This window comes from Muscardinus avellanarius, assembly GCF_963383645.1.
Source record: "Muscardinus avellanarius genome assembly, chromosome: 15".
Taxonomy (NCBI): Eukaryota; Metazoa; Chordata; class Mammalia; order Rodentia; family Gliridae; genus Muscardinus; species Muscardinus avellanarius.
Window position 1 is genome coordinate 78808394 of NC_137801.1, and position 66782 is coordinate 78875175.

General features: G+C 47.4%; 1 protein-coding gene across 1 annotated transcript; it reads left to right on the top strand.

Moving 5' to 3' along the window:
* Positions 1-18748: 18748 nt before the first annotated feature.
* On the top strand, positions 18749-47930 carry EDAR (ectodysplasin A receptor; the record flags this gene model as incomplete). Its single annotated transcript, XM_080711126.1, has 11 exons — positions 18749-18799; positions 19965-20087; positions 20594-20775; positions 28201-28286; positions 36105-36191; positions 37836-37961; positions 38065-38139; positions 38275-38347; positions 40331-40490; positions 42438-42498; positions 47608-47930. The coding sequence occupies 11 exons, from the start codon at positions 18749-18751 to the stop codon at positions 47928-47930; spliced, it is 1347 nt and encodes a 448-aa protein (XP_080567252.1).
* Positions 47931-66782: the final 18852 nt, after the last annotated feature.

Below are 66782 nucleotides of genomic sequence, written 5' to 3' on the forward strand. Positions count from 1 at the left end.
CATCCCCAGCTCTCCAGCCAGAATCTGAACCCAGAAAACCTGGCATCCGCATCCTGTTCTTATAATCACTACCCTATAATAAACTAATTTATTAAAATTAGTTGTGAATGCTTCCCCTGGGGGAGATGTGCCAACCACTCACAACCTAGTATGGATTTCTATATAGAATTATCTTCCCAGTGACAGCGGGTTGAATAAAGGCCACTAAGAAAATAGGGCGGAGAGAAGCAGGTAAGGACAGGGCTTGGGAGAACACCAAGCAAGGCGTAGGTGTGAATGGGAGGGGCGCTGACTGAAGGGAAGGGCAAACCTTAGGCTTCACAGCTTTGCCAAGGGGAGGACGCAAATAGCCTTCTTCCAGGGCAGAATCAGGGCCACTGCCTACCTACATGGCATAGTGGCCCGCACACCTAGCCAAAGTCAGCGGGGCCCCAAACTTAGAAGAGAGAGAGAATGTGTTGGCTTCCATTTGCCTATGAAATTCCTTTAACTACTGAACCATTCAAAAGATAAACACATCAACATGGGATAAAGCATAGCCCATTTATCACAGGTCTCTGTATACCATCCGCCCAGCATCCCACATCCTCCCTCTGTTCTCTGGAACAGGATCCCCTGTTCTCAAGCGAGTTCTTGGCATGGAAGTGGCACCTGCCCTATGGATTTTGTAAGGAGGTGGCGAGGGAAATGGTGGACCAAGAATTCAGGAGACAGTAGGGAGAGTTGGTAGAGGGCGTCGTCTTGTACAGAGAGGGGCTCTTTGACTTTTCTTTGTCCTGCGCTGTGAGGGAGAACCTGACCAGCGTTAGAACCTTATTCATCTTTTGGGTCTCATTTAGTTTAGCTTGAAATGAAAAAAGTATTATATCAAGATCAGATTCTTGGCTGTTTAGCTCAACTTCAGCACCTCTTGGGCATACAAATGGTGACAATAAGCTGAGAAAAATATCAAAACTGCAGAACCATTCTCTAGGTCTTACTTGTGCCCTTCTACCAGTTCTCCAAGTATAGTCACTACGCCATATCCACCTGGAACTGGTCCAAGGACTACTCTACCCCGAGTGTCGTAGTATTTGCACAGGACCTATGTAATCCTCCCGTATACTTTCTATTATCTCTAGGCCAGGCACAGTGGTGCATGCCTATCACCCTAGTACTTGGGAGGCTGAGACAGGGAAATTGCAGGTTTGAGGCCAGCCTCTGCAATTTAGCAAGACCCTCAACAACTTAATGAGACCCTGTTTTAATATAAAAAATGTTTTAAAGGGTTAGGGTATAGCTCAAAGGCAGAATGCCCCTGAGTTCAATCTTAATTTTTTTTTTAAAAAAAATCCCTACATCCTTAGATAACTTACAATACCTAATACAATGCAAATGTGGCACTAATGCTAGTTATTACATTGTATTGTTTAAAAAATAGCAACAAGGAAAACTATCTACAAGCTCAGTACAGATGCAACGATTGGAGACCTAAATACATTTCTGATCCAAGGTTGGCTGTATCCATGGATGCAGAACCTACAGAGGCAACTGTATGCTTTCTGTCTCTGTCTCTCTGTATCTGTCTGTCTGTCTGTCTGTCTCTCTCCCTCTCCCGCTCCCTCTCCCTCTCTGCTGCGGATCAAACCCCAGCAAGCACTCTACCACTGAGCTATACCCCAGCCCCGTACTGTTTTTTGTTCACACTGCCCCTGCCCTCCCTGGGCTCCTCTTCTCATATCTGCCTTCAGCCCTCAACACTCATAACCATCCTTTAATGACACCACCAGGTTAATCTTCCTAAAACATCATTTCATGTCCTGGCCCTCCAAAACAACTGTAGAACTGGAAGAGGGTGAGAGATAACTGCAGTCTTTTTGGGCCATTGGACAACACATAAAACAGGATGGTAACTATAGTCTTTAAGAAGAGAAGCCGGGCGTGGTGGCGCACACTTGTAATCCCAGCATTTGGGAGGCTGAGACCGGAGGATTGCGGTTCGTGAACAGCCTCAGCTAGTTAGTGAGGCCCTTGACAACTCAGTGAGACCCTGTTTCAAAATAAAGAAAAAAAAATAGGGCAGGGGACATAGCTTGGCGGTCAGATGCCCTGGGTTCCATCCCCAGACCCGCAAAAAAAAAAAAAAAAAAAAAAGAAAGAAAGAAAAGAAAAAGGAAAGAGACATACACCCCTTCACCCCAGCTTTCTTTGTTGATTTGGTGCGTTCTATTTTCCCATCATATTGGGGTATAGCGTGTCAGACAGATGCATGGACACAGTGATGGTGTCCTCTCCAGTGGTCCTTCCCTTCCCCGTGCCTGTCTTTGATATTAGAATTGGTACATTTGTCTACATCTAGCATTGTTTCTATCATTACAATCTTTATGGCTTGGTGTCCCACCCCTAACCCCCTCAGTAACTCCTCTGGAGTCTTTCCTTATCTATCTGATGTTGTTCTTATTTCTAAATATCTCTCTAGCTTCCACCTATAGAAGAAAACACATCTCCTCACTTTTTGACATTGGCTACACCTGCTTCGTATAATATTCTCAAGTTCCACTCGTTTTCCTGCAAAAAGCACGTGATGTTGTTCATCTGCGTGGCTGAGTAAAATCCCATTGTCCATTCACCCCAACTTTCCAACCAGAGGCACCCTGCTGGCCTCAGTGAGATGAGGAGGCAGAGTTTGGGATCTGAGGTTGAGTCTAGAATAATGAGTCTAGAATTTGTGGAACAGGATACCAGAGATGAAAGCGCTGCAGAGGAGAACTCCAGAGCTCAGCAGGAGAATTCTGCCACAGGTCTGTGGCCAAGACTCAGCACAACTGAGCAGAGTGTAGACGTGGGGGGATCAAAGCAGAACAGAACTCAGCAGTACCACAGGACTGGAAAGTTCTAAAGTACTGGTAGAGCCAGAGTGGAGAGACCTCATGGAGCACTTTGGGCATTCAACTGAGACCCCAGAAAGCCCAGGCCACAGGAAGAAGGATTATACCTTCAGACGAAAGGCAGCAACCTAAATAGACCAGCCCAGACTGACAAGTTCAAGAAGATCTTCCAATAACTTGACATCTGCCAGGGTAAAACTCAGGAGTCTCTTCAACAGATCATTATAATACCTTGTATACAAGAAGGTTCCCCACAACATATCATTATAATATGTTGTATATAGGAAAGTATTACAAGACATATGAAAAAGTAGGAAATTGTGATCTATAATGCCCCCCCAAAAGTAGTTGGTAGAAACAGACTCCAAGATCAAGTTAGATGTTGGAATTTATAAAATACTTGCAGAGAGCTAAGATGCGCAAAGACTTAAAGGAAAGTAAAACATTGAGTGAACATGTCAAGAATCTCAGCAAAAGAAGTGAATATATATATATATATATTCACTTTTATATATATTTATAATTATATATAATTTATATATGTATATATTTTAATATTTTATATATATAATCTGAATATATATAAAAATCTGAAAAGTATGATATCTGAAATGAAAATTCACCAGTAGAGCCTAACAACATATTAGAAAGTGTAGAAGAAAGAATCAGTGAACTGAAGTGAGAGCAATCAGAATTATCCAAAGAGAGATTTTTAAAAATTTTTATCATGCACTTCCATTGCTTCCAAACAGCCTGTCTCCTACTTTGTGTACTTAACGAAAGCAAAATGCTGATACTCAAGGGCTTTTGCAATCTACCTTCCATCTTTCTCCCAGTACCCTTAGCATGGGGCCCACGCGGAGCACTCTCAGGTGTGTGTCATCTCAGCCGCTGTTAGCTCACGTGGAGCTGCCCTGCCTACAGGTGTGGGGATGTCTGAGAAGCTGTGACAAGGTGAGGGAGGCTGGGATGTCAGGTTGAGACGTCAGGTGGTACCCAGGCTGGGTGTGTGCCTGGCTGGTTCTCAGAGCCTCCAGGATGCACTGGGGTGTGTTTCGCCAGTGCGGTGGAGGACTGCCAGGAGGAGGGGCCCGTGTGTCCTCAAAGACACCGAGCTCCTGGCAGGGCTCCCAGAGGATCCACGCTCTCCTTGCCTATGCGGAGAAACAAAGGGCTATTTTGGTTGAATTGTCTTTTCTATAGAGGAAGACTCAGAGGAAGCAGAAGGGAGCCAGTGTTCTTGTTAGAGAGGGGACCTGCCCCAAGCAACCACCCTTCTACTGCCTGTCTACGAATATGACAGCCTCAGCCTCACTAAGTGGAATTATACCGTGATTGGACTTACATCACTCGGCATACTGTCCCCAGTTCACCCACGTGGTAGTGTGTATCAGGATTTCCTTCCTTTTTAAGGCTTTTGAATAATACACCATTTTTTTTGCATAGAATACATTTTTTAAAGAAATATACCTACAAAAGTTTTTGAGCATTAGCTGTAGTGTGTATGTGTACGGAAGGGTACTATGGATTGTACCCAAGGGCGTTCTATTTCTGAGCTACATCCCCAGCCCCATTCTTATTTTCTCTTTTAAAACAAGGTCTCGCTAAGTTGCTAATGGTCTTGCTAAGTTGCTGAGGCTGGCTTTGAACTGGAGACTCTCCTGTCTCAGCCTCCTAAGCACTGTGATTACAAGCGTATGCCAACTATCAATCCCAGCTATCTGTATTCTTATTTTCCAATCATTTCCAATTCTTTTCCTTGGCATCTTGGAGGTTGGCGTTAAACACTATGGCAGTACCAATCATACATAGCTCAGTCTTTCTGCCAAAACTCAACCTGACTTCTCTTTAGGCTCCTTCTAGGATTTTAATAAATTAACAGGTCACAAGGCTTGAATTAACAGGTCTCAGGGCTTTATATTTTTTTTAAGTTTAATTTAATTTTAGTTCCAGCAGAGTCCAGTTCCAAATACTTTGGCATCATTGAGGGCTCTTAGCTTGGGAATAAATGAACGCTGCCATTTCAACTGCTAGGGGACTGAAATACTTAATGAAACACCTAATAAAAAGCATTTTTAAATGCCCCGTGCATGGGGATCATTGGCACCACATCCCCTTAGCCCTTGGAATAAACAGAGCATCACAGGAGGGAGGGATCAGACACACACACACCGTGCTTGGTTGGACCATGTGTCCAGGCAGGACCCTCACTCACAGGGCGTCACTGGGAGGCGGCCCTGCGTGCGCTCAGCCACAACCCCTAGCATCTTCAAGCCCCCATACCAGACAGCATGGTGCAAACATTCAAAACCACCAAACTGGCCGGGCGTGGTGGCGCGCGCTTGTAATCCCCGCTCTTGGAAGGCGGAGACAGGAGGATCGCGCAGGTTTGAAGCCAGCCGTGCTGGCTTAAGAGACCCTGTTTCTAAATAAAAAAGTATAAAATAGGTCTGGGAGTGTAGCCCAGAGGTAGAAGGGCTTCCAGGAACCCCAGTACCACCAAAAAAAAAAAAAAAAAAAGACAAAACCACTAAACTGGGTATAATACAGTGATCATGAAAAGCTTGTCCCTACTGTGCGACCATCCCAGCTTTGATTAAGCGGGGAGACCATGAACCTTCTGTTCAGGTCACCTCCCAGGTCATCAGCAACTCAAGCCGGGACCTCGTGGTGAGTTTCGGGTCAGGAGCTTCACCCTGTAGTTCAGCCGCCTGGCTAGGCCTCTCACCTGAACTCTGGGGGACCCGGGAGCGCCTGCTCTGTGCCACATGGGTAGCAAATTAATCAAATATTCAATTCCTAGATTTAAGTGAACCCTAGGATTTTAGTAATTAACAGGTCACAAGGTCGGAACACTGAAACCATCTTCCTGATCTAGACACGCTGGGCTGGGCTTCACAATATTGTCCTGCTCCTCCATCCACCACACACACACACACACACACACACACACACACACACCCTCGAACTTAGCACAGCATAGATTAGTAGGTCCACTGAGGACAGGAATGTTCCAAACCCTTGCCGCAGCAGGAACAAGTTTGCTTTTGAAGGAACCCTATCACAATCCAGAACATTCTGTCACACCACCATCAATAAGAGCCCCATTAAGCCAGACGTGGTGGCGCACGCTTGTAATCCCCGCACTTGGGAGGTGGAGACAGGAGGATTGTGCTGGTTCGGAGCCAGCCTCGCTGGCTTAAGAGACCCTGTTTCCAAACAAAATATAAAATAGGTCTGGGAGTGTAGCCTGGAGAAGGGTTCCATCCCCAGTACCATAGGAAAAAAAAAAAAAAAAAGCCGGGCGTGGTGGCGCACGCTTGTAATCCCCATGCTTGGGAGGCAGAGACAGGAGGATCGCGCAGGTTCGAAGCCAGCCGCGCATGCTGGCTTAGGAGACCCTGTTTCTAAATAAAAATGTAAAAATAGGTCTGCGAGTATAGCCAGAGGTAGAAGGGCTTCCAGGAACCCCAGTACCACCTAAAAAAAAAAAACCAGAGGCAACAATGTCAGCCCCACCCAGTACTGTCCTAGTCAGGCTATTTTAAGTTTTCTGAAAGAAAACTCCACTCTTCCAAACAGAGCTGCATTTGCTCCTGTGTTAATAGACCATGATTGCATGAACACACAGCATGTCAAGCTATTCACGTGCTGAAAAGTTTGAAATAAGCCCGGCATGGTAGCGCATGTTTATAATCCCAGTACTTGGGAGGCTGAGACAGGAAGATCGCAGGTTCGCAGCCAGCCTCCACGAGTAGTGAGGCCCTCCTCAACCTAGTGAGACCCTGTTTCAAAGGAAAGAATAAGTCAGGCATGGTGGATCACACTTGTAATCCCAGCATTGGGAGGCAGAGACCGGAGAATCGAGGTTCGCGGACAGCCTCAGCTACTTAGTGAGGCCCTTTGCAATTCAGTGAGACCCAATATCAAAAATAAAAAGACTAAAAAATAGGGCTGGGGGTATAGCTTGGAGGCAGAATGCCCCTGGGTTCCATCCCCAGTACAAAAAAAAAAAAAAAAAAAAAACAGGAAAAGAAGAGAAAAAGAAAAGAAAAGAAAGAGAATAAAAAATCAGGCTGGGATAGAGCTTGGAGGTAGGATGTCTTTGGGTTCCATCCCTAGTGCCACAAAAGGGAGGAAGGAAGGAAGGAAGGAAGGAAGGAAGGAAGGAAGAAAGAAAGAAAGAAAGAAAGAAAGAAAGAAAGAAAGAAAGTCGGCCTGGGGGTAAAGCTCGGAGGTAGAATGCCCCTGGGTTCAATCACACACACACACACACACACACACACACACACACACACACACCCTGTGCAGGCAGTGAAACCTGGCTCTCACTTGAGAGGTAAGGTCAGTGGGGCCCAGGGGGCAGAAATGAGTCTTATGGGGTCACGCGCTCAGGACGCTGCCTCGTCCGTGACTCTAGTCTGTGTTCACTGGCCCCGCGTTGCGCGCCTGGCCTGGACCATGACGGCCCGCTGGGTCTGCCTCCCACAGCTGAATCACAGACACCAGCATTTAACAAAGACAGCCGCGCTGTTATCCAGCACACCAGGCCAACAAAAATATGCCACTGCCTTTTTATAAAAAGATTTTTTTTTTGTTCTAATTGGCACATAATGATTCTACATAGTTATGGGGCACAGCGTCCCACTTCAATACATGTATACAGTGTGTAATGATCAGATCAGGGTAATTCACCTATCTATCATATCAAAGGCTTATCAATTCTTTGTGTTGAGAACATTTAACTGCTAGTTATTTCTAAATATTTAATTAGTTGTTGTTAACCAGAGTTACCCGACTCTGCCATGGAACATTCAGAGCTCTTTCTCCCGTCCCACTGCACACCCGAAGGCCCGTCTTTGCTCTGGATATTTTTGTTCAATAATCAAGGTTGAGATCAGAAACGATCTTCCCAAACCCGCGGTGACTGGCGTGCGCGTCGGTGGCCGCGGATCATTGAGGCCTGCAGCTGCCTGTCTCAGCAAGAACCATCCTCCCCCTGCTCCGTTGCTTTTTCTCAAAAGCGTATTTAAGACGTCAGCTCCTCTACTGGGAAGAAAGGCTCAGGTAGGCAGAGGATCGCAGAGTCTTAGCCGCTCAGCCAACCTCCCGTGAGGGCATCATTTAGCTGCGTGAATCATGCATTAAGCAAGGAACCCCACTGGTGCCCGAGCTCCGAGCTCTGAGGGACATAAACAGCTCCTGGGTTCTCCCACAGTCCAGAAGACACCCAGGGCAGCTCTGTGGGGCGTCCTAGCCACACCCCAAGGTGCCTGGCCCCTCCAAGGCCTTCCCACTACGTGCTTGAAAAGAGACCGCTCTTTCAAACCGGTTGAACAAGACTCTGAGTTTGACAGGAAGGAGCCAAATTTACGAGTTCTTTGCTTCATGCTGGGACTCGAATTTAAGGGAAGAAAAAAAAAATTCTCTGTGAAAGGGATATTTCATGGTTATTTATAGCTCTACACTATCCAGGTCACCTGTCTAATCGAACGGCATCAGGGTATCCGGCATCCATGCCGGGCGAGGTGGGAGGGAGGGAGGGTCTAATCCCAGAATCAAGAGCAGGGCAACCTGCCATCGACTTGTGAACAAATAAACATCAGAAATCTACCCACTCAGACCTTAAAAAACGGGGCACCGGAGAGGCTTTGCAGTGTTCAGTGTTCCCAGCGCGCCGGAGGTGCTCCTTTGCTGGCTCAACCCTGGGCCCCCCAACCCCTAGCCTTTCTCTGCGTGCAGCTCTGGAATCCCCACCCCTGAGGCTGCACAGAAAGGCAGAAAGCCCAGCAGACCCGGGGTCGTGCCTCGGTTCTCCCACCTGTCTGCGTGACCCCAGGCAGGTCACTCAACCTCTCTGAGCCTCCGTGATCCCCCACGGGTTGAATGGGCAGCAGGAGCGCTTCCCTGGTGCGGTTCGGGGGTTGAATGGGAGGTCTGGCGCTGGGGAGGCCTTGCACGGATACTCTCAGCAGGCTGAGGGACCATGCACCTGCCCACAGCAAACACACCTGCAGCCTCCACTCTACACATAGGCGCCCAAAGAAATCCAGGCATGTTCTGCGTCACACAGAAGACGTATGCAAGTCTGCTGCTTCCCCAGCTGGCAGGGAGGGAACCATTAAGAGGACTGGTCTCTCCTTCCAGCAGTTTTGACGACCATGATATTATAAGCCCACACCCCCATGCAGCGGCCGCTTCCCAACCTCCCTGGATGCGCAGGTTCATTCTGAGCCTTGATGTCTTCCAGCTTGCCCTGGTGACCAGAGGGAAGCCACTGTCCATAAGTGCTGGCCCCCAGGAGGGTCCTTCACACACTTAGACAAAAGCCAGAGACTGTCCCTTTGGGAATCTACCTCAAATAGAAGGTCAAGACAGCCCCAGGTCCTTGAAACAACTGGAGCCATTTATTTATTTATTTATTTATTATTCATTTATTTTTGTGGTACTGGGGTTCCTGGAAGCCCTTCTACCTCCGGGCTACACTCCCAGACCTATTTTATATTTTTATTTGGAAACAGGGTCTCTTAAGCCAGCACAGCTGGCTTCGAACCTGCACAATCCTCCTGTCTCTGCCTCCCAAGAGCGGGGATTACAAGCGTGCGCCACCACGCCTGGCAGAGCCTTTTTATTTTTTTTGTGGTACTGGGTTCCTGGAAACCCTTCTACCTCCGGGCTACACTCCCAGTACCTATTTTTATACTCTTTTTATTTGGAAACAGGGTTTCCTTAGCCAGCACGTGCGGCTGGCTTCGAACCTGCGCGATCCTCCTGTCTCTGCCTCCCAAGCACGGGGATTACAAGCGTGAGCCACCACGCCCGGCCTGAGCCATTTTTAAAATGTTATCTTAGGCCGGGTGTGGTGGCGCACGCTTGTAATCCCCGCGCTTGGGAGGCGGAGACAGGAGGATCGTGCAGGTTCGAAGCCAGCCGCGCGCGCTGGCTTAGGAGACCCTGTTTCCAAATAAAAATGTAAAAATAGGTCTGGGAGTGTAGCCTGGAGGTAGAAGGGCTTCCAGGAACCCCAGTACCACAAAAAAAAAATGTTATCTTAGCAGAAAGAAGTTGATAGGGCAAATGGGTGAACACTGTGGTTTATTAGTAGGATGGAGTACTATTCAGCCGCAAAAAGAAATAAGCCACGAAATCCCAAAACCTGGATGACCCATGGATATCGTGCTCGGTCAAAGAAGCCAGCTGCACAAGTCCACTTGTACAAAGATCTAGAATGGGCAAAATCTGTTTTCATCTATAATGACCAAAACAGGACTTTGGGGAGGGGGGAAATGGCAAAAGATACAAGAAGAAATCAAATGCAGGACGTGGTGGTGCATGCCTATAATCCCTGAACCTGGGAGGCTGGGACAGGAGGACCACAGATTCGGGGCTAGCCTCAGCAACTTAGTGAGACCCTGCTTCAAATTAAAAAATAATGTAGGGCTGAGGGGTGTAGCTAAGAAGTAGAATACTTGTGGGTTCAATCCCCAATACCACAAAGGAGGAGGAGGAGGAGGAGGAGGAGGAGGAGGAGGAGGAGGAGGAGGAGGAGGAGGAAGAGGAGGAGGAGGAGGAGGAGGAGGAGGAGGAGGAGGAAAGGAAGGAAGGAAGGAAGGAAGGAAGGAAGGAAGGAAGGAAGGAAGGAAGGAAAAAGAAGAAATAGAGATGGGGGATATTCTATTCAAAATTATGCTCAAGCTACACGGGTATGCATGGTCAAAGTCGTTGACCTGAACACTGGAAATGCATGAGTCTTACTATGAAATAATTACATCTCAATAAAGCTGATTATTCTTTAATTTTAGTCTTAGTCCTGAGATTATAGAAACATGTGCATCAATCAGAACAATGAACCCCCAGGTCCCTGGGAGGCACACGCACTCTGAGAACACGCTCCTGCCATTCTGCGCTGCCTCAGGCTGGACAGGCCCACCCTTATCTGACCCTCTGCTCTGAGCCACAGTGGCATGAAATTTTTGGTGTGGAAGCTGGAAGGGAATCCAGCTGCCTCTTGGAGGCCCAGGTGCAGCCCCAGAGAGAGGGCTGCCCAGAGGGCAGAGGCCACCCACGCTTCCCCTCCACAGAGAGCTCCTCTTCTCCCCAGACTCCAGTGACTTCAAAGGGGCAGCCAGCAGTGCAGGAGAGGGTGGGAGGGCTGCCCTCGCTGCACTCCATGTGCCCCCACTCCGCCCTCCCCTCTGAGGGCTGCCGTCTCCCAGACCTCCACCACCACCCATGTGGGAGATGACTAAATTACCCACAATAACCATCCTCAGAGGCCCAGCAAGCCCTCAGAGGGCCCCTTGGGCAAGTAATCACAGCAATGATTTTTAGAGACAACTTGCTTGCTAACCTGTTGCTCCTGGTGCCAATAATTGGTGTATCTTCTTCAACTTCTGTTACTTAGAAGATATTGTCTCTTCCAAATCAGTGTGTCTTCCACTTTAGTGGACCTGGTGTGGGATTCTGGGGTCTTTGCCGGAGCCAGCCGGCAAAAGTACGGGTTCTAAAGAGAGGTGTGAGGATGAAGATTTAACTCTAAGAATTTGATTCTCAGAATATTTAATTTATTCTAATGTGGGCGGGCCGCCTGCCTACTATCTCTACTGGCCCACCCCTGCTCCTGGGTCAATATTTCCTACTGGTCGAAAACTACTTCTGGGTCAGTATTCTCTATTGTGCCAACACTGGGTTTGTTTTTCCAGAGGTATTTATACAGTAACAGGTCAATCAACATCCTCGTGCTACCACTACCAGAATACAATAAAGACCAATCCAAAGCACATATATTACAGATAGGTTAATCAGTACCCTTGTGCCATCAGCATCCGATCCTCTCCCAGATCTTTTACTTTGAACTTTCCAGGACCCCAAACCTTGTTGACTCTGGGCGAAGGACAGTCAGCTGAATCAGAAATGTTAATTTAGGGGAAAGCCTTAATGGCTCCCCACAAGTCTTAAAGTAACTGCAAGTGTACCCTTGTTCTGTTGAGCAGAATAGATAGGACAGAGGCCGTTCCTGCAGCCAGCCTCGTCTCCATCACACACGCCAGTGTTCCAAGGCACCAACCTCCCGTTCTCTAGTGGAATCTGCACCCAAGGGCTGGACTTGAGTTAACAGGGTGGACTGACAATCTTGCTTTACAAATATCTCTGAGCCGGTAAAATAAAAAACTAAAAAGAAGAGTAGAGGGAGGACCAACACAGTATTTCATTGGGACACAGTCTAGGAGATAAGTCATTTGTTCTCACCTTCAAGCAGAGGCCAGATGAGTGACGTTAGCGAGGATGCCCTGTGCCCTCCTGTGACCACACAGGACATGCCAGCCTTGGCCCCTCCCCCTTTCTCTACCTTCCTGTGACTCCTGGCTAACTACTGGCCATCCTCCCCTTCTCAGGGTCTGGAGCAGTCTTTCTGATCTCCCGGAGTGGGTCGTGTCTCCCCTACACATTCCTTTACTGTGCCTAGCATTCTTCCCCTCTCGGTGTTTACCTCACTGTGCTGTGATGGCCTCTCTCGTGGCATCCACTAAGTTGTGAGAAATCCCCAGGGCAAAGATAGGGAGATTTTCTTGTTGTTCAGCTTGGTCTGGAGTGTGGTCAGTAAAAATTGCATGGATGGGGGTGTAGGTTGGTGGCTGGCTAGCTGGATAAATGTAGAGATAGCTAGAAAGATGGATGGATGGATGGATGGAAGGAAGGATGGATGGATGGATGGATGGATGGATGGATGGATGGATGGATCACTAAGTGGATAGACATCCAGAAAGACAAGCGGACAGACTGATGGCTAAATGGATAGATAGAGAAATGGAAAATGAATGGAAGGGTGGGTTAGTGGACAAATGAAGGATGGAGAGACGGGATGCACATGAAAGTGTTAGAGAGGTGACTATTGTGTGTCAATAAAATTTCATGTAAATACATTTATATAAGAACTCTAAAAATAAAACTTGCATTTTGTGACTCGGAGCGAGGCCTTTCAGTTACAGTCACTCCCCCAAGTTCATGCCCAAAGAGCTGCTCTTGGGTTTTGATAAGACAGTAAAACAGGGGTTGTTTTCAAAGCTTCGCCTGGCCCCTCACTTCTACAAGAATCCTCTCAGCTCTGAGGCCTCAAATGAAACTGCGAGCACACATTTTATATCAGGAAATTTGGCTAATGATAACTGCTCTCCATCTTAACCGCTGGATGGATATTGGCCAGCCACATGGCTGTGGGGAGCAAGTACGTCTTCAAGACAGTGGCGGCAGCTAAATGCTGGAAAGAGCCCTCCTCCTCCAGCTCGCTGCCCATTGCCCCACCTGGCCTGCAGCTCTGGGGAAATTCGCCAAAGCTCTATTCTGCTTGCATCGGGCAGCACAACAGGTACCAACTAAATGTCTCAGGATGAACGCTCCTGACTGCTCTTTCTCCAATCCATGGCACCACGGGCTGACACCATCAGCAAAACTGGAGTCCTACAAAGAGTAAACCCTTTTTATAGATTCCCAGAGTAGGAGACAGTGCCCCCAGGCGGAACACTGAACTGATCCAGGAGGGCAGTAGTAGTGAAATTGGAGAACATCAAATAAAAAATAAAGAACTGGTGGAGCTGCCCAAGGAGACACAAGTAATTTTTTTTTTTCCTGAAAAGGGTGCAGTACACTAATAATTTGGGAATCTCCTCAGGGTGCTTCCAGGTGGCACCGGAACAAAATGTCCCCAGTAAGGCCAGGCATGGTGGTGCGCGCCTGTAATCCCAGTACGTGGGAGGTTGAGACAGGAGGATCATAGGTTTGAGGACAGCCTCAGCAAGGAGTGAGACTGTCATCAACCTAGTGAGACCCTGTTTCCAAATAAGAAGTAAAATCAGGCTGGAGGTGTAGCTCAAAGTTAGAATGCTTCTGGATTCATTTCTCAGTGCCACATACACACAAAGAAAAAAAACCACAAAGTGTCCCCAGTAGAGAAGGGAAAGGTTTAGACTGTCATCAACCTAGTGAGACCCTGTTTCCAAATAAGAAATAAAGTCAGGCTGGGGGTAAAGCTCAAAGGTAGAATGCTTCTGAATTCATTTCTCAGTGCCACATACACACAAAGAAAAAAAACCACAAAGTGTCCCCAGTAGAGAAGGTAAAAGTTTAACCCTAAAGAAAACATGCACGCACACACACACACACACACACACACACACACACACTCACAGTTATAGATTACATAACAATATTACAGTCAACAATGAACTATATATACAATGGTGATCCCAAAGATTCTAATAGAGCTGAACACTTGGCATCCACTAGTATAACCTGGTAGGACAGCGTGTCACTCACGTGTTGGTGGTGATGCTGGTGTGAACACACCTGCTGCCCTGCTTGAGCCCAATTATATACAGTACACCCGACTTTATAATAATAAACAGCTGTTTCTGGTTTACGTATTCACTATATCATCCTTTTCATTGTTATTTTAGAACGTGCTCCTACTAGTTACTGCTTTCAAAAGTTGACAGTAAAGCAGCCCAGTTACGCCGGGCGCGGTGGCGCACGCTTGTATTCCCCGCGCTTGGGAGGCGGAGACAGGAGGATCGCGCAGGTTCGAAGCCAGCCGCGCAGCTTAAGAGACCCTGTTTCCAAATAAAAATATAAAAATAGGTCTGGGGGTGTATCCTGGAGGTAGAAGGTTTTCCAGGAACCCCAGTGCCACAAAAATAAAAAATAATAATAAAAAAAAAAGCAGCCCCATTACGGCCACAGCAGTCTCGCACACCCTGGGTTTCCCTCGTCTTTTGATTCTGCCGTTTTCTCTCCTGCTTGATTTAATCTCGAGCTGCTTGGTCCAGCATGGCCCTAGGAGCTCCATATATGCATGAAAATATCCTGGGTGTGTACTAGGCTGCACCACCTAGGTTTATACAGAAACACTCTACGATGTTCCCACCATGGTGCCTTCCTCGGGAAATTATTAAGTGCCGTAGACCTCTATGTCCACGTGTATGTTCTGCATTTTCAAGCAGAACTGTCATCCTGAGATGCAGCCCGGGTCACTGAAGCCCTCACAGCCCTACAGCCTTTGCCATGTGCTCGCTGAATGGAGGTTTTTAAGGGAATGAAATAAAAGGACAGCCTGGCACGGTGGTGCACGCCTGTAACCCTGGTACTCGGGAGGCTGAGACGGGACAATTGCAGGTTTGAGGCCAGCCTCAGAAACTTAGGGGGACTCCAGGTCTCAGAGGGAGTGTTCTGAGATGCCAACCCATCTTCCACCACTCAGGGCAGCCTCAGGCAACACGTGAAAGGAAGCAGGAGAGTCTGACACCACGGGAATGAGCAGACACTGCGAATCAGCCCTGCCCCTGGCACACCGCCGGGCTCCAGAGCATCTAGTTTCAAAATCGAAAATAGGGCTGAGGGTGTAGCTCAGAGGTAGAATGCCCCTGGGTTCAATCTCCAGCACCAAAATAATAATCATAATTAAAATAGGACAGAATTAGAGAACAGGAAGGAGATGGGGGAGTACGGGTGAGTAATGGACCAGGAGGGGTGTGAGGGATCATATTATGTTATACGCACAGATGATTATGCCACAGTGAAACTCATTATTCTGTATAATTAATGTGCGCTAATAAAAAATAACAGGATAAGCCGGGCGTGGCGGCGCACGCTTGTCATCCCAGCATTCGGGAGGCTGAGACCGGAGGATCGTGGTTTGCGGACAGCCTCAGCTACTTAGTGAGGCCCTCTGCAACTCAGTGAGACCCGGTTTCAAAATAAAGAATAAAAAATAGGGTGGGGGGAGCACAAAGGTAGAATGCCCCTGGGTTCCATCCCCAGACCCGCAAAAAAAAAAAAATAATAATAACAGAATAGGCTATATTGGAGTATATTGCTCCCCCAAAGTATAAATGTTTCATGCAACATTGTCTTGTGTGTGTGTGGGTGTGTGTGTGCGCACGCGCGTGCATGCATACTCATGTGTGTACATGGTGGGGGGAGATACAGCTTAGAGGCCCCCCGGACTGGGTCATTCAGTTCTGCAAGTTAAGCGGCAGCCTTGTCTGCACATGGATGGGAGGGGACAATTCGGAAACAGGGGACACTTCCCTGCACGGGGGCCTGGGGATCCCCAAAATAAACTAAATGGGAGGTCAGGACTGCAAGCAACTCAGCCCCGCCTGCCCCTGGGCAGGGCTGGCCTCTCCTGCAGGTACAGACAGCGGATGCTTAAGCAAGGGGCTGCACCCATGCCCGAGCCTGACCCCACATGCCCTCTAGGAGAACTGGCCATGGTAATTTAGTTATTTTACCTTATTTTATTGAGGCAGGGTCTGGCTAAGTTGCAGAGGCTGGCCTTAAACTCCTCATCCACCTCCCTCAAGCCTCCCAGACAGTAGGATCACGTGTGTGCTCCCCCAGCAGCAGCTCGGCTGACCTGTTTGGCTTTGTATAGCTACTTATTTGTTCTGTTTTTGATTCTTTGGGTTGAAGGGGAACTCTTCAACTGAATGAGACTTTCAATGAATGTCCCTGGTTGATACCCAAGTGCGGTAGGCCCCGCCCTTCCCCTGTTTGGGTGGAGGTGGGAGGTATGCTCAGCAGTGATTAGAAGTCAGTTAAGTGAGCTGGGCACAGTGGCACACGCTTGTAATCCCAGCATTTGGGAGGCTGAGACCGGAGGATCGCAGTTCGCAGCCAGCCTCAGCTACTTAGTGAGGCCCTCCACAACTTAGTGAGACCCTGCTTCAAAATAAAGAATAAAAAACAGGGCAGGGGGTATAGCTTGGAGCAAGAATGCCCCTGGGCTCCATCCCCAGACCTGCAAAGAAAGAAAGAAAGAAAAAGAAAGGAAGGAAGGAGAAAGAAAGAAAGAAAAAGAAAGAAAGAAAGAAAGAAAGAAAGAAAGAAAGAAAGAAAGAGAGAAAGAAAGAAAGAAAGAAAGGAAGGAAGGAAGGAAGGAAGAAAAGAAAAGCCTAGAACCCGAACCATTTCATGAAGCCTGTTTGATGGTGCTCTCGGGCGAGGGAGCCCCCAGGTACCAGGTTCCTGAGCCAGGCAGCCTGCATCCAGGGCAGACCCCAGCCCCCAGCCTCCTCCGTGTGGCTGGTGACTCTGGCCAGGGGTTCCTGGGATCTCGTGGGATGCCCTTTCCCCAGCCCACCCTTAGAGCAACCAGAAGCAGGCTTTACTCCGAAGTGAAATGTCTTTATGGTCTTTTTTCTGGTCATGAAGCTCACACGTACTCTACTAAACTGCTGGTTCATTCTGAATCTTGACCACCCCCCTATTTCCTCCCAGCCAGACGGTCTCCCATCCCCGCGGATACAGAAACCTTTCTTTTCTGATTGTCACTCAGCAATGGAAGGGGCGCGGGGGGGCCCATCCTCCACCAGACCTTTGGCTAGTTCTTTGTTGCAATGACAGTAAGAGTGGTATTTTAAGACCTCTGATAAGGAAGAGAGATATTTTAAGACCATGATACACAGGAGTGATATTTTAAGTCTCTGCTTTGATTTTATGGAGCGGGGACAGGCCAGGGACAGGCATCTCCCCTGGTGATCCAGAGAGCAGGCAGCTGGACGGTGGGCCTGCTCCTAGCCCCCAGACTGCTCCACACTGGCCTCTTTCTACATATTTATGCCATGGGGGCTTCTCTTAAATGTGCATTCTCTCTGCAAAAATCTCACTGCGCAAGTCTGGGGGACCGCTCAAGGAGTTAACTCCTCAGGAGCCCCATAGGCCCCACACTACCAACTGGCCCCCTGGTCCTCTCTCTCCAACTTGATTTTTTTTTAAATAATACATAATCTTTTGGCTGCTTTTCTTCCTAATGTCTTTAGGATGTTGTAGGTACGAAGTCCAGTGTTAGGAAAAAAGAAAGGAGAGAAGGGGGGAGAAAAAAGGAAGAAAGAGAGGGAAGGAAAGATAAAGGAAGAAAAGGATTTCCCATTCCCCAAGATCTCCTCCTCCACACGGTATTTTCTTGTGTGGCATTGGGAATTAATGGCTTCGAGGATTCGAGGGAAAAACGTCTTGACCGGGGGATTTCCCAGGCCCAGCCTGGCTTCTGGTCTGAGTCAGCGGTGGATTCTAGAAGGTTCCTCACACACCCAGCCTCTCCAAGAAGGCGTCCTGTTACGCCGCTAACGAATCCAGAGTCGACCCAGGGAGCAGAGTGTGGCAACTGGAGAATTTAGATTCATATGAGGGCATCATCTCTCCTTGTATAGCCAGACTAATTGATGCTCCGATTCCTAGGCAGATGCTTTGCGTTGGAAACCCCAGCCTCCCATTCGTAAAGTGAGCACGTAACACTTCGCCTGCAAAGCGGCGAGTTAGCAGAGCAACTGGTAAAAAGCACTCGACCCCCTCCGCTGCAGCCATCCAGTCTGTGAGCAGCTGTGTGTCCTTGGGCAAGTCACTTGACCTCTCTGGCCTTCGGCTGCCCCAACTGCACAATTAATCCATTAACCCCTACATTCTCTTACTCAACACTTCAATCAATCACCCACTCAGGGTGGAAGATGGACTGGACTCTGATCCCCAAAAGTCTCCCCTGGATCCCAAGGGCCAAGACCAGCCCGGGGCACCTGTACCTAAAGCCTGTGTAAGGCTGGGATTTTGCAAACTCCGAGCCCCTTAAACAGCGGTCACCAGCCCCAGGTTTGACGACAAGCTCTGCGTGCTCTGGCCCCTTGTCCCAACAGCGCTTTGGGGGATGGTGGGGATGCTCCTGAGAACCACAGAGTCGGCCCCTTTCTTTTGGGGTGTAGCATCTCCATTGCTATCTGCCGGAAGGTTCCTCATATCCAGTGAGGCCCCAGGAAGGCGCGGGGCCCGAGGCTGGGGGCCGTGTCCAGCTGGTGCTGACGGGGTGTGTCTTCCAGGTGACCCTCCGAGAGAGCATGGCCCGCATGGGGGACTGCAAGTGGACGCCCTGGCTCCCCATCCTGGTGGTAAGTACAGCACCCTCACCCCATGATGTCTGGCATAGGAGGTTCCCATCCCGGCCACGTTCCTCAGCCTTAGCCCCCAAGCCTCAGTTTCCCCAGCTGCATGATGGGAGGGATACAGTAGCGCCTCCTTCCCAGAGTTCTTGCGGGGCTGAAATGAGTTCACACTCAGCTCAGAACACCACCCTGGGCTCAAGTGAGATGTATTCCGCTGGGGCTCCCTTTGCAGTGCTCCTGGATAGAAACAGCCCTGAGTGTTTATTGATGTTGTGCCTGGTGCCTGTGCTTCATAGCTGGGAAAGATCCAGAAAATCCTGCCCTCCAGGGCTCGTCTTGGGGTGAGCCCATGGCCAACAACGTTCAAAGACGCCCCACTGTTTAGGCGCAGGACAAAGGGTGACCTCTGAAAGAATCAATCACCGATCCTAGTTCTCGGGAGGCTGAGACACGAGGATCACAGTTCCAAGGCCAGAGAACAGCCAGAGAACAGACTCCATTTCAAAATAAAAATATAAACCAGGCGTGGTGGCTCACGCTTGTAACCCAGCAATCAATCAATCAATCAATCAATCAATAAACAAACATAAAAAATAGAGTAGGCTTGGGGCACAACTCAAGAGGAAGAACATTCCTGGGTTCAATCCCCAGTATCATATAAACATATATGTTTTTTTGCGGTACTGGGGGTGGAAGCCAGGGGCATTGTACCTCCAAGCTACACCCCCAACTCTATTTTTTAGTCTTTTTTTATTTTTAAAACAGGGTCTCACTGAGTTTTGAAGGGCCTAAGTATCTGAGGGTGTCCGCAAACCACGATCCTCCAGTCTCCTCCTCCGTATTATATAAATATCTAAAAATTAAAAGAGAATTAAAGATTGTGTGCGTGAAGAGAATCTGGAACTGCCTTATGGAGAGGGTGGGGACTGGTTTGGGCCGCAGGGGTGAGGAGGGGGTGTTTCCAGGTGGGGCATCTGCTGGGGGGCACAGGGGGGGCGCTGGCCCACTGCTGACCTCTGAGTGTTTGGGGACTGAGCGCCACCAAGCACTCAGTAATGGACACCTCGCAGACCTAGCCCCGGGCACGCCAGGGCGCTTCCTTCCCAAGCCCACCTGGGAGAAGCAGGTGTCTCAAGGAGCCCGCAGGCCCACACCAGCCCCTTTGTGACAGGCATCCCTGATGTGCTCGGCCAGAGGAGAGTACTCCAACTGCGGGGAGAATGAGTACTACAACCAGACCACAGGGCTGTGCCACCAGTGTCCCCCCTGCGGGCCGGGGGAGGAGCCCTACATGGTAAGGACCAGTGGGGGCCAGGGCCCCGGGAGGGCTAGATGGGGGGACGGCACTGCTGGATGCCCTGAGCTGGTGACCAAGCGTGATGACCTGGACAACGCTGACTGCTCAGCATCCGCCAGCGGACTTCTCTGGAGCTCTTAGTTTTTTAGAGAACCCCTTTCCTGTCCTCCCCTGATGAAGTAGCAGAGGTGGAGATGTCCCCATAACAGCATATTAATTCCTGGGCGCCACATCTCTGTCCTCTGGGCAGGCTGAGCCCCGGGGCTCCGTGAAGGGCTTCAGTACCGGCTTCTCTAGAGCTCAGAAGCAAGTTGGCTTCCAGGGCCCGAGCGCCATGGGAAGGGGAGAGCTCAGAGCTGGAACTGGGGAAATGGGGGTTGCAGTTGGGGTAAAATGGGAAGCCAGCCAGAGAAACTTCTGGAGCAGACAATGTATCGCCGCCCCGGCCCTTGGTCGGCCGCTGTGCTCACCCCCGTTCTCCCCGCTTCTCCTCCATCCCCAAGTCCTGCGGCTACGGCACCAAAGACGAGGACTACGGCTGCGTGCCGTGCCCGGCCGAGAAGTTTTCCAAAGGAGGCTACCAGATATGCCGGCGCCATAAAGACTGTGAGGGCTTCTTCAGGGCCACCGTGCTGACCCCGGGGGACATGGAGAACGACGCAGAGTGTGGGCCGTGTCTTCCCGGGTAAGTGCAGACCCGAGCAGCGAGCGGCAGAGGGTGGAGGCCCAGTGCCGGGTCCATGGGCACCGCAGACCTTGGAGCAGTGCCATCTGCCCTTGGTCTCCTCTACAGCGACAGGATAGCCAGTCCTGTCACTTGTCACAGACCCGCCAAGGTGCCATGTCCATCTCTCCTGGACATTACTGTCTTAGTCTCTTCTGACTGCCCAAAGGAAACAAACTGGTTAAATAGCAATGAGCCAGGCATGGTGGCCCACACTTGTAATCCCCGTGCTTGGGAGGCTGAGACAGGAGGATCGCACAGGTTCAAAGCCAGCCTCAGCTACTTAGTGAGGCTCTCGGTAACTCAGTGAGACCCTGTTTCCAACTAAAGTATAAAATAGGTCTGGAAGCATAGCCGGAGGTAGAAAAGCCCCTGGGTTCCACTCCTACTACCACCAAATAAATAATAAGGCGGGCGTGGTGGCGCACACCTACAATCCCAGTACTTGGGAGACAGAAGGATCTCAGGTTCAAAGCCAGCCTCAGCAACTTAGTTAGGCTATCAACAACTTAGCAAGATCCTATTTCCAAACAACAAAAAAAAAATTTAATAGGGCTAGGGGTGTAGCTGAAAGGTAGAGTGCCCCTAGGTTCAATTCTCAGAATAATAATATAATAATAATAATAATAGTAGTAGTAATAATAATAATAATAATAATAATAATAATAATAAATATAAGGCTGGGGTATAGCTGAGAGGTAGATCACTCCAGCATTCAATTCTAAGAATAAATTAATAAATAAAATAGGGCCAAGGGTATAGATCAGAGGTAGAATGCTCCTGGGTTCATCCCCAGTAACACACACACACACGTACACACACACACACACACACACACACATGATGAGACTACACACCTAAAATGCATTCTACATGAAAGTATTTTTTTTTTAATATTCTGGAGAACCCGAGGGTAAAAGCTACACTAATAAAAATGTTTGAGTCAGATGATGCCTGTAACTCCACCGCAGTTATGTTATGTAGCCAAAGTCTTCTGTGAACATGCAATTAGCCCAGCAGCACAGGAAGATGAAATCGTCCTTTTTCCAGGCAGGATGCCTTAGTAAATTCAGCCTGGGACCAGGAAAGCGAATAGGAAGCCACAGCTGTTGTTGCTGTCTCCCTCTAGTGGCCATGAAGCATAATGCACCGCCAGGGCTGCGTGGAAAAGGAGAGCCTGGTGGTTGGGGATAGGTTGATGGGGATGAAGGAGGTGATGAGGGAGGTGGTGGTGGCGGCGATGAGGGAGGTGGGTGTGATGGCAGCTGTCTTGGCATAGTGGGGTCTTGAATAGCACCCTATACTTTTATAATTTGTTCATATAGATGTCTCCCAAGATCACTGTATCTAATTAAAGGGAGGAAGAAAATAAGAAGGGTGTATCCCAAAGAAGGCATTGAAACTACCCTGTAAGAAGAGAGAAGTACAAAAATGTCAGAAAAAGCTGAGTGGGCATGGTGGTGCCTATGTGCAATCCTAGTACTTAGAAGGCTGAGACAGAAGGATCTCAGGTTTGAAGTCAGCCTCTGCAACTTAGCTAGACACTGTTTCAAAATAACAAAGGGCTGGGAGTATAGCTTGGAGGTAAAGGCCCCTGGGTTCAATCACCAGTACAAAAATAATAATAATAAATAATAAAGGTTTGCTGGGCATGGTGGCACACGTTTGTAGTCCCAGTACTTGGGAGGCTGAGACAGAAGGATCGCAGATTTGTGACCAGCCTCAGCAACTCAGGTCCTCCACAACCTAGTGAGACCCTGTTCCAAAATAAAGAATAAAAAATAGGGCTGGAGGTGTAGCTCGGAGGTAGAATGCCCCTGGGTTCAATCTCTAGTACTCCCTCCAAAAAAAAATAATAAAAGTTTTATAGCTGGGCATTTTTAATTCTATAAAAACGTTTTATAGCTGGGTAGTTTTATAGCTGGATAATTTAATTGTTGTGGTAATTAAGTTGTGTGGCTCCACCCATGGGAACGTCAGTGTTAGAAGAACCGGAGTGAGAGCATTCCCACCCCTAACAAGTGTCCATCCAGGAGCTGCCCTGGGCGACATCATGCTTGACTCTCAATGACAGAAACACTGGACAGCTAGAACCAGCCTCTGGCAACTCACATGCTTTCTAGAACTTTCTCTCGATTGGCTCGTTCATTGATGCAAACACATAGTCTGCAAAAGAAACGCGTCGCGTCCGTGGATCAAGCCTAGAAAAGCACGCACACTTGGTCACGCTGGCCGCGGAAGGAAATGAGTCCTGTTTGCAAAACCCAAATTGATTCTGAGAGCCTCCGAGTATGCACGCCCGACCTGACATTCACAGGCGAATCCAGCAGCTCCGATATTTATTTTCACGAGCCTGTTCAACTAAAAGCAACGAGGCAGGTGCTAGTGAGACGAAGGGAAGATATGGCCCCTCTCTTCTCAGCGGGGAGGGAGTCCAACAAGGACATCAGTGGCCACGGCACAGAAAGGCACACGGAGAATGTTCCAGAGGCAGAGGAAGGGCCCTTGCCTCATGGCTGGGGAGGTGGTCACAGGGCTCTTAGGTCCCTGGAGCTGGGCGGGAGGCGGGAGGCTGAGGCAGGGCGAGCTCTCTAAGTGGATGCTGAAGCCCACGTCCAAAGGGCCTGGGCTCTGATTGGATCCGAGTGGCCAGAGCGGGAGGTGCCCGTGTGAGACATGGAGACGCTGGAGCCTGGCAAGGGCCAGAGGGAAACCAGCACTGAAGACTTGGGACCTCAGCAGCAGCTGAGGCAGGTCACCCCACAGACCGCCACGCCGGGGCAGGACCACACAGGGCTGCGTGGAGCGGTCCTCTTGGCAGCAGTGAGGGAACTGGCTGAGGGGGAGACCCTCCGCTGTCCGCCTTTGACCGGCTGTGTGGCCTGTGGTACCATTTGTTCAGATGCTTAGTATGGGAGGAAGAGCGTTTGCTGAGGTGGTGAAGGTGCTGGAGGCTTGGTGTAGAATACGAGATGTCATGGGACGTCCTGACCACAGTCTCCAGCACAGATGGGGGGGCGGTGTTCAGCGCAAGATCCAGGCCATCAATGCATCAAAGGGGCTAGAACTGGTGTTCCACGGGGCTCCACGTGAGGCAGCTTCCCTGAGGGCTGGAGGATGGGTGGTTTCAGTCAAGTCCACGGACCAGACCGCCAGCTCCGGCCTGGTCAGCCCTGCGGCTGTGTGACCTCAGTCGTCTGTGGAATTGAGCTGGGACCACATTCCAGATGCTCTAAATGGGGCAGTGAGGACAGTCAGGCGTGTTGGCACACGCCTAAAATCCCACTACTTGGGAGGCTGAGACTGGACCATCGCAGGTTCAAGATCAGCCTCAACAACTTGGTGAGAGTCTCAACAACTCTGTTTCAAAATAAAAATTAAAATAGATCTAGAGGTAGAGGGTGGAGGTAGAGTGCTCCAGGGTTCAACCCTGAATACCAAACAAAACAGAGCACGGAACAGAGGGTGCGTGCGTGGAACAGTCTGTTCATTTTCACTTAGACCCACAGGACTGTCCAGCCAGAAAAGACAAGCCTGGGGACAGCTCAGTGAATGCGTGCCCCACAGTCGGTGCCAGCCTGGCACCCACAGCTGACTGTAGAGCCACGAAGACATTGTGCCTGCTCCCGGCATTTACCAGGAAGCGTCCGAGCACTGATGAAGTTGGACGATGGTGATGTCCTGAGCTCCCTACCTCTAGGAGGATCCAGGCAGATATGGAGGGCCATCTGTAGAGTTCTTAGGGAGGCGGCTCCGTGCTTTTCAAAGGCTCTTTCCAGTTCTGGAATCTCGAGCACGTCTCTCCCGGCTCTGTGGGAGCAGGAAGCCGCCCCATCCACACTTCAGCCTCAGCACCCAGGACAGAGCGAGGCGGGAGCACTGGCCGAGGAGTCACAGCTCCATGCGTGTGAAAACCACGCAGTCTATTATTCCCTATTTCTCTGCAATGTGATGGGTCGGTTTAAATCCACCCGGAGAGAAGGCCCCACTTTGCCTCCAGTCTCCAGCACCCTCTCGGGGGCTGATGCCCCCTCCTCTAAGGAGCCCCTGGCTACGGGGGGGCAGGACCCTGAAGGGCTCCCACCCCCATTACACGATCTAGGCTTAGATAATAAAATGAAGGCCTCGTGCCATGTCACAGAGGAGGGCTCCGAGGCGCTTTGGCAAGGTGGCTTTATTAGCTCGATGAAAGGCTGTTTTCATTCCCGAATCCCTGTGGTTTCTGGGCTGCAGATGCAGATTACCTGGTATTTGTCTTTCTGACACCACGGTGGCTCTGGCCCTCTCCGCTCCCGGGCGGTTTGGCAGGTTCTGTCTCTCCCTCTTTTTTTTTTTTTTTTTTCTAGACATCTCTTTGTATATCCCAATGTGGCCGAGATGCTCACTGAACAATGAGCGACACTTGGGGCTTTCCTGTTGGGAAAGCTTTGCGTGGGAGGACCAAGAACAAAAACAGGAGAGGAAGGAGAGGGAAGAGGTTAGCTTTCAAAAGGCCCCTGGCGTCACCGGTCCCCCTGGAGAAGCTTTTTGGGGCCACGAGGCACCGCTCCTCCAGGGGCGGGCCATGGAGCATCTCACAGGTCAGGAGCGTCCGTTTCAAGCCGAAGGGTCCTGAGAAAGGGCATCTTCAGAGAAAACCTACACTTCCTGGCTTGGAAGAAGATAATCTCTCGGTGGAAGATTCTAGAGGCCCCCTCTAAACTGAAACTGAATTCTGGTCTGAGCTTTTTTTTTTTTTTTTTTGGTGGTACTGGGGGTAGAACTCAGGGGCTTTTCTACCTCCAGGCTATACTCCCAGACCTATTTTATATTTTATTTGGAAACAGGGTCTCAGTAAGTTGCTGAGAGCCTCACTAAGTAGCTGAGGCTGGCTTCGAACCTGCGCGATCCTCCCGTCTCAGCTTCCTAAGCGCGGGGATTACAAGCGTGCACCACCGCGGAGGGCAAGCTTACACGTCTTAACCAGCCCCGGAAGAACAGCAAGTACAGGAAAGAAATAACTGCAGGCGGTCCCCAGCTCCTGCTAGTTCAGCTTGAGATTTGGGGCTGCAGAGTGAAGTCAGGGCAGTGTGTGTTCCCTAGAAACCATACGTTAGCGTGCAGTAGGGTAATGGTGAGCAGCTCATGGCCATTCTGTTTTACTCTCGGCACAGAACTCAATTGTTACCTGAGACCCTTGGCACTTGGTTATAAGCTTTGTGTCAGTTGCCCAACTCTAACCCATTTTGAGAGCGTTGAAGGTTGTAAGTAGGCTAAGCCGAGATGCATGGCAGGTTAGATATATTAAATGCATTTTTTTTTTTTTTTGGTGGTACTGGTGTTCCTGCAAGCCCTTCTACCTCCAGGCTACACTCCCAGACCTATTTTATATTTTTATTTGGAAACAGGGTCTCTTAAGCCAGAGCAGCTGGCTTCGAACCTGCGCCATCCTCCTGTTTCCGCCTCCCAAGCGCGGGGATTACAAGCGTGCGCCACCATGCCCGGCCTTAAATGCATTTTCAACTTAACACTGTCTTTAACTTGTAACGAGTTTATCAGGACCTAACGCCATCGTAAGTCCAGGGGAGGATCAAAATTTGGATCAGAGAGGAGGAAATTAGACCTTTATGGATAGACAAATGGACTGGACACTCCTATGGGCCACAGATCCCTAAACGACCATTTAGCTTCAAACTGAAACTGGCCAGGTATTGCGGCTGCCACCTGTAATCCAGTACTTGGGAGGCTGAGACAGGAAGATCACAGGTTCGAGGTCAGGCTCGGCAACTTGGTGAGACCATAAGCAACCTAGCAAGACCTGTTTCAAAATAAAAGTAAATAAATAAAAAGAGATGGCTCCATGGTTCACAGAGAAAGATGACTTCCAGAGGGGCGGAGGGCATGTTGGAGAGAAGCATTTTCCAGGAGGCTTTAACTGTAAAACCGGCCATTATGGCTTCTCTGAGGGGTGTTTTGAGATCGGTTAATTAATGTTGACAAGATACCCAGGGGTCTGAGGTAGGGCAGGCAATCCCGCCCATAATGTTACTGGTAATGGTCCAAGCTCCTGTTCACCGCAGTCCACAGATGCCCCCGCCCCACACTGAGTGCCGCCTGCCACCACAGCAGGAGGGCTAATAAAAAAAAAGAGAGATTAGACAACAGCCACAGAAAAGTCCAGGAGTGGACAGCGATTTTCCATCTCTAGAATTGTAATAATGGAAAAAGTGCCGGCACCAGCTCACTGGATTTAAGTGACTTCTCATGATGTGCTAAACGGCTCCATGGTTTATGGAAAGTAATCTGGAGCCAAGACCGGAGGCCAGGCCTGCAGAGGACAGATCCGCGGAGCCCGGGGGACAGGGCGGGTCAGCGGAGGGTAGAGTCCTGCGGAGAAGCAGGCCTCCATGGCAGGCTGCTGAGGGCAGGACCCAAGCCAGTTAGTGTGGTCACAGCGCAGTCGGAGTAACGGGACCATCACGCGGGGGTCAAGGACTCTACACAGTTACCGAGACTAATTCGCCCTTTTCTTTAACTGGGTGCAACCCCAGGGTGAACGCTGGCGGTTATATGGGTGTGCTTGGTCAAGTGTGCTTGGTTGTGTGTTGTAAGCTGGTTGTGCTTCAGGCTCTCGTTAAGGCATCTGCGGTGACCTGTCTAGACAGTGCCGCTATACCTCTGTGTCCACAAGCCATCCTCCGTCGCCATCTTCATTCGGGGAAGCTCAGGTGTTTGGGAGTTCCAAGGGTGCCAGGGACTACTGAGACACTTTTGTTAACAATCTCACAGGCTAGAGCCGGGCGTGGTGGCGCACACTTGTAATCCCCACGCTTGGGAGGCTGAGGCAGGAGGATCGCATAGGTTCGAAGCCAGCCTCAACTACTTAGTGAGGCTCTCAGCAACTTAATGAGACCCTGTTTCCAAATAAAATATAAAATAGGTCTGGGAGTATAGCCCAGAGGTAGAAAGCCTCTGGGTTCTACCCCAGTACCACCAAAAAAAAAAAAAAAAAAAAAAAAAAAAATCTCACAGGCTCTGAAAAAGGAGCCCAAACGAAGGGGTATTTCTCCTCCAGGACGGAGGACTAAAGAGAGTCTACCCGTGGCGGGTACACAGATCATTCTGGTGGGTGATGTTGATGAAGGCGGTGATGATAGGCACGCCCTAAACAAATCCCCCAGAAAAGGAATCAAAAAGAGGGGGGATTGGAAGAACGGCACACACATACTGGCCCCACTTTGGGAAAAGAACGTCCCATTTCAGGACATGCTGAGAACCCCCAAGGAAACTCAAAAAGGGGGCTGCCACGCCCAGCCGTGTGCCTGGCTCCCGTCACGAGGCTGTGGTGCGGTCTTGGCCGGTGTCTGCCTCGGTGTCTCACCTCACGTCCTCTCTTGCCTCCTGTAGCTACTACATGTTGGAAAACAGACCCCGGAACATCTACGGCATGGTCTGCTACTCCTGCCTCCTGGCTCCCCCGAACACCAAGGAATGTGAGTAGGCCCTCCCTGCACCAGAACCCTGTCTGGTCACCACTGACATCTTTCACTTCAGGGACCAGAGGAAGGAACCCAGTCCTAGCACCAGAAAGATTAATGACAGCAGAGGGGAGAAGGGCGGCTTGCTCTGGGAGACCTCTGCGTCAGATGCCCAGGTCCTAATGCAGGTCAGCTGCCTCCACCTCTGTGACCAGGTGGAACTGTTGACGCGGGGCAAGAGGCCGGGCTCCACAGCTTGCCTGCCCCACACGCTGGCAGACACACTGGCAGGGAAATGGGTTTTACTTAGAGCCAGCTCTGAAGGAAGAGAGGAAACGTTCTTGTTTCAAATCTCCATCCTTGAGAACTCAAGGGTGAGGAAAGCTTTTAGGAGAGGTGGCAAATGGATAAAAGAAAGAGAGTGCGCATCTACAGAGAGCAGCCAGAGCCTGGTCTCAGCTTCCAGGGCCCTGGGGGCGAGGGGGACAACCCTTCAGCCTTTGCTCTCAGCTTAAGGAAAACAAAATAAAATAAACAAAAAACAAGTTATGAGGAAGTTGCCAATTGTAGAGTGTCTGTCCACTTTAGGGGGAGGTCCTGCTTCACCTTGAACAAGTGGCTTGACTTCCAGGAGCCTTGCTTTTCTCCTGTGTAAAATAGTGAATACTTGCCGGGTGTGGTGGCGCACGCTTGTAATCCCCACGCTTGGGAGGCGGAGACAGGAGGATCGCGCAGGTTCGAAGTCAGCCACGCGTGCTGGCTTAGGAGACCCTGTTTCCAAATAAAAATGTAAAAATAGGTCTGGAAGTGTAGCCCGGAGGAAGAAGGGCTTCCAGGAACCCCAGTATCACACACACACAAAAAAAATAGTGAATACTGAAGTCTAAAAATACTAAAATCATGCCGGGCGTGGTGGCGCACGCTTGTAATCCCCGCGCTTGGGAGGCAGAGACAGGAGGATCGCGCAGGTTCGAAGTCAGCCACGCGTGCTGGCTTAGGAGACCCTGTTTCCAAATAAAAATGTAAAAATAGGTCTGGAAGTGTAGCCCGGAGGTAGAAGGGCTTCCAGGAACCCCAGTATCACACACACACACAAAAAAAAATAGTGAATACTAAAGTCTAAAAATACGAAAATCGGACCTGTCCATCACAGGTGGTGGTTATTGGAGTTATCAAATAGATCAGAGGTGCAAAGTTATTTTGCAAAATACTGCAAAGTACTAGACAATTCTAAGTCCTCATCTGTACACACTCACACATTAAGTCATATGAGGCCAAGAGAAATAGAGAAGTGGTCACAAGTAATAAAGTAGATTGCAAAAAAACAACAACAACAACACATGTACAGCATCAGTCTGGTGAGTTCATGATCCTTCCGTGGGCTCTTTCTTTCCTGTTCTGTTGGTCTCTCACTTATGAGGGAGGACCACGGCCCTCTGCTTCAGAGAAGTGTCCTGTGCGGTCTTGGCTTTGTGGTCTGGGGGATCCTGATGAAGGCAAGAGCAAGGGGGGCTGGGAGGAAGTTGGGAGCACAGGCCGACCCCTGCCATTCATGTGAAGAGAGGAATAGAATGAGGGCTTCATCTTCAGAAGGCTGGGAAGAGCCAGGTGTGGTGGCACACACCTGGAATCCCAGTACTTAGGAGACTGAGACAGGAGGATCGCAGCTTCTAGGCCAGCCTCAGCAATGTAGTGAGACTCTATCGACCCAGTGAGACCTTATTTTGAAAATAAAAACAAAAGAGGGCTGTGGGTATAGCTCAGAGGTAGAATAATGCCCCTGAGTTCAACCCCCAGCATCACACACCAAAAAAAAAAAAAAAAAAAAAAAAAAAAATGCACTTGGGGCAACTAAACTTTCTGTCCCCTGACCCTCTTTCCACTCACACGGCCCTAAAATCTCAGGCCTGAGAATGGCCGTGTAAGGGGGCCTGTGTTGTAAGGTCAGTGGGGATGGCGCTCTGCAGAGGCCCCATAGAAGGAAAAAGACGTGGCATCAATCTGAGCTTTCAGGATGAGTTCCCAGGAAAGCGACTTCGTTTCTATGGGCCACAGTTTTCACATCTTTGAAATGTGCGTCCCAGGACTGGACTGCCGTGAGGACAGACGGGACCACATGGGCAAGTCATCTCTGCATCAAGGGCAGGGTTGGGGGCCCGCTTGGTAAAATCCCTGGACTCCTGGGACACACAGTGTTCCCACAGTTGTTTTTTTTTTTTTTTTCAGCACTGGGGATTGAACACGGGGGCATTCTACCTCCAAGCTACACCCCCAGTCCTATTTTTTATTCTTTATTTTGAAACGGGGTCTCACTAAGTTGCAAAGGGCCTCACAAAGTAGCTGAGGCTGGCTATGAACCTGGGATCCTCGTATCTTAGCCTCCCAAGTACCGGGATTACAAGTGTGCGCCACCACGCCTGGCTCCTGTCGTTTTCCTGTAGCCGTTCCTTGGGAGAAGCCTAGAACTCAGGTGGGAAGCCCAGCTCCCTGTACACGAACGTGTATCCTGCCGTCTCTACCAAGTGCGTCCCAGGTGCGAACGTTCCGTGCATCAGCGGGAGGCTCTTAGGAATCAGATTCTGACGCAGCAGGTCCAGGGTGAGCCCAAGACGGCTTCTCCAATGAGCCTGGTGAAGCCCACCTTGTCCAGCGACTGTGAGAGTCCCAACGCCCATTATTCCTGGATCCACCGCAGAGGGTGCTGGGCCAGTGCCACACACAGCCCCGGCCCCTCACTGAGGGCTCTAAGTGCCAATAGACAAATTCTGAAAATCAAACTGTTTATCCCTGCCATGGAGAATCACAGCTGCTATGTAATACACACCGGCACATTTGTAAATTGTGTGGATTAACAGCCCTCCAAGGCCCCATTATATCCTATTATCGCTTTAAATAACTCCATTAAGCCATGTGCCTGCACTCCTTGAGTCTCCTGAGGAGAGGAGGGTAAGGCTGTGTACCTGTAGCCCACCCCATATCTGCTTCCCGAATTGGTGCTGGAGAGAACTCGGAAAGCTAAGCAGATTGTCCTCTCTCTCTCTCTCTCTCTCTCTCTCTCTCGCTCTCCCTCTCCCCCTCCTCCCTCCCTCATCCTCCTCCTCCTGCTTCTTCTTCTTCTTCTTTTCTTCTCTCTCTCTCTCCCTCTCTCTCTCCCCCCTCCCTCCCTCATTATTATTATTATTATTATTATTATTATTATTATTATTTTCTCTCTCGCGCTCTCTCTCCTTCTACCTCCAAGCTATACCCCCAGCCCTATTTTGAAACAGAAACACGGTCTCACTAAGTTGCCAAGTTGCTGAGACTGCCCTCGAACCTACAATCCTCCTGCCCCAGCCTCCCAAGTACAGGGATTACAGGCATGCGCCACTACACCCAGACATCCCCACTCTCTTGCATCCTAACACTCTACCTTGGGTAGAAATCTCTGCCGATTTTCTGAGACTACAGTTCCCACAACTTTTATCAAACACCTGGGCCTCACTCATTCAAAGCCAGGGTCCCCGTGGAGGCAAAGCTGGGTTGCTAGGCGACTGCCCAACAGGAACCCACGTGGAGAAACATTTTCACCCAGCGGCCCCTCCCAAGGAGGCCAAGTGGCCTGGAAATGCACGTGTTGCTTTGGAATGGCGAGAACCATCCCTGATACCAAATACCCAGATAGTGCTGAATTAATCCTCATTAGACCAGAGTAGAAGTTGGCACTAGGGTATGCAGGGGTGTAAGGGTGCTGGCACGCAACCCTGGAGGACCTGCACACACCACATCCCACCCCCCAGCCGGGCAGCACAGACGCTGCCCACACCCCCGCCAGCCCCACCAACCGCCCTCCAGGCCCCGAGGTTTTCCTGTTGACCCACGCCAGGCAGGACGAGGGCGAGCCCGGGCCCCTCTGACTGCACCTGCCTGTTCTGTTTTAATATACTGGGTTTTGCCCAAAACCTCTTTTATACATCACATTTACTCCACACGAGATGGGTGTGTTTTTAAAAATTAACAGATATAACGTTGTGATTCTGGGATGTTTTTCAAGGGTCCAGGAGAAATGGTGGGCAGCCCATCTTCTTGCCCCCCCACCGCCACCCCTCACTCCCTCCTGCTCAGAAGTTTCAGAGCGGAGCCTCTCTGATCAGGGAGCACCCAGCCTGTCCCTGCAGCGCCCCTGGTCCATGTCTGCTCAGTTGACACCGGCTGGAGTTCAGTTTGGGGAAAATGTCCAGTTCATCAGCCGTGACAAGGCACAGCTGGCCCCGGGCAGGTGGGTGCCGCTGGGCATGGGAAGACGCAGCTACAGGCAGCGACCTGCACAGGTTTCTGGTGACGTCATTGTGTCCCATCCCTGGCAGGGAGTGGAGGTGCCTTCCCTGGGCGGCTTCCATTGTCCCGCTCTAGCCCGCAGGCCTGGGTATATGTGTGTCCCGGTCTCCAATCCTGTGTCACCTCCTCAGCCTGCAAGCCCCAGCAAGAAGGGACAAGAGGAGACGAGGAGTAACAACATCCAAAGATACTGCCCACAGCTATTTTTTTCCTCTGACAAAAGATCTTAAACTCCCTTGAGCCCCTCACCAAACAAAGAGATCAGCTTCTTGTCAGTGCCCCTTTTTTTTTGGTGGTACTGGGGTTCCTGGAAACCCTTCTACCTCCAGGCTACACTCCCAGACACCTATTTTTTATATTTTTATTTGGAAACAGGGTCTCTTAATCCAGTGCGGCTGGCTTCAAACCTGCACGATCCTCCTGTCTCCGCCTCCCAAACTGGGATTACAAGCGTGTGCCACCACTCCCAGCCCCTTTTTTTTTTTTTTTTTTTTTGAGGGTTTGGGGATGGAACCCAGGGGCATTTGACCTCTGAGCTACACCCTCTGCCCTATGTTTTATTCTTTATGTTTGAAACAGGGTCTCACTAAGTTGCGGAGGGCCTCACTAAGTAGTTGAGGCTGTCGGCGAACCGCGATCCTCCAGTCTCAGCTTCCCAAATGCTGGGATTCAAACATGTGCCACCACGTCCGGCTCTATTTTTTTTTTTTAAGTAACTTAGGTTCTGCTTGAAGCTGGGCCACAAGTCCCCCTTTTTATCCACCTGCTGACCACTGTTAGCTGCTTCCTAGCTCAATGCAAAAGACAGGGCCCAGAAGTCATCGTACAGCGCTGAAGATATTCCCGGAGGACTCAGCGAAGTCTGTGAGCCGGGAAGGGAACACCGCCACATGTTTCTGACACTGGGCAGGCACGTGTGGCCACTCAGGCAGGGCCACCTTCTTTCTATTAGCTTCTCCCTGCTAGGACATTGGTTCTGAAAATTGGCATGGAGCTAGTATATTTAAAAAATCAGAGCTAGGTGTGGTGGCGCACGCTTGTAATAATCCCAGTACTTGGGAGGCTGAGACGGGAGAATTGCGGTTCACGGCCAGCCTCAGCTACTTAGTAAGGCCCTCTGCAACTCAGTGAGATCCTGTTTCAAAATAAAAAGAATAAAAAATAGGGCTGGAGGTGTAGCTTGGAGGTAGAATGGAACTGGGTTCAATCCCCAGTACCACAAAAATAAATAAATATAAGTAAATAAAATAAAAATCAGTGCTTATAAGTTTGGGGTCCAGAGGGCAGAAAAAAGCTACCAGTTAGTCCCCCAAAAGGCAAGGACACATTTTGCCCTCAATGGACAAGTGACGTTTCTCACGGCCCAGTCAAAAGCTCAATTTCCATCTAACCTTGAGTGACAGGCCGACCTCAAGCATCCTGCACTTCGCAGACACATAGACTTGCCTCAGCAGCTGGCTTCCCGCCGGCTTGGCCCTCCCAAGACTCCACCCTGCTTTATTGAATTTCCTATGATCTTTTGAGGACTGAGGAGTGGCCCACTTTCCCACGGTCCCTCTCCACTTGGTGGCCATACAGGTGCGTAACTCAGCAGCGCTGTGGTTCCCGCACCCTGGCTGCCCTAAGCCAGGTGGCAGGCTTAGAAACATCACCTCAAATCAGGCCTGTGCCTCTCCACAGCCTTCTCCCAGGGCGAACAGGAAGCTCTTTTCTCATTAAAGACTTGCAGTGGCCGGGCGTGGTGGCGCACGCTTGTAATCCCCGCGCTTGGGAGGCGGAGACAGCAGGTTCGAAGCCAGCCGCGCTGGCGTAAGAGACCCTGTTTCAAAAATATAAAATAGGTCTGGGAGTGTAGCCCGGAGGAAGAAGGGCTTCCAGGAACCCCAGTACCACCAAAAAAAAATAAAAAAAGACTTGCAGTGGCCTGGGCCAAGCTGGTACAGCGTCTAGCCAGTTCTTCTTGGCTGAGCTACACTGGAAAGGTCTGAAGGGTATTGATTTCAGGAAGGTTGTGGTCTCATCCTGGGCTCACAAGCTGCTTTTCAGCAGTGCAAACCCACTTCATTAATATCTCCAGAATCAAGCCAGGCGTGGTGGCGCACGCCTGTAATACCAGCACTGAGGATGGTGGTTCGCAGCCAGCCTCAGCTACTCAGTGAGGCCCTTTGCAACTCAGTGGGACTCTTTCAAAATACAGAATAAGAAATAAGGCTGGGGGTGTAGCTTGGAGGTAGAATGACCCTGGGTTCTATCCTCAGTATGGGAAAGAAAGAAAGAAAGAAAGAAAGAAAGAAAGAAAGAAAGAAAGAAAGAAAGAAAGAAAGAAAGAAAATCTCCAGAATCAGTGGAGACCAAAGATCAAGTAAAAGATCTTTGGAGTGTGAGAAAAGGTACTTTGTAGTACTATGGATCAAACCCAAGGCCTCCTCTTGCCCGTGTTAGACAAGGGCTCTATCACTGGGCCACATCCCAGTCCTGATCTTTTTATTTTATATTATTTTGTTTTATTTTATTTTATTTTATTTGTGTTACTAGGGATGGAACCCAGGGGCATTCTACCTCCAAGCAACACCCCCAGCCCTATTTTTATTTTTATTTTGAAACAGAATTTCACTCAGTCACAAAGGGCCTCACTAAGTAGCTGAGGCTGTCCCCGAACCGCGATCCTCCTGTCTCAGCCTCCCAAATGCTGGGATTACCAGCGCACACCACCATACCCGGCTCTGATCATTTTTATTGACTGCATAACTCAAGTCCAGCCTCAAAGAAAGTTTCCGATTAGGATGTCAGCATCTTTTCTGTGGCGGAATGTTTTTGTTTGAGCAGAACACTTGTCCCTTTGTGAGTTGTCTGATAGCAAAATAAGCTTCCATTTTGTTTTTGCTAAGAGACGCTTTTTTTTCCACAGGTGGGAGGGGTTGGTGAATCGTAGCTTAGAGAGAAAGCAAAGAATATTCCTTTTTTTTTCAATGATTTGGCCATAGTTATTTTTAAAACTCAGCTGGGAGATACACCAAGTGTATTAGGCAGTGCGGCCATGGGTGGGACTTGTACTTCTCTCTCATGTTTTTAATTTTCCAGATTTTTAATAATGCACTTATATTGCTTTTATGGCTAGAAAAGGTATTAAGAACACATTTCTGCTCTTCGTCATTGAAAAAGTTAATCAAGTATGATTTCATCTTAACGATACTTCCATATCCACACACTCCCCTCCTCCGACTGCACAGTCTCAGTCCATGAGAAACACACCGCACACAACCCCCGCCGCTGTGTTAGCACACTTGCCGTGTGTGCCTTCTTATTTAAAGAATAAGAACCCCGAGAGGCCACAATACTCTTTAGGGATCATTAAACACACTAAGAAATCAAAATCTTTTCTTCCTACTCCCTTTCCTGCAGCCCATGCAGACCTAGAAGTCTAGGTTAATTCCCCTTAATCCCATACCTTATTTTCCAGGCTTCGAAGGTGGGGGCTTCTTCAGATAAGCTGAGGTGACTGTGTTCTCATTTCAGGTGTGGGAGCCACTTCTGGGGTCTCTGCCAACTCCGCCAGCACCTCTGGAGGCAGCACCCTGTCCCCCTTCCAGCATGCCCATAAAGGTAAGGCCAGTACCCAGGCGGGGTCTGCTGGATTTGAGGTCCTAGCAAGCTTTCTTCCCCACCTGAAATCACTTCCCTGATCACAGCCAGAGCCCCCAGCTGCAGGAAGATAGTAATTATCTCTGCAAGGAGTGGATTGATTATGCCACAGGTGTCGGGGCCCATTAGAAAGTGCTGGATGTAGAGCTGGGCGTTGTGGCGCACGCTTGTAATCCCAGCGTTCTGGAGGCTGAGACCAGAGGATCACGGTTCAAGGACAGCCTCAGCTAACTTAGTGAGGCCCTTTGCAACTCAGTGAGACCTGGCTTCAAAATAAAAGAATAAAAAATAGGGCTGGGGGTGTAGCTCAGAGGTAGAATGCCCCTGAGTTCCATCCCCAGTACCAAAAAAAAAAAAAAAAAAAAAAGTGCTGAATCTAAAGGCACCATAGCAAGGTGGCGGACAGGGAGCTCAGGCAGCCAGGAGCAGAAGAAATGACACTTCCTGCTTTTCAGTTTGGCTGAAGGTCAACAGCAATTCTATGGCCGATTTTCATATAAACCGGATGACCTTCGTACTTTAATATCTATTTTCAATAACTAAAGGTCAGTCTCCCTAAACCCTTATGAATGGAAATGATTGGGCAGCCCTGCCTCCGCCAAAGTCTAATATTTCTCCCGGAGCAAGCCCTTGGGCTGGCTGGGTCTTTCTGCCTCCATGGTTTTAATGACAGCTGTTGTTTGAGCATATTAAAGGCTGGGTCTCCGTGAAGCTTGGGGCACCTTTGGGAGCCTGTAAAGCGTCGGCATCAGTGTCCTCCATACTATCACAGATGCAAGGCAGGCAAACCCCACTAGGACACACAAATAGCACTTCTCACCGGGACCCAGCAAAGAGCACACAACCCAGAGAACAGCGAGCCAGTACATCATCCACGCCTGACGCCCAGCGGTGTTACAGGTGCAGCCCAAAGACCCCAGGAGGCTCAGAGCCGGGCGGTGGGATCTCAGCTCTGTGTCTCTCAAGTCACCCAGAAGCTTCATTCAGACACTTGTCACCTGTCAATTGGGCGATGGGTCACCTGGATCCTGCTTCCTAAGAACCAGGATCCTGTTTGGTTATTTTAGGCAATTAGAACAAAGGTCAGGGAATTCCACAAGTCCAAGGCTGCGTTAATCATGGAAATATACAAATTCCCCCCAGGATGAGGGACAGCCCTATGAAACAGCAGCATAATCCTGGGACTCTTAATACAACACTGAGGTTGGAATCGCATGAGAACGTGAGCTCAACTGGAATCCAACCTGTAGCCCGAGAAGTGGACCTTGGCATCTTGACTTTTACCTAGAAGTGTCCAAACTTGGGTTGGCTACCCTTTAAGATGCCCTTGTTCCTGGGCCTCTCTCTCTTTGTCATTTCCGCCTTGCCCCGGGGCTCCCAGAGTAGTAGAAACAAGAGCAGATGCCCCAGGAATAAGGGGGCAGACCCGCACAAGGCTGTTCCTTGGGTACATCCACTTGACGGCCTCAAGGGGAGTGATGGCATCCGGCCCCTGTGGCCTAAGCACTCCACGGTGCTACCATGGCGGGGCCATTCTGAAAGGCGGGCCCAGAGGAGGGGCCTGCGGGTACTCACGCTGCTGCTGCCTTTCCCTCACACCAGCAGAGCTCTCGGGCCAAGGACACCTGGCCACGGCGCTGATCATCGCCATGTCTACCATCTTCATCATGGCCATCGCCATCGTCCTTATCATCATGTTCTACATCATGAAGACGAAGCCGTCCGCTCCAGGTGACACCCTGCCCCTGCCCCTACCTCGGGAACACTGTCCCTGCAGCCCAAGGGGAAGCCTGGCTGCTCACTCCCTCCCTCGCTCCCTCCCCTCTCCCACCAGCCTGCTGCTCCAGCCCCCCGGGGAAGAGCGTGGAGGCCCCAGCGAGCAAGGAGGAGGAGAAGAAAGAGGCCCCAGGTTGGTACGCACACGTGGCGTCTGCTGCCACCGGGGTGCACCGCCACCCTGGCCCCACGGCCCACCGCACTGTGTGCCAAGCTCAGAGCCACCAGTGATGCTCACCTCTCCCCAACATCCTGTTTCTCCCCCCAGACACTGTGGTGATTTTCTCTGAGAAGGATGAATTTGAGAAGCTGCCAGCAACTCCAGCGAAGACCACCAAGAGGTAAGCAGAGCTAGCTGGCACTGGTGCTGGGTGACACACGGTGTAGCCGGACCTTCAGAACAGGTGCTAGGGGCCCAAGCCCCACAGCTCGTGTGTGTGGTGTGTGTGTGTGTGTGTGTGTGTGTGTGTGTGTGTGTGTTACTGGGCATTGAATTCAGGAGCATTCCACCTTCAACCTACATTCCCAGCCCTAAAATAAGACTGGGGAAAATAAATAAATAAATAAATAAATAAATTTACTTTATGTGGAAATATATTTATACTATTTTTATTTTTTATTTATTTCTTTTGCAGTACTGTGGCTGGAACCTAAGGGCATTCTACCTCCGAGCTATACTCCCAGCCCTATTTTTTAGTCTTTTCATTTTTGAAACCGAGTCTCACTGAGTTGCAAAAGCCTCGCTAAGTAGCTGAGGCTGTCCGCAAACTATGATCCTTCTGTCTCAACCTCCTGAATGCTGGGATTACAAGCATGCACCACCATGCCTGGCTGGAAATTTTTATTTTATGTGGAAACAAGTTCTCACTAAGCTGCTGAGGCTGGCCTTGAGCCTAGGATCCTCCTATCTCAGCCTCCCAAGTACTGGGATTACAGGTGTGCACCACCACGCCTGGCTCCAGCATTTCTTATTCCCAAAAGTAGAAAGAGAGAAGTAGTCAAAAAGGACAGGGATGCGCTCAGGACTGCAGTTTCACCAAAATAGAGGGAAAATTTGGAGGACCCTACTTGGAGAAAAACATGCATGTTTGGTATATAAATATTCAGTAACAAAACCTGACGGTTGTGTTTTGTAAAGACCAGGCCCTGAGCTTTGGTCCCCACCACCTGCCCTCAGGCCTCGAAGGTTGGACCTGGAGCCTCATGGGGATCTGTGGGGCAGCGTGCTGTCCAGGTGGGGACAGGACAAGCCGGCTGGGAGGCCCTGGAGCCTGGCGTGGAAGCAGCTGCCCGGGCTTTATTATGGCTTTTATTTCCTTTATATTATCCTGGCTCTGGGGTTGTGTTTGCAAATGGGTTCCATTGCTGTAACCCAGTTACTGGCAAAGATGATGTTTTCTAAAAGGGAGGAAAATTTTTTTAAAAAAGTTTTCAGCCAAACCACAGGAAGTAAGCAGGATGCCTACAAAATCCGATGCTGTTTTTCAGCTATTTGGAATGTTTGGGGAGCGCTGGGTGCCGTGTGGGCTGGGCAGTGGGCCGTGGGGCACAGGCCCAGGCTCTCCTCGTGTGACCCCCCGCCTGCCCACCCTCTGGGGCTTGCTGTGCCCCCCACGAGGTGCACACCCAGCCTGGCTGCTTTGCTAGTCAAGAGGGGGCTTGCCTCATTTTCAGTTATTCGAGAAAACACGAGGATTCAGTGCCATCCACATATCCTTGTTTGCTTAACTCGGAGACGCAGGTCGAACTTCATACTTACTGGGATGAAATACGGGAATCTAAAACAAACTCAATGAGCCAGGCATGGTGGCGCACGCTGATAATCCCAGCATTCGGGAGGCTGAGACAGGAGGATCGCAGTTTGCGGCCAGCCTCAGCTACTTAGTGAGGCCCTCTGCAACTCAGTGAGACCCTGTTTCAAAATAAAGAATAAAAAATAGGGCTGGGGGTATAGCTTGGAGGTAGAGTGCCCCTGGGTACCATTCCCAGTACCACGATAAAATAAAATTAAAATTAAACATACTCAATGAAACCTCCACTGAGCCTCCACTGGGGGTCAGAGGGGGTGAGCAGATGCCACCACTGCTACTGCCGCCTTTGAGAGCCCTGCCCCAGATACCGGCAGATCACCCTGTCTGGGAGAGTCACACGTTTGGAAAAGATTGGGAAGCAGAGACACGTGTTTCTCATATCAGGCCTCTGTGCCTGGAGCCCACCAGGTGCACAGTAAATATTTGAGGGACTGTCCGGCCCTGGGCCACAAGGTCTCGGGTGGGAGAGCCTGCCCGGGCTGCAGTTAACAAGTGCCCCTCCTGTTTCCCCAGCGAGAACGATGCCTCTTCCGAGAACGAGCAGCTGCTCAGCCGGAGCGTGGACAGTGACGAGGAGCCGGCCCCCGATAAGCAGGGGTCCCCAGAGCTGTGCCTGCTGTCGCTGGTTCACCTGGCCAGGGAGAAGTCTGCCACCAGCAACAAGGCGGCCGGGGTGAGTCCCTCCCGCTGTGTCCACGATGTGGCGCCATGTGCCATCTTTCCTATTGAATGAGTTCCTGAGAGGCAGGGCGGCACCCACGAGTCCAAGCGACAGCACCAGACAGTGACGGGTTCACAAGAAGACGGTCAAAAATAGAAACAGATGGTGTTTTATTATATTGCTTCTTAGAGGAAGATGGAAATAAGCAAAGAGAAAAAATTTTAAATCACTTAGAATGTCAGAGGATGACAACAAAAATGTTTTTAAACAGACTGACGTATATCACACATATACACACGTGAATCATGTACATACACATGTACATACACACTTTTGTATCTGTAAGTTCTGTATTCATAGACACAATCACTATAGTAGAAAATGGTTTAAAAAAATAGCCGGGTGCGGTGGTACACGCTCGAAATCCCAGTACGTGGGAGGCTGAGACAGGAGGATCCCAGGTTCAAAGCCGGCCTTGGCAACTTAGTGAGGCTCCCAGCAACCTAGAAAGACTTTGTTTCCAAATAAGAAATAAAACTGGGCTGGGGGGTGTAGCTGGGAGGTAGAATCCCTCTGGGTTCAATCCCTAGTACCAATAAAAAGTTTAAAAACGGAGCAGTCTATACAAACATGTACAGTTTTTCTTGTCATTGTTCCCTGAACAATACAGTATAACAAGTATTGATGTAGCATTACATTGCATTAAGTATCATTAAGCTATCTAAAGGTGATTTAAAATATGCTGGAGAAGCTGGGCGTACTGGGAGGCTGAGACAGGAGGATAGCAGGTCCGCTGCCAGCCTCAGCTACTTAATGAGGCCTTCCACAACTTAGTGCGACCTTGTTTCAAGATAAAGAATAAAAAAAAATAGGGCTTGGAGTGTAGCTCAGAGGTAGAAGGCCCCTGGGTTCAATTCCCAGTACCACAAAGAAATAAATAAACAAGTAAAATATGCTGGAGGAAATGCATAGGTTCTGCGAAAATACATTTTATATAGGGGACTTAAACATCTGAAGATTTCAGTATCCTCAGGAGCCTAGGAGCCAAGGAATGAGATTATATATATTAAGAATAAGTATATTATTAAGATTGTATATATATATATACACACATACTTAGATGTATTTGAATTAGAAGTAGGCTCACATGTACAAATTGTACATAGGTTGTTGTTGTTTGCAGAACTAGGGATTACCCCCAGGGGTGCCTCGATACTGAGCTACATCCCCAGCCCTTAATTTATTTTATTTTATTTGATACGAGTGCTCACTAAGTTGCCCGGGGCATTCTTAAACTTTCAATCCTCCTGCCTCGGCCTCCTGAGGTCCCTGGAATGACAGCCATGTGCCGCCTCGCCCAGTTGTCCGTAGGGTTTTATTACCTACAGCAGGCCACCTGGAATGTGTGTAGCATTGGATGCGGCTCCCGAGGACCCGCATGGGTTCACTCTCTCCTCAGGGCAGCTGTGTTACCAGGCAACATCACCAGTGGCACTCTGGGCTGTCCTGAGTTCAGTGACCCCTCTACAGAGGCCTCCCCTGGAGGCCTGTGGGGTTGTTACCGTAGCTCTGAGTGGCCGTGGCCATGAGACATGGACAGCCAGGGCCTCTCGACACCTGTGGAAGGGGATGGCCCCCCATAGCCCTTCTGGCTGCACCATCCATGGCTGCATTGCAGCCAGAGGGTCCTCACCATCATCCTTCCAAAAACACTGGTGACAGCTGTGGCTTCAGTTTGCCCAAGAAGTGCCCCTGGAGTGAGCCGAGGATGATCTGCATGGGAAACCCTAAGAAAACCCTCTCTCTGGGGATGTTTGGGCCGGTTTTGCCTGAGGGCTTGGTGGAGGTACCATAGGTAGGCAAGATCTCTAGCTGCCAGTACTGAGATGGGAGAGTTGGTTCTTTACTACTAATGTCCCCCTTTCTAAAGATCAACCCTCTCTCAATTCTCCTCTCTAGATCCAGAGCCGAAGGAAAAAGATACTGGATGTGTATGCCAACGTGTGTGGTGTTGTAGAAGGTAAGCCTAAAAGAACTGCCTGTGGGGACGCTTGCTGAAGGTGATACCCACCGATCTGTACCATGGGAAGGGAGCTGTGTGTCCTGGGAAAGGAACTGAGGAAAATCACTCACATGACTGGCCCTGCCCGTATCAGAACAGCCTCCTGAAATGACTTCGGATATAGAAGGAAAAGGCTCGGGGCTCCCATCTAGTCAGCTCAGTGCTCAGTGCAGTGAAGAATGGGGTGGAAAACAGCCACGGAGCCGTGTGGTTCCAGCAGCCACGTCCACAATGGCATCACCATCCAGAAAATATCTTAGGATCAGCTACCCAGCCAGTGTAGTCAGAGCTGATTAACGACAGGGACAAGTTCTGAGAAAAGCACAGCTGGGTGATTTCACCCTTGTGTGAACATCAGAGAAGCCCACGAACTGAGATAGCTACCAATATCGCTGTACAACATAATGTTATGGGACCGCTGTAGTAGTCGCAATCTTCTCTCAACAGATGCATCATTATACAGGGCTATACCTAGAAGTCCTTCCCCACCCCTCCCAAGGTTCACAAAGTATGACAGCCTTGGAGGGCCTCCCATCTCCCTTTCAAAACTGCCTCCTGAGAAGCATAGTCAGTAGCCCAAGACATACCTGGTGTGGGCAGGTAAAAAAAAAAAAAAAAAAAAACAGAAACATTTCAGTCTGAAAGTCTAATCCATGGCACCCAACTGCTATGAAATTCAGTTCCTAAATCACATTCATTCACTCACAATTCACCTTGTTGCTGAGGTCAGGGGATTTTCCCGCTTTCTGCTTTGCTGGTACCCCCACCAGGACTCCCCAGTTCAGCAGAGCAGCAGGAGAGAAGCCAGGTGTGACCTTCTCGCTCCCGCCCCATGTGGGCTGGGTACAGCCCAATGAGCTTGGGCAGGCTGGTTGGCTCTCTGTTGGCCACAAATAACTGCTGAATGAGTTCCAGTGCCAAGAATTCCTCTTGGTTGCCTGCCAAAATGTGGCATTGCTCCGTAAATACATGCCTGGTCAGCCTGCCCGATCAAGTCTGGCATGGCCAGGGGCTATTGGCTGCCCGGTAGAGGGTGGTCAGGGACATGCATTCCAGAACCCTGAAAGCTCTTCCCCGTTCCAAAGAAAATTTTGGCTTTAAGAGCCCAGACTTCTGGGACAGTGGTTTTCAAATTAATTTTAGGAACCTTTAGCATATGAGGCAACCAACCCTGCAGGGAAGTTAGCAGGGTGAGTTTGAAGCCCTGCATCCTCAGCCACCCCATGTCAGCCTGGGCTCCTGTGCCGCATAATCCCAGAGAAGCGGATACACAGCTAGGTTAGGACCTCAGCCCAGCAGGGCCCAGCCCTGAGGAATGGCAGAGTCCATTGGAGATCTTAACACCACCTCTGCTCACCCAGCGAACTCTGCCTGCTCCAAGAGCCTGATGAGTCTCTGGCATCAAGGTCTTTTTGATTGTTTATTTTATTTTTGTTGTTTTGTTTTGTTTTGTTTGGTGCTTGGAATGAAACCCAGGGGCGTTCTACCTCTGAGCTACACGCTCAGCCCTGTTTTTTATTCTTTATTTTGAAACAAGGTCTCACTAAGTTGTAGAGGGCCTCACTAAGTAGCTGAGGTTGGCTGCAAACCTGTGATTCTCCTGTCTCAGCCTCCCAAGTACTGGGATTACAAGCGTGCACCACCACCCTTAGCTGTTCTTTTTCTTTCTTTTTTTCTTTTTCTTCTTTTTTTTCTTTTTCTTTTTCTTTTTCTTTTTCTTTTTTTGTTTTTTGTTTTTTGTTTTTGAACTGGGGATGGAACCCAGCGGCATTCTACCTCTGAGCTATACCCTCAGCCTTATTTTTATTCTTTATTTTGAAACAGGGTCTCACTGAGTTGCAAAGGGACTCACTAAGTAGCTGAGGCTGTCTGTGAACCGGAATCCTCCTGTCTCAGCTTCCTCAATGCTGGGATTACAAGCCTGTGCCACTACACCCAGCTGGTTCTTTATTTTTGAATTGAACTTTTTGCTATAATCCTTACCCTGGAATTGTAAGCAATAAAATGATGAAGAGCCTGTGTGTTCTTTACCCGGGTTCTCCTATTAATGACTTCTTGTAAAACTGTACACAATAGTCACAACCAGGACATTGCTATTGATACAATGACGACAGAGACCTTTCCCTCCACCACAGGGAACTCTCTTTTAATATCCCTACTGCCCATCCATCCCTATACTCTCCTTAGCCCCTGGCAACATGAATCTGTTCTCCATGGCTGTAACTTTGTCATTTCAAGGATGTTATAAAAGTGGAATGCAGTCTGTAGCCACTTGTGATTGGCTATTCCTGTGTATCATAACTCACTGGAGATTCACTGGGCTGTTTTGCACATCAGTAATTTGCCATTTTCAGTCTCTGGGTAGTGTTTTGTGGTTCAGATGGGCCACAGTTGTTTTAACCATCCCTTATTGAAAGGCACCTGGGTTGTTTCCGGTGAGGAACTATTATGATTGAAGGTACAGTTGAGCAGAGTTGTTTTTTTGTGTGTGAATATACACCATGATCACACCATCATCTCTCTGAGATAAATCCTTAGGAGTTTAGTAATTGTTGGGCCATATGCTATCTGCGTGTTTAGTGTTTCTGAAAACTGCCAAAACGTTTTCCAAGTGGCTGTACCACTTTCTCACTCATTTAGGTCATCCTTGCTTTCTTTGATCAGTATTACTTAGTTTTCAGAGAGTTCTTTACATATGTTGCTACCTAACATCTTTGTAATATTGTCTTCTAATCCATGTATGTTTCTGCATTCATTTAGGTCATCTTTGACATCACTCATGAGCACTGTATAGTTTTCAGAAAGTTCTTCACATATGTTGCTACACTTATACTTTATCCATTTATTCATACAGCAACGTGTACATGATTCGGGTTCTCCGTAACTCTGACAGTATTTGGTGTGGCTCCTATTTAAACATTCTGATAGCTGCAGTATGATATCTCATTGTGGTTTTGTATTTCTTTGATGTCTGGACATTTTTTTCTGTGTTTATTTACCATCTATATGCCCTTTGTATTTCTTCAAGGCTTTTGCCTAATTGTGTAATTTTTAGTTTTTTTTTTTTTTTTTTTTTTGCTGTTGAGTTTTGAGAGTTCTTTATATATTTTAGATACTAGTCCTTTGTGGTTTAGAAATATGTTCTTTTTTATAACTATCTTAGCTTGTCTATCTTATAAGATAGTTCTATAACTAAGATAACTAAGATATATAACTAAGATAGTTTTATAACTATCTTAGCTTGTCTTTTCACTCTCTTAATAGAGTATTTCACTGGGGACGGTTTAAATTTTTAGAAGCCAATTTTATCATAGAAACTTTCCTTTTTTGGATTGTGCTTTTATTATCAAGTTTAAGGCCTTTTTGTCTAGCTCTAGATTCCAAAGATTTTCTCCCATAACTTTTTCTGAAAGAATTAAAGTTTTATGTTTTAAGTCCATCCAAGTCACCGATACCTTAATTTTTTTAAGAGATATGAGATTTTGGTAGAAGGCTTGTTGTTTGTTTGTTTGTTTGTTTGTTTGTTTGTTTGTTTGAGGTTTTGCCTATTGATGTCCAGTTGCTCCAGCACCATTTGTTGAAATGGAAATCTTTCCCGCCTTGAACCGCTTTTGTACGTTTGTCAAAAATCAGCTTGGCGTGTATGTGTAGGTCTGTTTTCAGGGATCCCTTCTGATACCTTGCTTTGTAAATCTTTCCTTCTGACAGTACTACACAGTCTTGATTCTTGTTTAATAATGTTACAAAATAAATGTAAATCTGGAAAATAGCTCCCATTTTATTCATTTTTTTTCTCAAAATTCTTTTACTTATTCTAGTTCCTTTGCATTTTTATTTAGGTTTTAGAAGTCTTTTATACAAAATATCTAGCTGAGGTTTTGATAGTAATTGTATCAAACCTCTTCATTAATTTGAGGAGATTCAACATCTTTATTATGTTGTCTTTTTGCCCGCGTGCGCGCGCGCGTGTGTGTGTGTGTGTGTGTGTGTGTGTGTGTATGTGTGTGTGTGGTACTGGGGGTGGAACCCAGGGACTTTTCTACCTCCGACTATACTTTCAGACCTATTTTATACTTTATTTGGAAAGGGGGTCTCACTAGGTAGCTGAGGCTGGCTTCGAAACTGCGATCCTCCTGTCAGCCTCCCAAGCTCTGGGATTACAAGCGTGCGCCACCACACCTGGCCTATTATGTTGTCTTCTAATCCAGGAACATGGTATGTTTCTGCATTTATTTAGGTCATCTTTGATATCATTCATCAACATTGTGTAGTTTGCAGAAAGTTCTTTACATATATTACCACATTTATATTCCAAGTATTTTAGTTATTTTTGTACAATATAAATTTTAATTTAATTTTAGTATCTATGTATACATTTATGGCATATAGAAACAACATTTATTTTGTATTTGATATTGTATCTTGTGGCCTTGCTGAATTCACTTATAAGATCTGGGAGTTTTCTTGTTGATTTCTTGGGATTTTCTACAAGGATAATCACATTGGAGCATAGGGTCCATTTTATTTTTTCTTCCCAGTTAGTATATGCCTTTTCTTTCCTTTTCTCACCCATCGCTTTGACTATAATTTCCAGTGCCATGTCAAATAACAGTGGCAAGAGGCAGAAATTTTGCTTTGTTCCTAATCTGCAAAGGAAAGCATTCAGTTTTTCACCACTAAGAAAAATGTTGGCTTTAGACTTTGTAAATGGGTTACAATAAATTTGTTAATGCATTATATCACTTTTGAATATTGAGCCAGACTTATATCCCTAGAATATATCCCACTTACAGTATATAATTTTCTGCTATATTGTTGAATTCTATCTGCTAATATTTTGTTAAAGATTTTGAATTTATATTTGTGAAGGACTCTGATGGTTTTATACTGCCTTGATCTAGTTTTGCTATCAAGTTGGGAAATAGTTTCTGCTTTTCTGTTTTCTGGAAGAGATGGTGTAGAATTTGGTGCTCTGACTAAACACTTGATAGCATTTTAAAATAATTTTAGTAGTGTTGAACTCCTGTTGACTGCGATTTCTGATGTCCGTGGCCTTTGCTGTCCTAGGTCTCAGCCCCACGGAGCTGCCCTTTGATTGCCTGGAGAAGACCAGCCGAATGCTCAGTTCCACATACAACTCTGAGAAGGCCATTGTGAAAACATGGCGACACCTTGCCGAGAGCTTCGGGCTGAAGAGAGACGAGATTGGGGGTATGACAGACGGCATGCAGCTCTTTGACCGCATCAGCACGGCGGGCTACAGCATCCCAGAGCTGCTCACAAAGCTGGTGCAGATCGAGCGGCTGGATGCGGTGGAATCCTTGTGCGCAGACATACTAGAGTGGGCGGGGGTGGTGCCACCCACCTCCCCGCCCCCCATTGCATCCTGAGCAGCTGCCTTGCTCTGTCCTCCCTGCGCTTGAGCTGGGGATCTGAAGAGGCCCCTGAGGCTGTGAGCAGTGCTCACAGGCTGCTCCAAGGGGCAAGAAAGAGGAAGTGAGGCCTGTCTTCCCATCTAGCCAAAGATTAAAAATTAAAGCCAGGATGCTCCCAGCATCACAACCTGACCTCACCAGGCAGAATGGACATTTGCTCATCCATCTGGCCAGGAAGCCAGTCCACCACTAAGTCCATTCAGGAGACGCTGCTGGTCACTCAAGCCATGCAGGATGACAGACGTGAAGAATGTGGTCCTTTTAGAAGGTGCTTAGACTCAGCAGGAGAGAGAAGACAGCGAATGAGCTGGATGAAGGGATGCTAAGAAATGTGATAACAATTCTAACAATGGAGGCGACTGGCGTCCCACAGGGGTGATGAAGGAGAGCATCCCTGGGAAGAAGGCATCTCAGAAGTTTGGGTACCATGGTTACAAGATGCAGACGCCCACTCCGAGCGTTGTTTCCGGTGTTGATGTCCTTTGTGGTTTCAGTGGGATAACTTGACCTATCCCCAGGGTCAGGCACATCTCCACAGGCTTTCTGCTTGATCATGGGAGCACTCACTCTGTGTCACCAGCTTGCAATCCATGTGTCTGTCCGATCGGACTTGTGCGGTGGCCAGGTTTGTTGGCTGCATGAATCCTAGACCTGAGATCACGGTGGCTCTTGCTTACATATCAGTGGCCTGGGTCACCGCTTCGGGGACGGCAACACTCAAGGACTCAGGAGTTCGAGTTCTAGTGTGTCGGGCTATCTGTTTGCTTGAACTAGAAACGAGTGGTCAACTCTGCTTAGAGAGGGAAATGGAGGCTGCATCAGCCTCCATTCTAGACTTCCAGAGGGTTCCAAGGCCTGTGAATGAAGCCTGGGGTTGGGGAGTTTCAGGCTCTGCTTTCTGCGCTGATCGGGGACACCGGAGCCCACGGGGAGATGCACGTCTGTCCTCTCCCTCCACCTCAGTTTTGCTTCTGTACATAAGAGGCTGGTCTGTGATTCTGCAGTCAAGCAGAGCCGCGTCATGCCGGGTCTCGGAGATGCGCCATGAAGTGAAGACAATGCGTGTCGTCAAGCAAAACGGGAAGAGAACCAGCAAAACCCACAATTGGCATCTTTGTAGTAACTGCATCGTTTGACATAGCATTGATAAAGTTCATAAACTGGGATGGTTCTGGGCAGATTCTCTTGTAACACCTGTAACTGCCTAGAACCGGGGAGCAAGGGCGGTGGTCGCACCTGGGGGCCGAGCTCTCTGTTGACCTTTCTTGCGATGGGTCTGACTGTGACGATGACTAAATTAAAATGAAGTCTCAGACTTACAAAGCGATGTTTTTAAAATCACAAGTCGCACAACTGAAAAAATGCTTTGGGGCGGGGGAAATCAGTCGTATGTCTGGAGCCGATGAGCAGTTTCCCACCGCTGAATGTACTACATACTGTGAGAGGATCATAATTAGGTCCTGAATATTTAATATCATCATTTACTGTGTCTGTTTGCTGCTGTTTTTTCCCCCCAAAACTGATTTGGTATATTCTGCGAGCTAAATACTCTGCCACAAAGCATAATTATCCTTTTAATTCCTCTTTGAAGCCCTGCGGTGCCCCTCTCCCCCGCTTTGTCATAATGATGATGAGCGTCTACCCTTAATTAGACTGCAAATGTCACCAGTGACGAGCGAGCCAAGCGGGTACCCTGCTTTGAATGATGCTCTTGCAGGGGTGTGGGTGGGTCTCTGCGGGCAGGGATTGGCCTCAATTCATCCAATGGGGTTCTGGGGCCCCGCCGCAGGCTCTTTGGCTCCCCACCTGCCTTTTTTGGGGGAGCCAGTTCTTATATGGCCACACATTCCCTTGTCATTTACTTATTCAGAAACAAATCTCAGAAAAGTTGACACCAATGAGACTTTTTCCTTCACTGGGGGATTCGGAATCAATGTGCCATAAATGATCCTCACTGACCGAAGCTGAGACCCATCTCTGCCATCTTGTCTGGAGACAGTTATTATTTTGCAATACTTAAAAGCATTGAGTAAACACTCCAGGCTAGGTCTGTGGCCCTTCGCCAGTGAGATCTTAATTGTGAATATTTTTATGTCATTCTGTATATAGATAACTTATTATATTTTATAATCTCAATAAACATGCCAAAAAAGAAAGAGAGAGACTTACCAACTGTTGTCATGTGAACTCTGCGTGTGTGGTGGGGGTGGTCAGTGGGAAGGTTCTGGCTGCTCTGTTCCCTGGTAATTGCAGCGTGTACGATGAGACTGTAGGACTGCAACCGTCCATAAATGAGGTGCCTAAAATGTTGTGGCCGGGGACACTCAGTGGCAGAAGCAAGTGTCACAAGGAGATCATGTAAAAGCCACCAGGAGCACTGCTTTCCAAGTTGCCACCACTAGTTCATAAAGCAATGTATCACACAGCTACTGCTGTGTAACAAAAGTGAAGCCCGAAATCCAGTGATTTAAAGCACAGTCATTTCTTATTCTAGCTCAGGGGTCATTAGGGGTCAGCAGGCCTGGGCTGAACTCAGTTGAATATGGTCAGGCTGGGGCATCTGTTGGCAGAAAAAATTTAACTTGGAAAGCTCTGTGTGTCATTATTCCTCCTCCTCCTCTTCCTCCTCCTCCTCTTCCTCCTCCTCTTCCTTCTCCTCCTTCTCCAAGACAGTGAGTCTGAGCATGTCCTCATCATGACAGTGACAGAAAGGCCAAAGAGCAGAAACAGGCAGTCTCTGATCACCTGGGCTGGGAACTGGCTCTCACTTCTGACTCATGCTATTGGTCAAAGAAAGTCATGTGACCAAACCCAGGGTTGAGAGTCAGAAAGGACACTCGACCCCATCTGCACGAAGCTCTGCACAAATAACAAAGGGCCTGGGTCCAACAAAGTATGAGAGTCGGTTCTCCATGACTATAACAAAGAGCTGAGATTGTCATAAAGAGAAAAGATCTATTTTGACTTAGGGATTTTAAGGTGTCAGTCCACAGTTGGCTGGTCCCAGTGCTTTGAGCCTGTTTCAGGGCAACACAGAACTTCATGGCTGGAAAGCAAAAGGAAGGAAGAGGAGAAGCTGGGGTCCCAATATCCCCATAAGGTCCACCCTCAGGCAGGGGTGGTGGCACATGCCTATAATCCCAGTACTTGGGAGGCTAACACAGAAGGATCTCAAGTTTGAGGTCAGCCTCAGCAACTTGAAGCTATCAGCAATTTAGCAAGACCCTGTTTCAAAACAAAAAACCTAAAATAGGGCTGGGGGTATAGCCAGAGGTAGAATGCCCCTGGGTTCAATCCCCAGCCCCACATACACAAACCAAAAGGCACAACCCCAAACACCTGAAGACCTCCCTGCCTTGGGGAGCAAGCCTTTAACATATGGACTTTGGTGGGGGGACCTGGGGATAGAACTCAGGGACATTCTACCTCTGGGCCATGCCCCCAGCCCCTATTTTATTTTTTATTTGGAAACAGGGTCTCACTAAGTTGCTGAGAGCCTAAGTGGGTGAGGTTGGCTTTGAACCTGTGATCCTCCCGTCTCAGCCTCCCAAGTACTGGGATTATCGGTGTGCAACACCATGCCTGGCTTAACATATAGACCTTTGAGAGGCATTCCTAATTTAAACTGAGGCAGACAGGTGAGGAAGTGGGACGAATAATGCAAAAAGCCACAGGGACATTGGTCTCATACAGCTGCTGTATCACATAGTAAGTCTAATGTCCGAAGGAACGCAGATTCTTTATCTTACAGTTCTGGAGTTCAGAGGTCCTAAAATCAAGCTGTTGGCAGCATTCTGCTCCTTCTAGAGCTTTCAGAAGAGAATCTATTTCTTACATTTTCCATTTTATAGACGGCTGCATTCCCTCACTCGTGGCTTCTGTCCTTCGGGCTCACAACTGTCCCGTGCTCCTCTGGCCCTCCTGTCTCCCTCTTCACCTCCTAAGGACCCTTGTGACTCCATCATGTCCACAGACAATTTAAGATCATCATTCTGTATCAGGCTCCTTAACCCAATCACACCTGCAAAGCCCTGTTGCCCTGTGAGGTGACGTATTCACAGCTTCCGGGGATTAGGAGGTAGACATCTTTGAGGACCTCTTCTCTGCCTTCCAGCTGTTGTAAATAGGTGTGTTGTGGACGAAACTCGCACAAAAAAATAATATAGGGCTGGGGGTATAGTCAGAGGTAGAATGCCCCTGGGTTCAATCCCCAGCTCCACATACACAAACCAAAATACACAACCCCAAACACCTGAAGACAGCACGCTATCACGACCCACTTCCCAGCCAGGTCCATTTCATTGTGAGGACAAAATGGGAAATGAGCAGTGGTAGCTGCTGTCTTCCTGCCGGGCTCCTGAGAGAGAACGGAGGGGTCGGGGGTTCAGGTGGGCCGCCTGCCAGGACACAGGGCCTGCTATCGGAGTTTGGCCAAAAGCCTAGCTCTAGGGGTCCCCAAAAACCCCAGTCCTGTTCCTCAGCCCCAAAGGCCATACAAGAGATGAATGGCTGTGGAGAAAAGGAAAGGGGTTTATTCTCAGGTATTTTCAAGATTTGCAAGGACACCCACTGCCATCTTTTACAACTTCCTTCTCCAGAGCTCGGTAGTGGCACCTAGCCATCACCAGTTACTGCCTGACACCCTCCAGGAACAGGGGGGGCCTGAAAGGAAGATCACCCCATGAGGAGACTGACCTCCCACCCACCCACCCACCCACAGAAATGATCATCTCAGGCTGGGCGCAGTGGAGCACATGTGTAATCCCAGCATTTGGGAGGCTGAGACAGGAGGATCATGGTTCGAGGATAGCCTCAGCTACTTAGGCCCTTTGCAACTCAGTGAGATCCTGTTTCAAAATAAAGAATAAAAAATAGGATTAGAGATGTAGCTTGGAGGTAGAATGTCCCTGGGTTCCATCCCCAGTACTGTGAAAGAAAAAAAGAAAAAAAAAAAAGAAATAATCATCTCATGGGAACTGAGTTTCCTCCTTCCAGGATCACAGGTCTGATAGATAAACATCCTGCAAAGCAAAGACCAATGCCCCCTCAAGTGACAGGGACTTCTCTGAAGCCATCTTAAGAGCCGGAGCAGAAAGAATGGCTCAGCGGGCCGCGGTCTGGCTGCTTAATCATACTGTATCATATAGCCCGACCCTTCCTCTAGTCAGACCTAAAGCTTGTAAGTAGCCCTGAAGACAGGACCGGTCTCCCCCACACTTTTCCTCCCAGTGTGGCAAATTGATTGATTAAAGTTCTTCTCCTGCTTTTTGCCATTACCTTTTGGCCTTGGGGGGAGGGGGGGTGGCCAGATCTGATCTGTGAGCCCCGCAGAGTCAGGCCTGTGGCCTGGAAAGTCGCCAGCCTGGGACTCTGAAAGGGAGTGTCCAGTCACTTCTCCCTGCCTTGGTTTTCTTATCTGTAAGTAGAGATCACGGTATCTCGCTTTTAGAATTGTTGTGAGAATTAAATTAATACGTATAAACTACTCCATCTGGTATATGAGTTTCAAAACATGCTCATTATCATTGAGTACATCACTGTCAGCTAATCTCCAGGATACGGAAACTAATAAGCTAACTGCAAAGAACTGTCTAAATGAGTTTTATATGATATGAAGGCTTACGATGATTACTACTAGGATAATTAGTTTTGCATGCCTGTAATCCCAGTATTTGCGAGGCTGAGACAGGAGGTTCAAGGCTAGCCTCAGTGACTTAGGAGAATTAGTTTCAACACGGAAGAAAAGAGGAAGTCAGTTCTATTGGGAAAAAATGTGGGTGCTCAGATTATTACTGCTCAAGTGGTGAACAGGGGAAGGGGCAGCCGGACCCCCAGAGAGGGAGCCATGACCCTCACCTGGGAGAGTCTCGGCCTCCAGGCCCCACCGTGCTTTGGACCATGGAACCTCATAGGTAGAGAGGGGCAAAGGGTTTCTCATCATGCACAGGCTGCATTGGTCTTTGAACCTACCTACCCACACATCACAGCCAAGCGAAGCTGACTGGCTCTGTTAACCAACAACAACACAAACATCTTTGAACTCATTGTAACACAAGGATTAGTGTATTCGGTAGATAAAAGACAGTCCTTACAAACTGCAGGACATCAAACCTAGTGCCTTGCCTCTTCTAGAGTTCAAGTTCAAGACACTCACAGGACTTCAGGCGGTAAATGCTCTGGGAATGGTATTAGAAAGTTACCAAGATCCCCCTTTGATGGAGTAAAGGTTTAAAAATACAACTAATAAAAACAAAACGCACACAGCGTCTCACAGGTTCTGCATGGCTTCAGTCACTCTTAAGGAGATCCAGTGGGATTTACTAGGTGTCCAGTATTTTCATTCCTTCCTTCCCTCCCTTCCCCTTCTCTTTTTCTTTCTTTCTTTCTTTCTTTCTTTCTTTCTTTCTTTCTTTCTTTATTTCCTCATTGCCTTTCTTTCTTTCTCTTTCTTTCTTTCTTTCTTTCTTTCTTTCTTTCTTTCTTTCTTTCTTTCTTTCTTTCTTTCTTTCCCAGTATTTGGGAGGTTGAGACAGGAGGATCTCAGGTTTGATGACAGCCTCAGCAAGTAGTGAGACTCTAACAAATCTAGTGAGACTCTGTTTCAAAATAAAAATAAAATAGGGCTGGGGGTGTAGCTTGGAGATAGAATGCTCCTGGGTTCAATCTCAAGTACAAGGGAGGAAAGAAGGAAGGAAGGAAGGAAGGAAGGAAGGAAGGAAGGAAGGAAGGAAGGAAGGAAGGAAGGAAGGTCCAGTGGGATCAAACACCACCGTCTGTGTGCAGTGTGACTCTCAGTGTGTGACATCTACCTCCAAGACTGAGGACGACTGCCTACCTGGGAGCACCAGCCCGAGCCCAGGAGGTCTTCTGGAAGACCCACTAACCAGTTTCCACGCCGACTTCAGCACCAGAGTGAGACCCGGGTCCTCTCTAATGGCCGTGAATAATTGCTGCCCTAAACAGTTTTAGCTCTCCTGGGGGCAGAGGGGAGAGTGAGTGTGGGCAGATGGTAGTGTCTGCTGCGTTTTCTGAAACAAACCTTCCCAGAGATGGTATTCCACCAGAAATCTTTGCTTAACCTTGTAGTTAACAAAACCAGACGGGGAAAAATATATATATATCCTGTAACAGACAAAACCAGCCAGCCCTCCCCAGAAAAACAGGACGAGCGTATGTACAAAATGCATTAGACAGTTGTTCAGGCTTTCTGAGGTGCAGAAATCAGCTTTCCTCATTAAGTTGATAGACAAAACATATCTAAATAAAGAAAAACTGCTTGAGGAGCTCCAAAGTTTGGGTCTTTTCTTTTTATACACAATGCTTACTTGGAGTTTTTTGTTGTTGTTTAAAACATATGGAACACGTTTTTAAGAGAGACATTTGTGTGTGGGGTGCTGGAAATTGAACTCATGCTAGTGTTACACTATGCCACAGAGTTACATCCTTAGCCCGAGTGACTTTTAAATGATAATTTAAAATTTTTTGACTTGGTTCCAAAATAATAAAATGCTCCTCGATATGTCATTTATTCAGACACAGCCTCAGGAATCCAGCACTGGCAGCATGAATAGGGAGAAAGGTTAGAGGGTTGGCATCTTCTGTAAGCAAACTTACACTGGGCATCGGTCCTCGGCAGAGGTTTGTATTGGCGATATTCCTATTAGCTCCTTGGAAAGGAACACTGGGGTAGCTATTCTCATTCTACAGACAGGGGAACTCCAGAAGCCACTGTGGACAAGGAGTGGGGAGAAGCCCAGACGCCTGATAGGCGCACCTGCCAGTCCTGAAGTCGTGTTCCTGGACTCAAGGCTGCCTTGATTTTGAAGGAGAAAGAGAGGCCAAGTGGCCCTTCTCAGCTTGCAGATGCCAGTGGCGGCTGCCAGTAAGTCCTATCCAACAGGGCACACACTTGCTGAAAAAGGACCTGCCCTGGCAGCCCTGGCTTCTCCGCCAAGACCATCACCTGGCATGGAGCTGTCTGGACCTGGTCATGTTTGTTAAGTGGGGGGGTGTCCTTACAGATTTCTGCATGAAACAGGCCATCACTACCATTGAGAAACAAAATGCAAAAACTAAGCAAAGATCCCCTCTCTCCCCATTCTCTGCCACAACACTCCTTCCTCTACTTGCTCCCCCGCCAGGTCTTCCAAATGGGCTGCTGCTCAATGCCTCAGAGGCTCACTGGGTCGGGAACTGCCTCGCTAGCTTGCACAGAGGGTGGTTATATTTTCCAAAGCTCCTTTCTGTCCATTATTATATTCACAATTAGGGTGACCGGCAGGCATCGTGGTCGCTACTTGACAGGTAAAGCAAGCTGAACCTTCAAAAACTGAGGTGACTTCTTAGTTTCCATAGTGAGGTTGAGGAGCCAGGTGGCACAAAGTGGGGATTCATGAAGGCCTGCTTAGAAAGTGAGGCACAGGCTTTGGGGGAGCCATACGGGGCAGGGTAGCAGCTGCCCAGCTCTGGATGTGAAGGGCGCCATGCGTAGGCAGAGAGCGGGGATCCTGGCAGCACTGGACCCCGGGGGATACCATGGAGGGCTAGATGCCTCCCTCCTCACTCCTGAGGGTGCCCCCTTAACCTGCCCTTGCAGGTCAGCCTCCCAGGCCAGGGAAGTGTGCAGAGTGGGTCTGAAGGGGCCCACAGAGGATTCCAGCTCAACTGGTAAACCAGATGTCCTGCATCCTCTCTTTACTTGGGCCAGCAGCTCTGCAGTGAGCTGTGTACAGCTAGCTCAGGGAGCCCGACATGCATGGGCCCCGTCAGCTTCACCTGCAATGCTGTGGCCTCATGTCTGTGTCAGGGAGCGTACAAGGGCTTATCTCTGGCACTGTACTCAAGATTGAAAGAGAAAACGTCTGAGGAGCTGGATGAGCGCTCAATGAATAGTGGACGTTCTTGTCGCCGAGCCCATCTTCATGTTGTGTAAGTTGGGAGCAGCAGCCGCCAGGCAGATTTTTTTGGTTTGGTCTCATTTCAACTGGGTGCTGTGGATTTGCCACGAAGTGCTTTTAGAGCTTTGTCTAAACAACTGTAGGCCTTGTGATACGAACTCTGGCTTGGGCAGATTTCACAGATTTGACAGCTGTACCAAACCTTCCTCTCTGCGTTTGCAAAGGCTCCAGACTTGCGAAATAGAGGATGGGATAAAATGAAAAGCAAGGAACAAGGAACAAATGTGACTCTGCTGAACTCCACGGGGAGTTCCATCTTCATCAGACGGTGCACTGTGGCGGAGGGAGGGCCTTCCGTGGCCGCCCCACTCCCACCACATACAGACACACGCCAACACTTTATTCTTCATACACGCAGAACCTACACATGATTACAAAGGGAACATCAGCACGACCCCCTCCCATGTCACAGAGATGAACAGCACTTGCTCCAGATGCCCTCCCCAGGCACACACTCTACTTCGTATCTTCTAGACAAACTATGACTCATAAACACAGTTGCCCGGGATCATGCCAGGACCCATCTCCAAACCTAGGTCATCAGCCCTTCACATCTCGAACACTTGCCAACGCAACCAGAAGCAAAACTCCAGGCTGGGCCTGTCCCCGTTCAGGAACTACCTGAGCTGTTCGCTTCACAGCTAGACACAAGCAATTCCTCAGTCCCACTGACTTGGAGGAGCCCCTCATTAGGAAAGTTCAGTGGAAAGAATGTTAGCAGATGGCCATGTTAGGGGGCAAGAGGAGACAGAGGCAGCAGCTGGTGCAGGCACCTCTGGGTTGAGCAGGCTTCTTTGTGGCTGATCTTGTTTTCCTCCAGTGCTCTGACGAGCATTCTTACAGAACATGAATAAAGACTACAAGGAAGTGCTTTGCTTTAAGCCTTCCTACATCACTTAAAAAAAAATAACCACCTGCCATACAGAGTTCCCTCCCAGGTGGACAGTTCTAAAGCATTATTATCCCTTTTTATACCTTTATTGGTCCATTATCTCACACCATAATGTAGTTCAGAACACTTGGTGGGCTTTCCCCGGCTCCCTCTCCATCCTCCCCCTTCCCCATACAAGATTTTGAGATTGGCGTTGGTGTTCTCACATATGAACATAATGGCCATGGAAGTGAGTTCTTCATTGATTCTCCTTCCTCACCCCTCTCCCCTCCCCTAGGCCACCCCCCTCCACTGGAGTTTCTCCTCTATTATCTGGAGTCCCTCTGGTATCCCCATTACTCCCTAGCTTCTGCATGAGAGAAAACATATGAACCTTCACTTTCTGTGACTGGCTAATCTCACTTAACATAATGTTCTCCAGGTTTATCCATTTGTCTGCAAATGACATTATTTTGTTCTTATTTAATGCTGAGTAGAATTCCATTGTATGTTATGTACACCCCATAATTTAGGATTCCATTCATCTCTTGATGGGCACCTAGGTTGGTTCCATAATTTGGCTACTGTGAATTGTGCTGCTATAAACATGGATATGCATATATTTCTATAATTTTCTGAATTCCATCCCTTTGGAAAGATACTCAGGAATGACATAGCTGGATCATACGGCAGACCCATTCCCAGTTTTCTGAGAAATCGCCACAATGATCTCCATGGCAACTTCTGAAGCATCATTCTCGGAAGCTCCCAGATGCAATGAGAACATCATCCTGTGTAGACTGTCTCTTTCCATCGTGAATAGCTGTGGTTGTTAATTGAGCTTGTACCTAGATGAAGTAGGACTACAGTTCAACCTCACAAAGACAAGTGGAGGAAACCAGACTGTCTCCATCTGGGCTTCCCCGTGCAAGGAGCTTGCACGTGCACACTGTCACCAATGGAGGTCAGGCAGCCTGTTGAACAATCCCACACAAGTCCTTCCCCATCACACCAGCTTCTCTGAGCTTCATCTTCTGCATCAGGAGGCTGGGGGTTGTGATTATGAAGAACAAATTAAATAAAGTGTGTGAATGTCTTTAGAAGCTATAAGGTGTCTCACAGACTCAAAAAAAGTTTGTTGCCGTTACCACCCTTGGTGTTACGCCTCCGGGCGCTTCTGTGAAAGACCCTCTCCTCTGCTTGGCACTCTTTAATCATTCAACACATGTTTCTGTCTGATGCTTAAGGGAAGCCAAAGAGGAGGAAACATGTGAGATAGTATACTAATCAAATCAAATCATCAAGCAATTAAACTGCTATGCAAATACCAAGTATGGAGTTTAATTCACATAAAAAATAGCCAAATTCTGACAAGTTGCATAGTTTCACCCTTATTTTCTGGGACAGCGCTCTCATGGAGAGGTAACTCTAACTCAAACCCAATTTGGTGAAAGAAAGTGACCCCAATTCACAAATTCCAATAGAACGAGCAGCTCTCTCACATGCTTATAGCAATTGCTTCTCGAGCTTGGTGTCTGTAGCCCACAGAGGCTTTGCAGAGCTGTTAAGCTGCTCTTCACAGCACCATGATGGTGGGTATGTGTCCTTGACTACGCCTGTGGAGGGAACAGCACCAAGGGAACCCTAGATTGTAAACCCAGAATTTCATACTGGTCAAAACATCCTTTGAAACACAGTGGCAAGATAAAGACATTTCAGACAAGCCAACCTAAATGTTAATTACCAATAACACACAAACTCAGTTGAAAGAAATTCCTGCAGGATGTACTTCAAGAAGCAGCAAAATAACCCCAGAAAGTTGAAGAGGCAAGATGAAATAGCAAAATTAATGCTAGATATGGAAGTAAAACTAAGTTGTACGAAACAGCTGTATGTAATTTCTATGGTTAAAAAGAACTGCTGGACAAAAACACCATGTAATTCAGGAATAAGGTAACGAGAATTGGAGTATTTTGTTTCTTCATGCTTAATAAGACGATTTAGACTTTCAACATGGATGTTAAAATTCCTGGGGGGAAACACTAAAAGAATAATACATAAATTGTTTTATTTCAAGCCAGGCCTGGTGTCGCATGCTTATAATCCCAGGACTTGGGAGGCTGAGAAAGAAAGGAGGATCCAGGTTCTAGGACAGCCTCCTCTACTTGGTGAGGTCTTCCGAAACTTAGTGAGACCCTGTTTCAAAATAAAGAATAAAAAATAGGGTTGGGGGTGTAGTTCAGAAGTAGAATGCCCCTGGGTTCAATCTCGAGTACCACAAAAAATTGTTTCATTTCTTAAACTTTTTTCTTAAAGAATGTGATATATCATATATATATATATATATAGATAGATAGATAGATATAGATATATAGATATATATATAGATGTATATGCCTATATATAACTTTGAAAATTATAATTGCTTACCTACCACTCAACTAAGAAACAGTACATTTCCAATGTTTCTTGAATTCTTTATATTGTCCTCATTCTCTTTCCTTCCTCCTAGTTAACCTTACTCTAATTCAGAGTGTATAACTTCCAAACTAATGAGATGGAGACACTCAAATGAAGGTAAAAACCAAATAAGCATGGAAATATGGGACAGGTATACAAACAATACAAAAATAAGATAGAAATGACTCCAAATATATCAACACTCACAATCTATGTAAATAGATGAAACTCACCAATTAGAGACAATGATGGTTATACTGGGTTAAAATTAAATCCAGCCAGGCGCGGTGGTGCGTACCTGTAATCCTAGAGTTCTTGGGAGGTAGAGACAGGTAGAATGCAGCAATTTATCAGGGCTCTCAGTAATATAGCAGGATCTTGTTTCTAAATACAAAATAAAAAATACTGGGGTATAGCTGGGGATAGAACAACCCTGGGTTCAAACCCTAGTGTAAAAAAAAAAAAATCCTGCTATAAATTGTTTGCAAGATCCATTCTGAAAACATAAGAACACAGAATGAACCTTAATAATCCTTTTATAAGTAAGATTTATAGAGCCATTACCCATTGACAGACATTTTAGTTCATGAGAAAAAAATAAGACTAAATAACAAGTCCATCATCATGATGGGAGATTTTAATGCACCTCAGTAATCAATGAATCATGTCATAAAAATAGTTTAGCAACCCTCCTGTCTGAGTTTACCAAGAATGTGAATTACAGGCATATGCTACCATGCCCAGCACAAGAACATATTTTCACTGATGTTTTTCTTTCTTGTCAATTCAAATTGAGAAAAATAAAGGGGTGGAGGAAGATGAGAGAAATTTTAATTCTCATCTTTTTCTAAACCAGGCCTTGCAGAGACCCAAGGAGGGTTCACTTTGGTAAGAACTGCATTGTCAGATCCCATCTGCAGGTTCCAGAGCAAGTGAGGCATCCCAGCCTTCAGAGTCCCAGCTAGATCCAAAAGGTGATTGACATAAAATAGGTCAACAGGAGGAGAGCAAGTTACATGATTTATATGTCATGGGAGCCCATAAGAAAGTAGACTCCAAACTACAGTCAGTTACTACTAGAGACATACAAAGGCATGTATAAACAGACATCTGTGCAAGAATAGTCCAGTGTTAATTTAAAATTTGGGGGGTTACTCTCTTTGGGGAACTCCTCCCTCCTGTGTGGGGAGAATGGTTTTTTTCTAATATCTTCCCTTGGCTTAAGATAAATCTTTATACTCTTATAAAAAAAAGTTTTTTAGTCACAAGACGGTGAAACTCAGCAATACAAACTTATTGGTTTATAAAAGGATAGCTGGATCTAAATTTTATTTTTGACAAAATAGTTACCTGCTCCGATGGCCAAAACTTTTTACCAATATTCCTGGAGAAGCCTTTTGTTTTTTTTCAAAAACATTTAAAAATACTTTTATTGATGCACTGTAAAAGGTTCAAAGTGAAACACAAATCCATGCACACGTTGCTCGGTGTATTTCCCTCATGTCCCACCCTGCACTCCTCTCCACTCTCTCACACACGTCAGTGAGGTGGGGAGATTCCTTCATGCATGGACAGGGCATTATTTGAACTATTCCCTTCCTCAAGCCTCATTTCCCCATGTCCTTCCCCTAGTCTCCTTCCACCGACTTCACTGGTCTCTCATTTGCCTGAAGTCTCTGTTGCTTCCTATTTTTCTCCTAACTTCACATGAGGAGTCTTCTGAGACCGGCTGATCTCAGCACAATATTCTCTAGCGCCACCATCTCCCTGCAAATGACATAATTTTTTTCTTCTTTATAAAGGCTGAGTAAAATTCCACTGTATGTATACATTGCAGGTTCTTTATCTGTTGATGGACACCTAGACACCTAGGTGAAGTGTGCTTTTGTGAATTGTTTTGCTATAAATATGGGTATGCATATATCACTATAGTTTTCTAATTTTTTTTTTTTTTTTGGTGGTACTAGAGATGGAACCCAGAGGCATTCTACCACCGAGCTACGCCTCCAGCCCTATTTTTTATCCTTTATTTTGAATCTGGGTCTCACTGAGTTGCAAAGGGCCTAAGTAGCTGAGGCTGTTCGCGAACCATGATTCTCCAGGCTCAGCCTCCCAAATGCTGGGATTACAAGTGTGTGCCACCACGCCCGGCTTCTAACAATTTGTTTGGAAAGACATGGAGGAGTGATATAGCTAGGTCTTATGGTTGTTCCATGCCTAGTCTTTTGAAGCACGTGAAGAAGACTTTTAAGATTTTATTTAAGCCAGGCGTGGTGGCGCACACTTGTAATCCCCGTGCTTGGGAGGCGAAGACAGGAGGATCGCACAGGTTCAAAGCCAGCCGCGCTGACTTAAGGAGACCCTGTTTCCAAATAAAAAATATAAAAACAATAGGCCTGGGAGTGTAGCCTGAAGGTAGAAGGGCTTCCAGGAACCCCAGTACCACCACCAAAAAAAAAAAAAAAAAAAAGATTTTATTTAGCTGGGCATGGTGGTATATGCTTGTAATCCCAGCATTTGGGAGGTTGAGACAGGAGGATCGCAGTTCACGGACAGACTTAGCTACTTAGTGAGGCCCTTTGCGACTTAATGAGACCCAGTTTCAAAATAAAGAATAAAAAAATAGGGTGGGGGGTAGAATGCCCCTGGGTTCCATCCCCAGTAACACACACACACACTTGTCCTTGACAGGAAACCTTATGGAGGCTGCAGAACAAATTTTAGGTTAAACAATTTCATAGCAGTTTTGAAAATAAAAAGCCTCTTTTTCTCTTCTTCTTTTTTTTTTTTTTTTTGAGTCTCAAGTGGGTTGTTTCAGTTAACTCCTTGTATGTACACATTTTAGCTAGGACTGACAAACTGATTAGAATGCCATAAGGAAAAAGCTCAAAGCAGGCTTCGGTCAGTGACAACACGTTTCTGTTTAGATCTGTAAGACAAGGATCACTGTAAGCAGTGGTATTTAACTTATTTGGAAATGATGCCGACATGTTTTGCATATCTATTATCTTAATTTTGTTGGTTTCTAGTTACCAAAGTGATTTTTAAAACTAGTTTTAAGTAGAAATTTTATACATTATTGTTGAATCTACTTCAAATTTTAAACCATTTACATTCACCAAATCGACATGTATTAACAGTTATGTTTGAATTGGTCTTTAAGCAAAGTTAATATTAAAGGAAGTCAGGAAGTGGCATTCCAAAATATGTTTTTTTGACATTCATTTCAGCTAAAAATAATTAAGAAGCCACAAATGGAGGAAGAGTTGAGCCGGGCGTGGTGGCGCACGCTTGTAATCCCAGCATTCGGGAGGCTGAAACCTGGAGGATCGCGGTTCGCAGACAGCCTCAGCTACTCAGTGAGGCCCTCTGCAACTCAGTGAGACCCGGTTTCAAAATAAAGAATAAAAACTAGGGCAGGGGGTGTAGCTCGGAGGTCGAATGTCTCTGGGTTCCATCCCCAGACCCGCAAAAAAAAAAAAAAAAAAAAATGGAGGAAGAGTTCCCTATTTTCTCTTCTCTCTTTCATCTAAAAAAAGGATATACGCTTTTCTTTACTGGTGACAACTTTTACCAACTCAAATATAGGACCAGAGGAAACCATAAATAAATCTTGCTTCATCAGTTTCTTAGTTTCTTGCGTCTATGTTTTTTATAGCTATGATTTTTAAAAAGAGACTCATTCATTCATTTGGTACTGGGATTTGAACCGAGGGCATTCTACCTCTGGGGGTAAAGCCACACTCCCAGCCCTATTTTTTAATTTTTATTTTAAAACAGCATCTCACTAGGTTGTTGATAGTCTCACTACTTGCTGAGGCTGTCTTCAAACCTGTGATCCTCCTGTCTCAGCCTCCCAAGTACTGGGATTACAGGCGTGGGCCACCATGCTTGGCTTACAAGAGTTTTAAAACTGCCAGATACCAGGAAGTCACATATTTCTGATTTTGATTTAGTTCAGTGGGCAGTCTTTTCAACTTAGCTTGTTTGATATTTTACTGACTTTAGGGTGGAGCATTCTGAGTTATATCCCCCAACCCTATTTTTTATAGTTTATTTTGAAACAGGGATTCACTAAGTTGTGAGGCTGGCCACCAGGTGTCAGGTATTTTGTTAGAGCAAAAGAAAACAGACTTAAGATTAACAGCTCTCTGCAAAGTTTTGACAGTTACTCATTTAGGTCCAAAATCATTCCTGTTTGATTTCTATTTTATAAATTTGATAAGTAAAATAGATCCCAAATTAATTGTTCAAATATTGAAAACTCTTTTCAATGTTTATTTTATAATTGGATGTCATACCTAAATTTGGTAATAGTTCTACAATTTCCATATCACCATATCATATCGTCTAATTTAAAAGTAGCCAACATCTTCATTATTCCTAATCTTAAAATTCTTCTACTATGCACCCCAAATACTTTAAAACTTCCATTTATCCAAAATATTTTTCTATGAATACATCACATCCTATTCTTCGTAATTTTTCTTTTCAGTATTTTGAGAATATTTTCCCTGCTTTTAATTCTAATAGCACTTTCCTCAACATTTTCTAAAAGTATTCTTTATTTTGTATTTTTCTGTCAAAGCTAATACTGAAATGGAACACTCTGACTCTGTTTCTGATGAGAACATAGCATAATTTTTCTTACCAGCCTCTCTTTCATCTCTGAGTCTCAAGGTCTCTTATTTCTTAATTGTTGTTAAGACAGGTTACTATAGTCATAACCAAATACTGCTTTCCTATTATTTATCCTTTTGAGAAATTTAACATCTCACACCATTTTATAAACAGATTTGTAATTATTTAATTTTATGTTTTGGGAAAAAGCTAATAAACTGAGCTTTTCTTTACCTCTAAACTGGTTAAATTCTTGAGACCAACACATAAGTGGTATAATTGCTGAACACTTGCATGTCTGGAAATATCTTTTCATTTTCTTTACCTATGAAAGAAATCTTCACTGGGTATAAATTCTTGGGTTAAAATTTGTCTCCAGAACTCCCTACTAATTTCTGCCATTCAATTAGGATAGCTTGTTTTTCTTTCCTCATAGATAACTAGCTTTTGTTTTTATCCTTATCATTTCTTATTTTTCCAGAATGAATTTCATTATATAATGCTTCTCTCATCAACACTTCTGGAACTTGATTGGTATGTGCAGCTCCTTCTTGAGCCGCCCCCACCCCGCCCTCTCCTTACTACTGACACCATTTCTAGGTACTCAGACTTCTGAGAGCGTCTTTGTCCTCAAAACACTAATTCTGCTTTCTGAAGTATCAATCATGGTTTTTAGTTTGTCTTTAATGCAAATTTTTGCTTCTGCATTAAGTTCTTTGAGCCTCATCACATATGCTCAGCACATTCTCTCCCTTATGGATCTCTATTTTTGCTTCAAGAGTGCCATATTTTCTTATATTATTTTGAAGCAGGCCAACAGTTTCCTAAAAATTTCTTCTAGATCCTGAAAAAGAGATTATGCAGTGTGTATAATTTTATGACTCTAAAACAGTTTTCCTTTCCTCCTATTCCTCAGTGTTCTGTCTTACGTCCCAACTCCATGACCTCCACCTCACTAGGCCTTACTTCTGGCTGCGTCACTCACCTTGGGTGATACCAAGAGATATGTGTGGCAATATTTCTGCTTATATTTTACTATTGTTTTTAAATGTCAATGTATATGCATGCTTCAGTAATAATTAAATTATTTTGAAAAAATAAGAATTTTTTTTGGGGGGTGGTACTGGGGTTCCTGGAAACCCTTTTACCTCCAGGTTCCCAGATCTATTTTATATTTTTATTTGGAAACAGGGTCTCTTAAGCCAGAGGCTGGCTTTGAACTTGTGTGATCCTCCTGCCTCTGCCTCCCAAGCGCGGGGATTACAAGTGCGCGCTACCATGCCCGAATGAAAAAATAAGAAAGAAAAACAAAAATATATATATATATTTGGTGGTACTGGGGTTCCTGAAAACCCTTCTAAGACTGGGCTACACTCCCAGACCTATTTTTATACTTTTTTATTTGGAAACAGGGTCTCCTAAGCCAGCGCGTGATCCTTCTGTCTCCGCCTCCCAAGCACGGGGATTACAACCATGCGCTGCCACGCCCGGCTAAAAATAAGTATATTTTAAAATTCTTTAAAGTAGTCTTCAAGCAGCATGATATAAAATAATACATATAAATCTAGAATATAATAAATGATTCTGATATTAAGATGATAGTTTAAAAATCTATACTTTTTTTTTTTTTGGTGTTACTGGGGTTCCTGGAAGCCCTTCTACCTTCAGGCTACACTCCCAGACCTATTTTATTTCTGGAAACAGGGTCTCTTAAGCCAGCGCGGCTGGCTTCAAACCTGCGTGATCCTCCTGTCTTCACCTCACAAGCGCAGGGATTACAAGCATGTGCCACCACGCCCGGCAAATATGTACTTTTTAGAGAGAGGGTTTATAGTGCTTGCCTAGCATGTGTGAGATCCTAGGTTCAATTTTTAGAAGTGCATCCCCTCAAAACAAATT